This window comes from Podarcis gaigeae (genome assembly GCF_964106915.1).
Source record: "Podarcis gaigeae genome assembly, chromosome: 1".
Lineage (NCBI taxonomy): Eukaryota > Metazoa > Chordata > Lepidosauria > Squamata > Lacertidae > Podarcis > Podarcis gaigeae.
The window spans coordinates 83,023,828-83,084,775 of NC_139678.1; the positions used below are offsets into that span (position 1 = coordinate 83,023,828).

The 60,948-nt window shown below is 42.1% G+C and overlaps 9 protein-coding genes across 9 annotated transcripts; 4 read left to right on the forward strand and 5 right to left on the reverse strand.

The window, feature by feature from the left end:
- Positions 1-1,259: 1,259 nt before the first annotated feature.
- LOC310826715 (olfactory receptor 9G19-like) lies at positions 1,260-2,195 on the reverse strand (the record flags this gene model as incomplete). Its single annotated transcript, XM_083701897.1, has 1 exon — positions 1,260-2,195. The coding sequence occupies one exon, from the start codon at positions 2,193-2,195 to the stop codon at positions 1,260-1,262; it is 936 nt and encodes a 311-aa protein (XP_083558023.1).
- Positions 2,196-7,152: 4,957 nt separating this feature from the next.
- Positions 7,153-8,089, reverse strand: LOC310826718 (olfactory receptor 9G19-like; the record flags this gene model as incomplete). The annotated part of the gene is made up of 1 exon (XM_083701913.1): positions 7,153-8,089. One exon carries the CDS (start codon positions 8,087-8,089, stop codon positions 7,154-7,156), a length of 936 nt encoding a protein of 311 aa, XP_083558039.1. The 3' UTR covers position 7,153.
- An 8,045-nt stretch (positions 8,090-16,134) lies between these two features.
- Positions 16,135-17,070, reverse strand: LOC310826704 (olfactory receptor 2G3-like; the record flags this gene model as incomplete). The annotated part of the gene is made up of 1 exon (XM_083701858.1): positions 16,135-17,070. One exon carries the CDS (start codon positions 17,068-17,070, stop codon positions 16,135-16,137), a length of 936 nt encoding a protein of 311 aa, XP_083557984.1.
- Positions 17,071-22,410: 5,340 nt separating this feature from the next.
- LOC310851594 (olfactory receptor 5M5-like) lies at positions 22,411-28,080 on the reverse strand (the record flags this gene model as incomplete). The annotated part of the gene is made up of 2 exons (XM_083754164.1): positions 22,411-23,354; positions 27,153-28,080. The coding sequence occupies 2 exons, from the start codon at positions 28,078-28,080 to the stop codon at positions 22,411-22,413; spliced, it is 1,872 nt and encodes a 623-aa protein (XP_083610290.1).
- A 7,876-nt stretch (positions 28,081-35,956) lies between these two features.
- LOC310851603 (olfactory receptor 5AR1-like) lies at positions 35,957-36,907 on the forward strand (the record flags this gene model as incomplete). Its single annotated transcript, XM_083754174.1, has 1 exon — positions 35,957-36,907. The coding sequence occupies one exon, from the start codon at positions 35,957-35,959 to the stop codon at positions 36,905-36,907; it is 951 nt and encodes a 316-aa protein (XP_083610300.1).
- A 3,671-nt stretch (positions 36,908-40,578) lies between these two features.
- On the forward strand, positions 40,579-41,526 carry LOC310826519 (olfactory receptor 5AR1-like; the record flags this gene model as incomplete). The annotated part of the gene is made up of 1 exon (XM_083701559.1): positions 40,579-41,526. One exon carries the CDS (start codon positions 40,579-40,581, stop codon positions 41,524-41,526), a length of 948 nt encoding a protein of 315 aa, XP_083557685.1.
- Positions 41,527-46,248: 4,722 nt separating this feature from the next.
- Positions 46,249-47,211, forward strand: LOC310826468 (olfactory receptor 5AP2-like; the record flags this gene model as incomplete). Its single annotated transcript, XM_083701407.1, has 1 exon — positions 46,249-47,211. One exon carries the CDS (start codon positions 46,249-46,251, stop codon positions 47,209-47,211), a length of 963 nt encoding a protein of 320 aa, XP_083557533.1.
- A 4,576-nt stretch (positions 47,212-51,787) lies between these two features.
- On the reverse strand, positions 51,788-52,738 carry LOC310851609 (olfactory receptor 5M11-like; the record flags this gene model as incomplete). The annotated part of the gene is made up of 1 exon (XM_083754186.1): positions 51,788-52,738. The coding sequence occupies one exon, from the start codon at positions 52,736-52,738 to the stop codon at positions 51,788-51,790; it is 951 nt and encodes a 316-aa protein (XP_083610312.1).
- A 6,889-nt stretch (positions 52,739-59,627) lies between these two features.
- On the forward strand, positions 59,628-60,566 carry LOC310826604 (olfactory receptor 5M5-like; the record flags this gene model as incomplete). The annotated part of the gene is made up of 1 exon (XM_083701709.1): positions 59,628-60,566. One exon carries the CDS (start codon positions 59,628-59,630, stop codon positions 60,564-60,566), a length of 939 nt encoding a protein of 312 aa, XP_083557835.1.
- Between the last annotated feature and the right edge of the window lie 382 nt (positions 60,567-60,948).

Sequence of the window (60,948 nt, forward strand, 5' to 3'; positions counted from 1 at the left end):
GCCAACTTACAGCACAATCACAAGTCCTTGCTGCTGAAGGACGTTGGTGTAAGGTGGAGGAAGATAAGGATGAATCTGTCAGTCTTAAATTCAGGTCTCCACATTTGCACATTTGCACAGCAATTTGCAATTTGGTGTTGATGTTTGTTTAAAAAATTTAAATCCTCATGAAATTTTATCACCATTTTAGTGTTCACTTTTGAGAAATATACACATTTTTGCAAAGGCTACACTAATACAATGCATTTTTTCCTACACATTGTTTGACTAAAGAACAGCATCGCAAAATTGGGAAAAGTGTGAATTTTGAAGGAGAGCTGTGTTTCTGTTCACATCTTGTTTCAAGAAGTGCAAATTAGGTAGTTTCTCATTACCATGCAAACAAAACAGGACACCTCTCTTGGCCCTAGGCAGAGGCCTCCCTCTACTGGGTTCTACTGGTCAGAGATTCTGCTGCCAAAGAGGCCACACATCATGCCCAGGTGATCAGAAACTTGAGTGATTGAATCACACATGACATTCCGATTAGTCTGCTGCACACCTATCCTTTGCTTAATCAAAACCACCAGCAGTGGAATGCATGCTATTTAATTGTGTCACCAATGCTGATGCTGTATCCTTATTAAGGAGTCTCAAATACTTTCATAATGTCTTGGACTGGGAGGTGTTGGGTTCCACCATTTCTGATTCCTCCCTATACATGCCCTGATGTGTTCCTTTCTGTGACTGCCTTAAACAGGAGCAAAAGGTGTCCCTTCATTCTCTACCCTGTCTCCCTTCCACAGTTGTTATCTCCCACATAACTTACCGTAGTTGACTAAGAGTTCTGAGGAGATCTGCAAGGCTAAGGTGAAAAAGAGAATCTTTACTTCTCACTTTTATAGGTGCCAACTCCCTGAGGCCTGGGTGTCCGAGCACCCACAAAATTCCTTATGATGGGCACTCATAAATTTCAGTGCCAGGGCTGCATGACACCCATGGCCCCGGGCAACCACAGTCGTGGGGCCAAGTTGGCACTCCAGCTCACATTTCCTATGGGACAGATACCTCCATTTGAGACTAACACATATAAAATTGAAAGCTATCGGTCATGTGCACTTGAGAAGTTGACCATTTGAGTTTTCAAAAAAGTGCTTCAAATGAGACTTTTTATATTTTAGATTAGAAGTTATGATGATAACAGCATTCAGATATGGGTTACAAAACTATCTTACACACTTATTTCTGATCTATCAAGTTATCTTTACAGTCTCTTTAATTTAGAAATCTGTCCTCCTTGTCATCAACATCTTCACAGCCTTTTTCACATCCTTGTTCCTTAAGCTATAAATCAGGGGGTTCAGCATGGGAAAGACCACTGTGTAGAATGTGGAAGCCCATTTTTTACTCCCAATGGCATAGCTGGAACTGGGGCGTGAGTAAATGAAGAGGATGGAGCCATAGTATAAGGTGACAGCTGTCAGGTGGGAAGCACAGGTGGAGAAAGCTTTGTACTTGCCACCAGTGGAGGAGATTCTTAAGATGGCTGCGAGGATAAAGATATAGGAGGCAAGGATGAAGGATGAAGGGGCAATGATGTTAACAGTCAGAAGGAAATATACCATAGTCTGGTAATTCTCAGTCACATCACAGGAAAGCTTTATCAGAGGGGGTGCATCACAGAAGAAGTCATCAATGACATTGCCATCACAGAAGCTCAACGAGAAGGTCTTACTGGTTCCAATAGTGGCATTGATGAACCCCCCTAGATATGAGAGGGCCACCAGCGCTGTGCACAGCTTTCTGGACATGGCAGTGGCATACAACAGTGGCTTAGCAATGGCCACATAACGATCATAGGCCATAGCTGCCAGAAGGTAGCACTCGCTATAGGCAAGGGCAGCTGAGAAGAAGAATTGGGAGGCACAACCACCAAAGGAAATGCTCTTGTCTTCAGAGATGCAGTTCACCAAGATCTTTGGTGTATAGACAGAGGAATACCACAGATCCAGGAAGGAAAGGTTCCCAATGAAGAAATACATGGGCGTATGGAGGTGAGAGCTGCTGCAGATTAGAAGAATGAGTGCAATGTTCCCGGCTAGACTAGCTAGATAAATGATGAGAAACACCACAAACAGTACCAGTTGCAGTTTGGGATTTGTTGTGAATCCCAAAAGGATGAATTCAGTGACTGTGGTGTGATTTCCTCCTTCCATGAATCTTCTGTCATTCATTGGCTGAAGTACCTGAAAACACACAGGACACTTAACACTTGGAATGGCACCATGGTGTCCTATTAAAGCTCCTTTTCCTCAATATGTTCTGAATCAGAGAGCTCACAAGGGCAATTAAAAATGGTGAGGGAGGAGATTACTTGTTTAATGAGATTCTCACTAATACTCACTTCAGAATTATTTTGAGCTTTCAGATTTTTCACCTGGAACAAAGCCATGTTTTTACAAAGTGTATATACCGTATTGGCCTGAATATAAGCCGCACCTTTAAAATTCAATGGGGAAAAAGAAAACAAGACATTACCCGAATATAAGCCGCTCCCTTAAAATTCTGCAGGCACTCACACCCATTCCATTTTACCGCATATCTGTTTCAGCAGCAATATTGTAAAAGCCCTTTTTTGTAAGGTCTCAAAATTAAGCCACACTTTAACTGTTCATGGTCAGAATTTGGAAAAAAAGTGAGGCTTGTATTCAGGCCAATGTATAAAATACTTTCTAATCTGACACTTTTCTCAGTTTGTTTGTTTTTCAATCTGACTTTCCTGTTGTTATTTTGCAAAAAAGATTCCGAAGTATCTAGTGCAACGACTATGGCAGTTCAGACAAATGTATTATGAATGTGCTCTAATTTCTAGAGATCAGAAAATATCATTTAGAGTACAGAGAACTGACATAGGAAGATACATAGAGATACATAGAGTTCTGGCTCTATCAGTTACACGTTATGAGAGTTTGACCAGATTCATGGAACTAAATCTTTGTTCAGATTAAACAGATTGTTTTAATTATATATAGGAATATATTGCAATTGGATTGAGACGGGAACCCTCAAAACACTTGCTAGGATGCAGGAATACACTATGACATTGTGTTGCAGATGCAACTTCTTTAATCTAACAGCACCAAAAGACTCAGCAATTAAATGTAAGAATATTAGTCCATTTGTGTATTCCCTTTCAATTCCAAGCTTCAATCATTGCTGATGTCATGATTTGTGGATGTCATGTCTCCCCTGTCGGCTTGACTTCTGTCCTACTGAATCACTAGAGAGGGGAGGAGGTGTGGTGGCAGTGAGGTTTGCACAGTGTAAATGCACCCGTGAAGTCAATGTGGTGTTCTGCTGGCCCATTCCCAATGTACCAAGTCAACAGCATCACACCCGTTCCCCTCTCTATCCTGGTATGCTGCATCAACTCATCTGGACAGAGATCAGCAGGGCTGTGTAGCCCTATGTATGTCTTCTGCAGACACGTGGTGGTTCCAGGTACTGATGTTCATCCCCTGCCACATTAAGACACACATGACCAGTTCAAAGAAGGCTTGAATGCCATCCTTGTGTTTGCATCATCATCATCAGCAACAGCAGCAGCGTAAGTGAAAAACCTACATGCCAATCTCCCTTGATGTATTTCACTAATCGTATTTGAGGTCTTATGAAGAAGAAGAAGAAGAGTTTGGACTTGATATCCCGCCTTTCACTCCCCTTAAGGAGACTCAAAGTGGCTAACAATCTCCTTTCCCTTCCTCCCCCACAACAAACACTCTGTGAGGTGAGAGGGGCTGAGAGACTTCAGAAGAAGTGTGACTGGCCCAAGGTCACCCAGCAGCTGCATGTGGAGGAGCGGAGACGCGAACCCGGTTCCCCAGATTACGAGACTACCGCTCTTAACCACTACACCACACTGGCTCTCAGTTCACCCTATCCTCTTTCCTCCATGATGACTCATGCTTAGCTGCAAATCACCACCTAATGCTGCAGGCAAGACAAGCATGTGAGAACAAGACAGAGAACAGAGGAGGGGAGCCCCTGTTGTTGTTGAACCATTTTCTAAGGTAATCCTTTAATCAGATGGCGTTTTTAAAAATATATCTAGGGGTTTTCAGTTGTTATTCTGAAATCATACTCCTCATAATCATTCTGGCACCAAAATGATGCAACCCTTTCAACTACCCAAGCCTCATTTCCTTACCTTATCAAGCCCATCCAATGAGAGACCCCTTTGTGTTATTTCCAGGCTCTGCAAAGCTTTCCAAACTAGGATAAATAAAAATAGAACAAAGTTGCAGGGAAACTGGAAGCCAAATTTAGGTGTACTGGGTTATGCTCACATGGTTTTCTGTCACTGGCCACTGATGGCCAATTATTGATAGAGAATGTCATTTTTTTCTTGGCGATAAGCTTAAAGTGTCTTCTGCCAGCACAATATGGAAGAACTGCAAGGTTGTGGAAAGTGTCTCTGTTCTGATGCTGAGCTCTGGAACCAAGAGCTCTAGGGTCTATGTACCCTTTTCCTTGTTATACTAGAAAATCAATAGGTATCTTTAAAGTTTTACTTTGAATATAACAGTGGGAAATATGACATTTTTAATTTCCTCAGATGAAGCTAATCTCAGTATTCTTCAGTTCCATCACATCAAACAGTCCTGATTAGAAAGAGCGAGTGGATATTTATCCAGAATGTTCTGATTCTCTCTCTCCCCCGCCCCAGCTCAGTGATGCTATCAATGGGACTGCATTTCAGAGCTCTGGTGCAATTAAAGGTTTGCATTTGGTGCCTGTTGCTCTCAGGTGGGTTGCTATATGATTATGTAGTTGGGTAAAGATTTGTTTACTTACTACATTCTTTGTAGAAGGAATAAGTGTTGTGAACATATTCCCTAGGGTTCATTAACTTGTAGGTCCACAGTCCATAGTCAACCATCCATCAGAATTCCATTTTTGTGTCAAATTAATTACCTACACTTTGCACACACACACAAAGGTAATATTTAGCTCACAACCTCTTGAGATTATTTGCACATAGAAGCTCCTATGCACTTTGTTGATCTTAGCTCTTTAGTTCGGAGACACCTTGATATAACCCTGAGGCATGTGAAACCATGTAGAACTACAGGCCAATCATATAGGATGTGGGGCACCATGATGTCACTGAGATGTCTGAATAAAAGAACCCATGCAAGCATAAAAAAGACAATCATATACCATGTTGCATCATGACATATTGAATTCATGAATAATATTTATTTATTTATTTATTTATTTATTTATTTATTCATTCATTCATTCATTCATTCATTCATTCATTCATTCCGCACCCATCAGAAACCTAATGGTGAACAAAAATTATGATAAGCATTTTGAGAACAGAGAGAAAAAAGGATTTCATCACAATCACAAGTCCTTGCTCCTTAAGGACATTGGTGTAAGGTGGAGGAAGATAAAAATGAATCTATCAATCTTAAATTCAGGTTTCCACACTTCCAAAGCAATTTTGAATTGGGTCTTGTTGGTTTTTGTTTTTTTAAAATAAATCCTCGTGAAAATTTATCACCATTTTAGTGTTCAGTTTTGACAAATATACACATTTTTGCAAAGGCTCCCCTAATATAGTGCATTTTTTCCTACACGTGGTTTAACTAAAGAATAGCACTGCAAAATTGGGAAAAGTATGAATTTTGAAGGAGAGCTGTGTTTCTGTTTACATCTTGATTCAAGAAGTGCAAATTAGGTAGTTTCTCATTACCATGCAAACAAAACAGAACACCTCTCTTGGCCCTAGGCAGAGGCCCTCCTCTACTGGGTTCTACTGGTCAGAGATTCTGCTGCCACAGAGGCCACACATAATACCCACAGAAAGCACAGGCGATCAGAAACTTGAGTGATTGAATCACACATGACATTCCAATTAATCTGCTGCACACCTATCCCTTGCTTAATCAAAACCACCAGCAGTGGAATGCATGCTATTTAATTGTGCCATCAATGCTAATGCTGTATCCTTATTGTTGTTGTTGTTTAGTTGTTTAGTCGTGTCCGACTCTTCGTGACCCCATGGACAAGAGCACGCCAGGCAATCCTGTCTTCCACTGCCTCCCACAGTTTGGTCAACTCAAGTTGGTAGCTTCAAGAACACTGTCCAACCATCGTGTCCTCTGTGGTCCCCTTCTGTTTGTGCCCTCCATTTCCCCCAACATCAGGGTCTTTTCCAGGGAGTCTTCTCTTCTCATGAGGTGGCTAAAGTATTGGAGCCTCAGCTCCATGATCTGTCCTTCCAGTGAGCACTGAGGGCTGAGCTCCTTAAGAATGGATACGTTTGATCTTCTTGCAGTCCATGGGACTCTCAAGAGTCTCCTCCAGCACCATAATTCAAAAGCATCAATTATTCAGCCATCAGCCTTCTTTATGGTCCAGCTCTCACTTCCATACATCACTACTGAGAAAACCAAAGCTTTAACTATATGGACCTTTGTCAGCAGGTATCATTATTAAGGAGTCCCAAATATTTCCATAATGTCTTGGCCTGGGAGGTGTGGGGTTCCACCATTTCTGATTCCTCCCTAAACATGCCCTGATGCATTCCTTTCTGTGACTGCCTTAAACAGGAGCAAAAGGTGTCTCTTCATTCTCTACCCTGTCTCCCTTCCACAGTTGTTATCTCCCACATAACTTACCGTAGTTGACTAAGAGTTCTGAGGAGATCTGCAAGGCTAAGGTGAAAAAGAGAATCTCTACTGCTCACTTTCATAGGTGCCAACTCCCTGGGTGCCCATAGGTACCAACTCCCTGGGTACCCATAGGTGCCAACTCCCTGGGTGCCCGAACACCCACAAAATTCCTTATGATGGGCACTCATAAATTTCAGTGCCAGGGCTGCATGGCACCCATGGCCCTGGGCAACCACAGTTGTGGGGCCAAGTTGGCACTCCAGCTCACATTTCCTATGGGACAGATACCTCCAATTGAGACTGACACATATAAAATTGAAAGCTATCTATCAGTCATATGCAATTGAGAAGCCAACCATTTGAGTTTTCAATACAGTGCCTCAAATGAGACCTTTGATATTTTAGATTAGAAGTTATGATGATAATAGCATTCAGATATGGGTTACAAAATTACCGTACACACTTATTTCTGATCTTACAGTCTTTTTAATTTAGAAATCTGTCCTCCTTGTCATCAACATCTTCACAGCCTTTTTCACATCCTTGTTCCTTAAGCTATAAATCAGGGGGTTCAGCATGGGAAAGACCACTGTGTAGAATGTGGAAGCCCATTTGTCATGCTCCAAAGCATAGTTGGAACTGGGACGTGAGTAAATGAAGAGGATGGAGCCATAGTATAAGGTGACAGCTGTCAGGTGGGAAGCACAGGTGGAGAAGGCTTTGTACTTGCCACCAGTGGAGGAGATTCTTAAGATGGCTGCTAGGATAAAGGCGTAAGAGGCAAGGATGAAGGCTGAAGGGGCAATGATGTTTAAAGTCAGGAGGACGTACAGCATAGTCTGGTAATTGTCAGTCACATCACATGCCAGCATTATCAGAGGGGGTGCGTCACAGAAGAAGTCATCAATGACATTGCCATCACAGAAGCTCAATGAGAAGGTTTTACTGGTTCCAACAGTGGCATTAATGAACCCCCCCAGATATGAGAGGGCCACCAGCACTGTGCACAGCTTTTTGGACATGGCAGTGGCATAGGACAGTGGCTTAGCAATGGCCACATAACGATCATAGGCCATGGCTGCCAGAAGGTAACATTCGCTATAGGCAAAGGCACCTGAGAAGAAGAATTGGGAAGCACAACCACCAAAGGAAATGCTTTTGTCTTCAGAGATGCAGTTCACCAAGATCTTTGGTGTATAAACGGAGGAATACCACAGATCCAGGAAGGAAAGGTTCCCAATGAAGAAATACATGGGAGTATGGAGGTGAGAGCTGCTGCAGATTAGAAGAATGAGTGCAATGTTCCCGGCTAGACTAGCTAGATAAATGATGAGAAACACCACAAACAGTATCAGTTGCAGTTTGGGATTTGTTGTGAATCCCAAAAGGATGAATTCAGTGACTGTGGTGTGATTTCCTCCTTCCATGAATCTTCTTTCAATCATTTGCTGAAGGACCTGAAAACACACAGGACACTTAACACTTGGAATGGCACCATGGTGTCCTATTAAAGCCCCTTTTCCTCAATATGTTCTGAATCAGAGAGCTCACAAGGGCAATTAAAAATGGGGAGGGAGGAGATTACTCATTTAATGGGATTCTCACTAATATGCACTTCAAAATTATTTTGGGCTTTTTGATTTCTCACTTGTAACAAAGCAATTTTTTTTTTTACTAAGTAAAATACTTTTTAAACTGACACTTTTTCTCAGTTTCATCATTATTTTTAACCAATTCCTTTTTCATCTTTTGAAAAAAAAATTCTGAAGTGTCTAGTGCTGGTGACTATGACTGTTCATACTTATTATTATGTATTATTTAATACATGTGCTCTTATTTCTCTGTTTTCTAATTATTATTTGCTCTAATTTCTCTGTTTTCTGATTATTATGCACTCTAATTTCTATGTTTTCTAATTATTATGCATTATTTAAATGTGCTCTAATTTCTATAGATCAGAAAATATCGTTTAGAGTATAGAGAACTGACACAGGAAAATGCATACTTCTGGACCTGTCAATTACATATTGTGAGAGTTTGGCCAGACATGGCAATTATTCCATGTTCATATTAACTATTATTGTACATGTTATATATGAATGTCTTACAAGAATATTGAGACAGGAACCCTGAAAACCCCTGTTAGTATGCATGATACACTGTGACATGTTGGTGCAGATCTCACTTGTTTAATCGAACAGCACCAAAGGACTTAGTAAATAAACTTAAAAATATTAGTGCTTCTGCATCTTCCCACTCTGTTACATATAACTCAATGCTTCAATCATGATAAGGGAGATTGGTGTCCCACTTATTTTCTGATGACAAGAACTGTTAGTTAACTTTATTTAAAAGTGATGGTTATGAGTTAATAACATAAAAGCAGGTATATGGTGACACTGCCCTGTTCACCAGACCTCTGTCTGACTGAGTCAGTGCAGCATACTGGGACTGAGAAGGGAAGGGGTGCTGTGGCAGTGACGTTGGTACAGTGCAAATGCACTGGTGGAGCCAGTCTGGTGCTGCTGCTGGCACCTTTGCACCACACCTACCTCACAACCATCACAACCCTCCTCCTCTCTATCCCAGTGTGCTGCAGCAGTTTGTGTGGATGGAGATGGTGTGAGCTGAGGAGCCTCAGCATGGCTTCTGCATACACAGCCAATGGTTCCAGAAGGAGATGTTCTTTGGCAGCCACACCAAAAGACACACCTGATCAGTTCAAAGAAGGCTTGAATGCAAACCAGATGTTTTCATCCTCATCAGCTGCATGAGTGAAAAACCCACATGCTGATCTCCCTTCCTGTATTGGACTAATTGTGTTCGGAGGTGTTGCGGAAGTTCAGTCCGTGCTGTTCACCTGATGCTGCAGACAAGACATGCATGTGTGAACCAACCTACAATATAGAGAACAAAGGAGGTGGGGAAGAGACAGCCTCTGTTCTTTTTTTACCCTCTTCTAAACTAACCATTGAATTACATGGAGTTTTTAAAAAAGCTATCCAGACATCTTCAATTCTAAAATCATAGTCATCATAATCATTCTGGCAGCAGAACCATCAATGCTTGAAGCCTGATTTCCTTACCTCATCAAATGCATTCAAGGAGAGAGGTCTTCTTTTTCTTTCAGATGCTGCAAGTCTTTCAAAGCTAGAACAGCGACGTTGCATGAAAACGGGAAGTCAGTTTTGGGTGTGCTGGGTTATAAACACATGGTTTTCTGTTGCTTGCAAAGAATGGCTCTGGTGTCTGTGTCCCCTTTTCCTTGTTATATTGGAAAGTAAGTAGGTATCATTCCATACGTAATGCATGGGATTCTAGAAATGTAATTGGAATATAAAAAGGGAAAGATGGCATTACAAATCTTCTCAGAAGAAGCTGATCTCAGTGTGTACTTCTGTTCCTTCATGCCAAATAATCCTGACTGCCAAGGGTAGGTGGGGAGAACGTACTCTCTTTCTGAAGGTCTTGTTCCCAGTGTGCTGTCAGTGGGGTGGCATTTCAGAGGTCTGGTTCAATTAAAAGCTTGCATTTGGTGTTTGTTGCTCTCAGGTGGGCTGCTATATGATAATTGTGTAAAGATTTGTTTACTTACTCTATTCCTTGTGGAGGGACTAAGTCTTGTGAACATCTTCCCTAGAGTTCATTAACTTGCATGAGGCACCTACATTGTGTTTATCTTTATGATTTCAACAAGAAAAAGCAGCAATTGTAAGGGCTGCAGATCCATTAGAAGTCCATATTATTATTTTAAAAAAATGAATATTTATTAGCTTTTTCCACAATAAAACAAAACAAAAATTAAACAAAAAATAACAAACATACAAAAATACAAAACTTAAAAGACAGTTAAAAAAAAACACATAAAATTTCAATTACTTAATTTCTTTTGAGTTATTTCTCAGACCTCCTCGCACCTCCCCTTCTTGTATTCCAATTCAAATTATTTGCTCAGCAAATCCTTATTACTTATTTCTCAACTTTAACTTAATAATTTATCTTAACATATTATTATTTTACTTTTTCTCCTTCATCCCTTTCCTCAATTTATTTTTGCTAACCTTATTTTCATTTAATTTAATTCATTTTAGAGTCCAATTCTACCTTATCCAAACTTAAACATCAATACTTAATCATCAGTTCTTATTCTTAAAACATTTTTTCTAAGGTCGACCAAGATTCCCTTCCACGAATTTCCCAATTTTCATACTAATAACAAACAAAATAAAAACAGATTAAATTGTAATTGTGAACCCTTTGGATTCCCAAACTCCACCCCCCCTTTCCCGGTTTCAGCCCCCAACAAGTGTCCATCAGTCTTGATCTACTATCAGCCTGGAGATCTCACGTCCGAGGCTCTTAATTCTCTCTCAGTTCCTCTCTGCTGGTCTTTTTGATAGTCCTTAATATTGAACACCAAATCTCGGAGAAGCTCCAGCCCAACAGGATCCATGTTTCTTCCAGCCAGACCTCCATACTTAAAAGTAGAGCCTATGGGGTGTTCCAAATCTTGTTTCTTACTCTTTTCCAGTCCAAAAATACCCAAAGCTCTAACTTCCACCTTGATCAAATTTGTAATCCTTAGGTCTTCAGATCTCCTCAGAATAAGATCTCTCCATTTCTCAATCTCCAATTCAGGCCAGACTTTCCACATCAAGTCTTTATTTTCCTTTGTTGTCATCATATCAGGTCTCAAACTCTCTTTTGACATCTGCGAAATTACAGCTCCTCCTTCCTTTTCTTCAGAAGCAACATATATCTCCTTCTCCAAATTCTCAAAGCTCACGAGTTTCTCTGTTTGTCCAGTTGCACAGGCTTCCTGATTCAAATCCTTATCAAATTCGATGAGATTATTTACTGTTAAGTCCAGAGTTGTAACATTTGTAGCCAAAACATCAATTTGGCCTTGTAACTTTCCCAAGAGAACAAATACCCTGCCCAACTCAGCCTGGATTTTCCCTCCTCCAGCCATTCTTGTAATGTCCCAAAACCCCCTCTAGAGGGATTTTGGTTCCTTAAATGTTTCTTTCAGTTCAAATCCAAAAGTCAAGTTAGTTTGTATCAGCTCTTCCTTGTTTTCAACAAATTGTAACAAAAATAACCAGCAGAAGCCACAGAAACAAAGTTCTCTTTTTTCGTCTTGACAGCTAATTTGACAGCTGTCAAACTCTTCAATGCCTCATCAGCAGGCTCTCTCGCGGAGCACTCCCGGCTCCAGGGGGGTGACACTTCAGCTCTCAAAATTAGTTCTTTATCCTCCAGTACGATTTCTTATAATGCCAAACCGTGAAATTAAAGTCTTTTACCAAAAAAGGGGAAAAAAGAATTCTCTCGACCTTAGTTAGCAGGTCCTTTGCTTTAAATTATTTACAAAGAGGGGGGCTGACTTCCTGTTTAAGCCTTCCCCACTCGTGCCTAATTCGTAAAAAAATTTTTTAGAGTCCCAATTTCCGTACTACTCACGGGTTGTTACTTTAAAGTCTAATTGTTCACAAGAAGAAGTCAGCGCTCTCCGACCATGGCAATGCAGCTTCGCTCTGCAGAAGGAGCAGTCTACTCTCAGCACCGTGCCGCTCACCCCTTCCCTGTTCCAGAGCCTTTAAAAAGGCTCCTTCGCAGCTTGGTGCCCGCCGAGTCACCACGCTCACAGGCTTCACCGCCTGTAATTTTTGAGGGTCCCTGCGTCGCCACAGCGGCAAGACCCAATCCTGCGGAGCCGATTCCCTCCGGAGCTCAGAGGGAATCCGCCATTAGTCGATCGCGCTAACCCGGACGTTCAGAAGTCCATATTATTTGGGAGCTTCGACAAATATTCATTAGTTTTTAATTTTCAGCTGAAATCATTGAATCGTAGAATTGTAGAGCTGGAAGGGATCAGAAGGGTCATCTAGTCCAACCCCCTGCAAAGCAGGAATCTCAGCTAAAGCATCCATGACTGATGGCCACGCAACCTCTGCTTAAAGACCTCCAAGGAAGGAGAGTCCACAACCTCCTGCGGAAGACTGTTCCACTGTCAAACAGCTCTTACTATCAGAAAGTTTTCCCATATGTCTAGTCAGAATCTCCTTTCTTGTAACTTTAAGGTATTGGCTCAAGTTCTATCCTCCAGAGCAGCACAAAACAAACTTGCTCCATCTTCCATGTGACAGCCCTTGAGATATTTGAAGATTGCAACCACATCTCCTCTCAGTCTCTTTTCCAGGCTAAACATACCCAGCTCCTTCAACCTTTGTTGAACCTTTGTTTCCAGCCCCTTAATCATCTTGGTTGCCCTCCTCTGCACATTATATATTAGGGTGGTTTTGGGGGGGGGGGTTCATCTAGTGTTGAAGTGACTTCAAAGCAATCCATTACAATCTGTTGCAGCCTAACAGGATGGCCCTGTGGAGTCTCTCTCTCTCTCTCTCTCTCTCTCTCTCTCTCTCTCTCACACACACACACACACACACACACATGAATTTGTAAATGTAACTGTACTTGACTACCCAGAACTTGACCTTTCACACATCCTTTCAAACACATGCATTTGAAGAGGAGGAAATGTGAACTTGTTTATTCTCTTTGACTTCTCAGTGGATTTTGATACCTTCAACAATGATATCCTTCTGAAGCAGGTGTCTGAGTAAGGGGTGGGCAGCTCTACTTTGAAGTGGTTCTGGTCCTGCTTGGATGGTCATTTCCAGAGGCTGTTGCTTGGGGAGTGCTCTTCAAAGTGGGGTTCCTCAGGATTCAATTTTATCCCCTGAGACACTGCTAGTGTATGGTTCCTTAGACCAAATAGATGGGAGGTTGTTTGCTCTTTATGGGATTACACTTCTTCTGAAGGAGCGGGTACATAGCTTGGGGGGTATTTCTGGACCCTTTACTGGTGCTTGAGGCTCATGTGGTTTCAGTGGCATGGAGTGCTGTCCACCAGCTTGGCTAGTGGACCAGTAATGTCCCTATCTGGACAGGGATAAGCTAACTACTGCTGTCTGTGCTCTGGTAACTTCTAGGTTAGATTATTGCAATGTGTTATATGTAGGGCTGCCTCTGAAAACTGTTCAGAAACTTCAGCTGGCACAACTTTGGTGGCCAGATTGCTCAACGGGGCAAGATGGTTTGAGCACTGATGAAGGAACATTCTTTCACCTCTGGTGGACTTGCCCTAAAGTGAAGGCCTTCTGGGAAATGATATATAATGAATTGAAAAAGGTATTTAAGTATACTTTCACTAAGAAACCAGAGGCCTTCCTTCTGGGTATTGTCGGCCAGAAGGTGTCAAAGAAGGACAGAACTTTCTTTATGTATGCAACAACGGCAGCAAGGATACTCATCGCAAAGAACTGGAAAACTCAAGATCTACCCACGCTGGAAGAATGGCAGATGCAGCTGATGGACTATATGCAGCTGGCGGAAATGACTGGCAGAATTCGAGACCTGGGAGAAGAAAGGATTGAAGAAGACTGGAAGAAATTTAAGATTTATTTACAAAATTATTGTAATTTGATGGAATGCTAAGAAGGATGCTTGATTATAAACAATTGGCCATCACTAAATTAGATGAGTATTATTAGACTATATTGCAATGATTGGTTATAAGATTACAAATAAGATGGTAATTTGCTTGAAAAATTTTATGAACAATGTAAGTGCGAGCGGATGACGCGAGGAAGTCCAAAGATGTTATGAAATTTTGTAAAGACACAAACAATGCTGTTTTTCATTTTTGTATCTCTTTTATTAAAAAAACCTAATAAAAATTTTGAAAAAAAAAAAAAGATGGTTTGAGCACTGATCCTGGCCCAACTACACTGGCTGCCAATTAGTTTATGGGCCCAATTTAAAGTGCTGGTTTTGACCCACAAAACCTTAAATGGCTCAGGACTGCAATACCTCAAGACCTCTCTCCATTTGAATCAATCTGGACCCTGCAATCATCCTCTGAGGCCCTTCTTTGTGTTCCTCCTCCAAGAGAGGTCCGGATGGTGGCAACACAAGTTTCCTGCAGTAGCTCTCCAATTGTGGAATGCTTTCCCAGAGAATTTCCACTGGTGCCTTCATTACCTTTAGGCATCAGGTGAAAACGTTCCTCTTCAACTAGACCTTGGGCTAACTAACTTCCTATATCCTTTTAAATGTGTTCATGGGAGGGAATGGGGGGAGGGATTTCTTTGTTTTTTCTTTATTTTTGTTCTTGTTTTTATTACATATTTTGTGTTTTTATCTTGTATTTTTATGCTGTGAACCTCCCTGAGATCTACAGATGAAGGGCGCTATGCAAGTTAAATAAGTGAGTAAGCCAGTAAGCCAGTCAATCAATCAATCAATCAATCAATAATGACAACCATCTGGCCACAAACAGACAATGGTGCTCCTCTGAGAGGAGCTAGAACTGTCTTTCATTGAGTCCCAACTGGAAAAGAAAGCCCTGACTAGGACTGTTGACTATTGTCTAGGGGACTTCATTGTCATTGTGTGTGCTGATGACCAGCTCTCACTGGTCTAGCTTGGGCCTTCATGACCACCATAATAGGCTGATGAAAGGCACTCTGTGCCACTGAAACCACCTGAGCTTCAAGCAATAGCAAAGGGTCCAGAAGTACCCCCAAGCTATGTACCCACTTCTTCAGAAGAAGTGTAACCCCATCAAGAGCAGGCAACCTCCCAATAAGACTGTTTCCTTCAATCCACTTGTGGAGAGAACTCGGAGGTGACTGGAAAGGAAAATGAGTAACGACAAGAGTTGAGAAGATGAGACTGAAAACATCACTGTAAACAGGAAAGCAGCAGTAATATGGATGATTGGATTCCTGACGATCGCGAAGCATGGGTACCCCCCACAAAAAAAAATTATTTGGAAAACATTTGGACTTTATGATATGTATTGATACAATTTGGACTAATTGGTATGATATGTTTAATTTGGTAAATGGAAACTTGCCTGAATTGAGCTTCAGTTGTTGCCTCTCATCCAATCCATTATCAAGGCAAGACAATAGTCCAGCACATCCCCAGCCACAACTGCAGATGTAAAGGGGAAGTAGAGCTGTGTGTCATCAGCATATTTATGACAACATATTCCAAAACTCTGGATAACCCCACTCAGTGGTTTCATGTTAAACAGCAAAGGGGATGAAATTGAACCCTTAGGAACCCCACTTTGAAGGCTCCTTGGGGCTGAAGAGCACTCCCCAAGCATCACCCTCTGGAAATGACCATTCAAGCTGGACTGGAACCACTTCAAAGTGGAGCTGCCCATCCCTAACTCAGACACCTGTTCCAGAAGTGGCTGATGGCATTGATAGCTACTGAGAGTTCAAGGAGAATTAACAGGGACACATTTCCCCTGTCTCTCTCCTGGCAGAGGTCATCATACCGGGTGGAAGCTGGCTTAAATCCTGACTGACATGTCCATCATTCATTAGTGAGATTTATATGCTGCTTAATAACAAAAAGTTATCTTTGGGTACCATCTGGTCAGAAAAACCCATCATCTTATTAGCACCAATGGTCTCTTCAGAGCATGTTTCACATCCTTGTTCCTCAGGCTATATATCAGGGGGTTAAGCATGGGCATTATAATGGTATAAAACAAAGCAATCACTTTGTCCCCGTCTCGTGAGGACTTCGACCTTGGTCGCATGTACATGAAGATGGCTGTCCCATAAAATATGGTGACAACAGTGAGGTGGGATGCACAGGTAGAGAATGCCTTGACCCTTCCTTGGGCAGTTTGTATCCGCAGCACAGCTAAGAAAATGTAGGTGTAGGAGACAATAATGAACAGGAAGGGAATGAAGACTATGATGATGCTGAAAACAAAGACAACCATTTCAGCAAGGTAAGTGTCAGTGGAAGCCAAAGACAGCACTGCTGGCACCTCACAGAAATAATGGTTCAAGATGTTAGGACCACAGAAAGGCAATTGTAAGGTGAAAATGTTAATAATCATGGAGCTCATCAAACTGCTGCACCAGCAAAAAGCAGCCAGCTGAGCACAGAGCTTCCAGTTCATAATGACTGTGTAAAGCAAAGGCTGACAGATTGCCACATACCGATCATAAGCCATGACGCCAAGCAGAAAGCACTCTGTCATGCCAAACGCCAGGGAAAAATACATCTGGATCGCACAACCCCAGAATAAGATAGTTTTCCTTCTGGTCACAAGGTTCATCAGCATCTGAGGGACATTGGTGGAGACATAATAAATGTCTAAGAAAGACAAATTGATAAGGAAGAAATACATGGGTGTATGAAGCCGAGGGTAAGTGCTGACAACTGAGATGATGATGACATTCCCAAACACTGTGAGCAGATAACAAGCCAGAAACACCACAAAGAGCACCAGCTGCACCCTTGGTTGATTGGAGAACCCCAAAAATATGAACTCGGTCACAAATGTTTTGTTGCAGCCAACCATTTTCATTCACATTTAATCTGTGAGGAGGATAAGGGAAAACAGCAGATAAGGTGAAGTGCAGAGTCAGCACCTAGTGACATATACTGTTCCTGGTCTTTGATGCTCACTGAAGAGATGAGAATGGCAACCCTTGCAAATTTCCTTGTACTCTATGGATGTTCCACTGCAGGGAGAAAAGCTTACCTTTCCATGAGAAAACCCCTACAATGCAGCTCTATGTCTTAATGATAGCATTTGAAATGGAGACAAGGAAGTAGCATTTCAATGGCGGGGTGAATGCTAAATTTATCTATCATTGATGTTCCAAGACCTCTCTTCCAATTTCTTGGCAGCTTTCTTTCTCTGCAAAAGAGACTTCCATTTTTCTGTCTCATTTGCAGGAGACTTTAGAAAGCATAAGCTTTCAGTGAGTATGTTGTTCCACTCCACCCCACCCCTGATTAAATATTTCCCCACTGCTCTGTTGCTTCCATGTTCTTCTTACTAATCTGAAAAAGTGCATTGGAGGAGCTGCACTATGGTGTCTTCCCTATTTGGAGAAGTGTAGGAAACTAGGAATCAGGTTACTGAGAGTCTCAGAATTTGGGTGTTTTTTTAGGGTTTTTTAAGGGAAGTCCTTCCTTTCATCTTTCATAATGCCCTCCCCTATTTCTTTAACAGCAGAAGAGACTTCATTTGCAAAACAGCAACAATGAATAGCTGTCAGAAGCATGGTGGACAGCTTCCCCACCACCCAGCACTTACAGGAAAGCTGAACCAAAGATTTTCAGGAAGCAGGGGCCCCCAGGAAGGCTGCAAGCCACTAGAGAGATGCTTTGTACAGTGAAAGAAAGGACAGCCATACAAACCCCCCTTGGCCATCTTGAAAGTAAGATAAGCACAACAAGCCCACACCTCAAACTTTTCTCTTCTCTTTGTTAATTTTCAAATGTAATTTATTTTCTTGTTAATTTATAGAATGCTCTGAAAATCAGAAGAAAGTGTTGGTACAATACAAGTTTCTAGGTCCTAGCCGTAAGTCAGTTGACTGCAAGAATTCATAAGTAAGGGGATGGTTAAGTGGAAAGGATGAGTAGACTGAACCTGCAAAATCCCAGACTGTAGTCCAGGAACACTTATGCAGTCATCAATATGTTAGTTTTTAAGGTACTACAATACTTTTTTGTTATTGTGCTGCAACAAACCTAACACAGCTATCCTTCTGGAAATTGTTGTATGTGGAACCAGTTCCCAGTGATTATAAAAACATAGTGCACATTGGTGACTTCCTGTTGTTATTAAAGGAACAAACTAAATAAAATTAAAACATTAACATTTTGCCCCATTTTCGCAACACAGTTAGGAAGCAGTTATATTACCTGGAGTTCTGTAACTGCCCTGCCGCTTCCCAGAAACACACTCCACACTCCACCCCCCACCCCCACCCCAAAACCCAACCCAACAAGTGCTGAGCTGAAAAGTTACTGTCAAGGACAGTACTGTCTTACTCCTCCATTATGTTACTGCAGAGGAAAAAACAGGATGGAAAGCAAAGGTTATAGAAAAGTAGGAGAAGCACTTGGGATTTGATGTCTCTGAAGAATCACCTCATATTAGTCTGTTACAGCAAACACATACAAAGAAATATTGTGACACAATAAAACAGAGGGCTTGGAATCTCTGGTTGTGGGCCAAATTAGGCCTGGTGGGGGTTCCAGTTTGGCCTGCCAGGCCGTTTTCTCCAAACCACATCCACTTGCCCCACACCTCATGTCATGTGCACAGCAGGTAGAGATGCAATAGCAGATTGGGGGCCAAAAAGTGTGCTTCCGATTGCTTCATTGCAAATGAGTCTAGTTGTCAGTGCTGATCAGTGATGATAACAACAAGCCCTCTGGTTCCTCTCTGAAATTTAGAAATACTTAAGCCGCTTCTCTTCAGAGAGAGGCGGGGTTGCACGCGGGCCTTGTACTTCCTGCCTTTCAGCGGGGGTGTGTGTGTGTGTGTATGTTTAGGCCCCCGTATCACAGGGAGCCCTGGCGTGCGTCATGACCACAGCAGGCCAATCCAGCTGGCTGGGGGGCATGGCTTGCCACATGAAAGCAGCTGCGCACTCAGGAGATCTCCCTCTCTAATCCTGGCTTCCATGGATCTCCCGCCCTCCCACCCTTTTTTCTGGTGTTCTTCACCTTGCTATGGACTTCAGTTGGTCGCCTGCTGAAGGGGCCTGGTAGGAATATTTCCATTTAGCAGATTGCCACCAGCCACTTGGTTTTCACCTACCTCATAGCAAATTGTCACAACTTTGTAAGGTTGGGTGGTTAGGCATTGGAAAAGCTTGGTTTATGGGAGGGGAGGTTGTGGCCATCACCTAACTCTGCCCTTTAAGAGTATTCCATTAAAGGAATCCGGGGGTCATGGTTCCTGTCCGAAGCCCAGGTGGTGGCTAGGGCCATGGCACAAACTTTCTGGTTACCTTGGGGGAGCTCCTGGTTGATGTACATCAGCAGGGCTCCCCCTTGTTGTTGTTGTTTAGTCGTTTAGTCGTGACCGACTCTTCGTGACCCCATGGACCAGAGCACGCCAGGCACTTTTGTCTTCCACTGCCTCTCACAGTTTAGTCAAACTCATGCTGGTAGCTTTGAGAACACTGTCCATCCATCTCATCCTCTGTCGTCCCCTTCTCCTTGTGCCCTCCATCTTTCCCAACATCAGGATCTTTTCCAGGGAGTCTTCTCTTCTCATGAGGTGGCCAAAGTATTGGAGTCTCAGCTTCACGATCTGTCCTTCCAGTGAGCACTCAGGGCTGATTTCCTTAAGAATGGATCGGTTTAATCTTCTTGCAGTCCATGGGACTCCCAAGAGTCTCCTCCAGCACCATAATTCAAAAGCATCAATTCTTCGGTGACCAGTCTTCTTTATGGTCCAGCTCTCACTTCCATACATCACTACTCGGACGACCATAGCTTTAACTATACGGACCTTTGTTGGCAAGGTGATTTCTCTGCTTTTTAAGATGCTGTCTAGGTTTGTCATTGCTTTTCTCCCAAGAAGCAGGCACCTTAATTTCATGGCTGCTGTCACCATCTGCGGTGATCATGGAGCCCAAGAAAGTGAAATCTCTCACTGCCTCCATTTCTTCCCCTTCTATTTACCAGGAGGTGATGGGACCAGTGGCCATGATCTTTGTTTTTTTGATGTTGAGCTTCAAACCATATTTTGCGCTCTCCTCTTTCACCCTCATTAAAAGGTTCTTTAACTCCTCCTCACTTTCTGCCATCAATGTTGTGTCATCTGCATATCTGAGGTTGTTGATATTTCTTCTGGCAATCTTAATTCCGGCTAGGGATTCATCCAGCCCAGCCTTTCGCATGATCCCCCTACAGGTGGTTAACCCTTGTGAGACTTCCTGCATGACAGGCAGGAGTCAGATATAGTTGGGTCCAATACCTAAAGCCAATACCACTCACATTCTGTAACTAATAAAAGTTATGGCCTTTTTTCGCCCATTAACCTACAGTAAAATACCGATGTCCACGTGTTTTATTTCATCAAAGGAGGGGGTACAGGACCTTGACGTGCAACTATAGTTTAAATAGAAATACATGTCAACATAGAGAAGCTGTGTGCCAGGTGACTTGAGTGTGTACTCATTCTGCTGCCCAGGTGCTAAGGACCTTGGGCAATTTCAAGCCCCTTTTCTCTCTTATTTTCTCTCATCTTAAAATGGGCTAGGGTTGGGGGGGCATTCAGATAGAAGACTCCATCAAATTCCCCTTGAGGGGTTGAAGTATGGAGGCCCACACCAAATTCCAAATCAGACAGACTTTATTCAGTAATGCATTACAGGACAGAATCCTAAGAATCTTCAAAGTATTTCCACTGGGATCCAATATAGACATCATTTTAGTTGTTCACCCTCTATACAATTACCTGATGCTACCCCAGCACTTTGTCATCTTTCATCCAGCCACAGTCCATGAAAGGACCACCTCAAAACATTTGCAGGAGCAAACAGGATTGAAAGCAGGATTGTGTAGCATCATGAGCACAAATCATCAGTAATGTGTGTAGAATTTGTCTTTTGGGAAGCAACCATACCTTCACCTCAGTGACTCTTGTTATGCTGCATCTTTATGATGATGCAGAACATATAATTTTACTATGCATTTTTTACCACAATTTTCCACCACACCATTTTCTACCTTCCATTTTTGATGTAAGCCTCACATAACCCAGAGTCACATAAATCTCCCATAAGTAGCTTGAGAAATAAACCCCAAAACTTTCAGTCAGTGTAATGTAGTAAGTAGAACTTAAATGATTACTAAGGCTTCAATCCTATACACGTACCTGAAAGTTTCACTGAGCTCACTTCTGCATAGCAAAGGATTGAGCTCACCTCTTAAAGTAATTTTTTTCTGGAGTGCTTTTTCTAGTTCTTTTCCCATCCTGACATAGTCCCTAATATATTATGATGCATGAAAGGAAACCATTAAAATTCTTTGGACATTTTTGTTGGCTCCAGACCAAGTTAATCACACTTAGCCCCACTAAAAATAATGTGAAAGCTTAGTCATGACCAACTTCAGCCCCATGAATACCAACGAGACATAACTGTAATTAATTTTCTCAGACTCCAACTCTCTGGGTGCAGAAAAATGTGAATCAATATAATACTCTCTTAAAATGTTTGCTTTATGTATGGCTCATCATCACTGCAATCAAAATTAAAGTAGAAAAAAATTATAATAATGTTTTTCATAAATAAAACATTTGAAAGTAAGATATTATCATTAACTCTTTTTTGTTTTGAGAATAATTGTGTGTGTGTGTGTGTGTGTGTGTGTGTTTTTAGTGAAAAATACTGGGAAATATTGTAATTATTCTAAAACTTGCATTATATTCATAGAGCCACACACATGGAAACAAGTATTACAGCTCTTAATGGAAACAAGTCTTCTTCCCTCTCTTTATTTAGTAGTATAGAATAGCTATTATCATCCTCTGTAAACATCTATAGACTCCTGCACAATATTATATTGCAGCATACGACATGGAATGTATTCCTACTCGTAATGCTTTGAACTTAGCATGTCATCACTGAAGGCTGCCCTGCTGCTTTCCCCCAGGGAATCTCAACATTTAGCGCTGAATCAGAACAAACAGCAATTGAGTTTTCCACAGGTTACTGTTTGTTCAGATTTAGCACTAAGGAGTGGGTTTTCTGGAGGACAGCGGGAGGCAAAGGCAAAATCATTTGGACCCATGCCTAGAAAGTCTGAGACAAGTGGGGAACTGCTCAGACCCGTGCTTTCTAGGCAAAGGACAAGCAGAATTGACTAGAAAGAGCACTGAGAGAAGATATTACTGGGTTAAAACTTTCTTGCTGACAACTCTTCTAAAAGCTTCCTTCACATCTTTGTTCCTAAGGCTGTATATTAGAGGGTTGAGCATAGGAATCACAACCGTGTAGAACACAGAGGCCCATTTGTCCTGATCTAATGAGTAACTGGATGTCGGTCTCAGATACATAAACATAACTGTCCCATAAAAGAGGGTGACTCCAGTGAGATGGGAAGCACATGTAGAGAAGGCCTTACGTCTGCCTTCAGCAGAGCGGATCCTCATGATGGCAGCAAAGATGAAGAGATAGGAGATAAGGATGATAAGGATGGTGCTGAACTCGATGAAGCCACAGAGGCTGAAGAGGAGGATCTCACTCATGTAGGTGTCAGAGCAAGACAATGCTAGGAGTGGGGGGATCTCACAGAAGAAATGATTGATGATATTGGAGCCACAGTAATCTAAACTGAAAGTCAGGCTAGTATGGGACACCAGGCTTATTAGACCTGCTACGTAGGAACCAATAGCCAATACCAGGCAAACCTGCTTTGACATGACTGTGGTATAATGGAGAGGACGGCAGATGGCCACATAGCGGTCATATGCCATGGCAGCCAAGACATAGCATTCAGCATCCACAAAACCTACAAAAAATGCAAACTGTGTGGCACAGCTGGAGAAGGAGATAATTTTTCGCTGGCGTAAGAAGTCAGCCAGCATGCGTGGGGCAATGGCAGTAGAGTAGCCCAGATCCACTAAGGAGAGGTGGCAAAGGAAGAAATACATGGGTGTGTGGAGTTGCTCATCTACGGTGATCAGGAGGATCATGCCCACATTTCCTACCACATCTGCCAGGTAGATGAAAAGAAAGACCACAAAGAGAGCCATTTCGAGGCGTGGATTATCTGTGAAGCCCAAGAAAATGAACTCTGTCACCTGGCTATGATTGCCCTCAGCCATTGTGGCTGAAGACAAATTGGGGATCTTGAGATCCGGAGAGAAGACAGAAGACACTACTTGAGGCAGAAGAAATGCTTTGTAGTGTAGAGCAATAGAATGGGAGAAGAGGCAGTCTGCCCTGCTGGACAGAGAAGACAGCACTCCTTCTGCAACTGGGTCCACCAATCACTTCAAGTCCCCTTAGTCAATGTTATGAAAGGAACATAAACTATCACATTTGGTGTTTCTTCCTAAAGAAAAGAAAGCAGTTATTTTATTATATGGGACCACACTATATAAAATGGAGGAAAGTACAATAATTAAACATTTTTATTCATTCGTTTCCCTGATTGGAATCAAAGCCTGCCTTAGTTAAAGCCACAGATAGAATATGCTACTTTATAAAGTCTTGACCATTACTTGCTCCATTTGTTGTTGTTGTTTAGTTGTTTAGTCATATCCGACTCTTCGTGACCCCATGGACCAGAGCACGCCAGGCACTCCTTTCTTCCACTGCCTCCCGCAGTTTGGTCAGACTCATGTTGGTAGCTCCATTTCTTACCAGATCCCAATAGAGTGAATAATTTTTTTTCATATACTTTGCATGTGGATCTAGAAAAGTGTAGCCAGAGAGTGCAGTAAAAAAGGAAACACATCCAGGGGCACATTTATGCAACTGGTGCACTTGATTGAGGATATGAAGCTTCTGCAATCTTTTCCACCATGGCAGATAGGATTAGGCTAAAGAATAGGACTTGTGGGTGAATAGCTCCTATAAGACACTCCCTCCCCTCTTTTCCTGACATAGGAGGAGTCTGGTGTTATGAGAGACCTTCAACAATTTCCCCCCAAATCACTAATCTGTGGGAGAAGGGAAGGAAGGATCTATACTCTCCTGATGTTACTCGTCTTCTGCTACCATCTCTTCTTCCTGGGAGCTAATGGATCTTCTAGTCTTCTACCCAACCTTCCCTGAGAGAACCATGAGAGCAGCACAGGGCCTGGAACCTTCCATTGTCCTACTAGTTCTCTGGGTTAAATCCATGGTCTCTGTAGCACCGTGTTTGTGTGACTTATTCCAGATTCCATTTTATATTTTGGCTCTTCAACTGAAGTGAATATTCCCTGTGCAGATCCCCCTGAGTTGTTAGCTCTGCCTGCTATAAAAGAAGATAATGACCCTGAAATCGTCCTGGTTTTGAATATGTAAACATTAAGAAGCTAAGCAAACCCCTGCTGGATTAGGCTGAAGGCCTCTTAAATTCAGCATTCTGCTCTCACAGCAGCCAACCAGATGCCTATGGAAAGTCCACAAGCAGGACATGAATGAAATAGCCCTCTCCTCACTTGTGATTCACAGCAAATAGTATTGCTGCCTCTATCAGTGAAGGTAGAACATAACCACTGTGCATAGCAGCCACTGATAGCCTTTTCTTCCATAAATTTGTCTAATCCTCTCTTAAAGCCATCCAGGTCAGTGGCCATCACTGCATCTTACTCACCAGCCATTTTAATCAGACTACCCTTGGAAGAGCACAGCATTGTGGGTTGTTAAATATTGTTGTGCCTATCTGTTGCCCATTTCTAGCAGCACAACAACAACAACCACAAGGACAACAACAAATGCTTTCAGGAGATTCTTGCTTGGCTTTCAATGTCAACTTGAGTAAGAATTCTAAGCAAGGTGGACTCTCTAGCATGGACAATGTTTGCTAGGGGATTCCTCAAGCAGAAACCCTGACTTCTTAAATTCCAAAAATTCCCTGAGCTAACTTGGGTCCACATATCTACTTATACAACCTTGAGCCCCTCCTGCTTTGAAAAACTTTATCCCACCTGAAAGTCAGATGCTCAGTCCATACTTTTGTCCTCTCCTCTGCTTCTTAGCTGTTGTAAACTGGCAAGTCAGAAAGGTGGTATTTATTTATCCAGCTCAGAGCTCCAGACGGCTGATGCAAGGATTACATGGCTCCTCAGGAAGCCATTAAAAATACTTCTCAAGGGTACCCCTTGTCACTTTCTCCCTTTCATCCTTACAGAGATAATTAAAGATGTTAATTGAAGTTCTTTCTCTTGAACCTTTCCTCAGCAACACAAATTTTGTGCTGTTATACAGAAAATTATACCTAGAATTGACTCAGTCCTCCCAATATGTCACAGCATCCTCCTCAGCCAAATGTGTGTGGTGCTTCCTTTGAAGTTCCTCTTCTGGAAGTAGAGTACCTCATAATTAAAACTGTCATGGATTCCTCCAAAGATCATTGAAATTATACTTTGAGTGGGTACTTAATGAGAAGTCACTGTTAGACATTCATGTCCCCCAGCTCAAAGAACTACAACTTCTTCCATGATTCTCTGGGGAAAGGGAATGACCACCTAAATACTTTAAGTATATGATGTTATATACCATAGCCCAGCAGCCTATTTCTTTTAAACCTAAAGTTGGAAGCTTAGTCCTATGCTGTAGTCCTCCTGTATTTCAGAATGTATCCATTGAGGGGTGAGAGACTCTGTGTTGGCCAGAAGGTAATGGCTTCTCCACCTTCTTTACCCCATCCTAAAGCCCTAGGAACCTTCATAAGGGAGCTGTTTCCAGAAGAAGAAGAAGAAGAAGAAGAAGAAGAAGAAGAAGAAGAAGAAGAAGAAGAAGAAGAAGAAGAAGAAGAAGTACTGTTAGGGGAGACACACCCTGTTTGCTATCAGGAGTTGGTTGGTTTCACCTTTGCCACCCCACCTCTAGCCTGAGGAACCTTCAGAAGGGAGTTGCTGCTGCAGGCATTATGTGTATGTGTATTCTAATGAGCTGAACAGAGTGCAAGATTATGAGTCATAGGGGTGGGAGAGTCTGTATATGAACATAACAGTGCTTAGTTTATTTTCTGGTTGCTATTTTGTTAAGTGTTCCAAATATTATTTTATAGATTATATTATTTGGTAATCATAAAATATGACTTTTGCTTTAATTGTGATGTTTAGTTTATTTTTACGTCATTGCTTGGTTGACAGTGTTTTATAGATTGTAATTGTTTCACTGATTATTTGTTAATTATACTATATGATTTATGTTGTATTTGTGATGTTCTATCATGTTATTGTTCTTAAGCCACTTTGGGATTCATTTGAATGAAAATCAACATAGAAACACCCCACACACAAACACACACATACACTTCCCACGCTGAATTGGATCAGCAGTCCATTGTGTTCAGTATTCTGCTTCAAAAGTGCCTAATTGGATGCCTCTGGAAAGTTCACAAGTGGGACATGAAGACAACAGCTTCCCTTATTATTTGTCCCTAGCAGCTGGTATTTAGTTGTATGCTGCCTCTGCATCCAAAGGCTCCATCAGGCAACATACATACACTCATATTGAAAGACATTATGACAACAGTTCTTTATTAGCCAGCCTATGTACCATTCCTTATACATTTCCTCCTTTAAATAGACTTATTTGGTATACAGTCATACCTTGGTTTTCGAACAGCTTAGTTCACAAACAACTTGGAACTCGAACACTGCAAACCCGGAAGTAGGTGTTCTGGTTTGCAAACTTTGCCTCGGAAGCTGAATGTCCCATGCAGCTTCTGCAGCTTCCAATTGGCTTCAGGATGCTCCTGCAGCCAATCGGAAGTTGCACCTTGGTTTCTGAACATTTTGGAAGCTGAACGGACTTCTAGAACGCATTCTGTTCGAAAACCAAGGTACAGCTGTATAGATAACCAGGACTTCACAGAATAACTCTGCTCTACTAGGTACACCGTGCATCCCTTTCCTCATCAATCTCTATGAACCGCCTCATAGTTATAACCAGAGTTAGTGTGAAAACATTTTCTTGCTGATGATTCTTCTAAATGCTTCCTTCACATCCTTGTTCCTCAGGCTGTAGATTAGAGGGTTTAGTGTGGGGTTCACAAGTGTGTAGAACACAGAGCCCCATTTGTCCTGATCTAATGAGTAGCTTGGTGGTGGCCTCAGATACATAAACATAACTGTCCCATAAAAGAGGGTGACCCCGGTGAGGTGGGAAGCACAGGTAGAGAAGGCTTTACGTCTGCCCTCAGCAGAGCGGATCCTCAAGATTGCAGCAAAGATGAAAAAGTAGGAGATAGGGATGACAATGACGGTGCTGAACTCGTTGACTCCACAGAAGAAGAAGAGGAAGATTTCACTGATGGAAGTGTCAGAACAAGACAACGCTATGAGTGGAGGGATCTCACAGAAGAAGTGGTTGATAACGTTGGGCCCACAGAAATCTAAGCTGAATGTGAGACTGGTGTGGGCCACCATACACATCAGACCTGCAAAGTAGCAACTAATCCCTAGTACCACACACACCTTATTTGACATGACTGAGGAGTAATGGAGAGGGGGGCAAATAGCAGCATAGCGGTCATATGCCATGGCAGCCAAGGTGTAAGATTCAGCATCCACAAATATCACAAAAACCACAAACTGAATGACACAACTGGAAAAGGAGATGACCTTACGTTGGCACAGGAAGTCAGCCAGCATGCGTGGGGCAATGGCAGTGGAGTAGCCCAGGTCCATTACTGAGAGCTGGCAGATGAAGAAGTACATGGGTGTGTGAAGCTGCTCATCCAGGAGGATCAAGAGGATCATGCCCACATTCCCAACCAAATTTGCCAGGTAGATCAACAAGAACACCACAAAGAGGATAACCTCTAGGCGTGGATCATCTGTGAAGCCTACAAAAATGAACTCTGTCACGGTGGTGTGATTGCCCTCAGACATCACTAGACAATTTCAGAACAGGAGATGAAGAGGAGAAGTGAGGAAAGGCAAAGCCTGCACTGCCAGTTCCAGAAAATAGTAACGTTGCAACCTGCTTCCGAAAAATGGAGAATTAGTCTGCATTGCCAGATACTGCTTCTTTAGCCTTCTCTATAAAACTGAGAAAATGCTTCTCAACTGATGTATGCTTAGAAAGGAACACAATCTATTAAAACTTGTGTCTTCTCTAGGGGTAAAAGTTACTCTTTCAAATAATTACAATGGCGCAGAGAATGAATGCAGTAAAAAATATAAAAACTCACTGGGTCAGAGCATCTCCAAAGCAACAACTTTCTCCCCTTTCTCTCCCTCCACCTGCTAGTGCTGGCTGAAAGAGGGGAACTGTGAAGGTGAGGTGGGTAGCGCAAGCTAGGGGGAATCAAGCAGCCATCTTACACAGACAGCCTGTCAGCTCCATGCCTGAGGCAGCCATGTTGAAAACTGGAGTGGGACACTCTTTTTGTTCAATTAGTTCATTCAGAACACTTTGCCTATCATTTGCTCTGCCTCTCTCCACCCTGGGCATGTGCCCTCCATGCCAACAAATTTCCACCAAAGGAATGCAACCCTTGGCAGTAGAAGGCTGCCATTCCCACCCTTGGATGTTTTTTGCCTGTGTGATTCAGGTAAGAAAGAGGAACAGTAAGTGCACTTCACTGACCCACTACAAGGCCACATTGTAGTGGCACTGGGTTAAACCACAGAGCCTAGGACTTGCCGATCAAAAGGTCGGCGGTTCGAATCCCCGCGACGGGGTGAGCTCCCGTTGCTTGGTCCCTGCTCCTGCCAACCTAGCAGTTCAAAAGCATGTCAAAGTGCAAGTAGATAAATAGGTACCACTCCGGCGGAAAGGTAAACGGCGTTTCCGTGTGCTGCTCTGGTTCGCCAAAAGCGGCTTAGTCATGCTGGCCACATGGTCAGATCACATGGTCTGATTTCAAGATAGTAACTCTACTTCAGTAAAAGTCACTAACATGTTCCCTCACCAATTCTGAAGTGAATATCTTCAAAAATAAGCATGATAAAGACTTGGAACAAAAATAGGGAAGCAGAGAAGGGGAGGGAGGGGGAAGTCCGAGAAGTAAGGTTATGAAAAAAAAAAAGATTTGAAATTATACATGTTTATATGTTGGTGTTTGTTTGTGTGTGTTGACTGTTTTGTTTTTATTTGTGTGGAAAATTAATAAAAAATTATTATTATTTTTTTAAAAAAGATAAAGACTTGGAACAAAATCTGCATTAAAAACAGAGGTCTGTGAAATTATTTTAATGCCATGGAGGTGAGAATACCTAACCTTCAATTAATGTACAAAGTTGAAAGTTGAGAATCATGGGGAAAATTTTCCCTTCAGGTAAAAAATATGTATCATTTAGATGGGTTTTTATTTCATCAAAATATGCTAGGAAATTATCTGAGCAACAACTTTTCCCTTGTTATGGTCCATACCATTAACTACTTATTAATCTATTTATTATTTGAGGCCTTTATATACTGCCTTTCATAAATACTGATTCCAGTTGATTTTCAATGCATTTTCAATAATCCAAACTCCACATGTACACTTTTAAGATGTATTTTGCATCATATCATTCCATAGTGTGGCAAATACTCTAAGGGTTATTTTGTTATGGGACAAAGAAAGCTCATAGGGAATAATTATAGACTGTGCTACAGAGTTCTGTATGTTGCAATTAAAAATAATAGGACTTTATCAGCAAAGAATGCCAACACTAATATCTTCCTAATAATGTCCTTTGTACACAATTATTTATTCATTTGCTTGTCTTCTCTGGGGTGCAGAATCCAGGAAATGTTTGTTTTAATAAAGACTCACAGGGCAAGCCACAAGTCATTGAAGAAGTTACTAATTAGAATCAAGATTGTTAAGTAAATGAGGATCATTTAATCCTACAAGTGAACCAAGGCCAGAGCTGTAGCTAATCAATTTACTATATTTGTCAACCTCTGTATCCTGAATATTGTCAATACATCATGTTCTGTCTACATGCCATTGCCTGTACTCTGACATCACACACATCTCCTAAATCTGTATGGAAACTGTACATCAAAGTGGCATAACACCAGTGGTTTATAGTTGTTGTTTCCGTTCATTAGTGTGGCAAAGAGAATGTAACACAGTGTTTCCCAGACTTGGGTCTCCAGCTGTTTTTGGACTACAACTCCCATCATCCCTGACCACTTGTCCTGCTAGCTGGAGACCCGAGTTTGGGAAACACTGATGTAACACTACTGGGAGAGTGAAAAGTTAATAATTGTAGGAGAGGCTATCTGCCTTCCAGAGGCAACATGGGAATACAAACACCTGGTTGGGTTATTGATAAAGTGGCTGCCAATAATTAGAAGCTATAGGCCATAATTGTGTTTATATTTAAATATTTTTAGACGGGAAAAGTTCATCATGCTGCAGTTTGTGTGGCTGCCAATAGGTGGCTATGTGAACTGCAGCATGACAACAGTGGATGGGATGAGCAAAGCGGATAGGATGACTATGTGAATGAGCAGGCCAGCAGAATGAGCAAACACACTGGCGGGCAGGCAGTCCAGGTGGGCTTTGACCTGTTCCCTGTGATGCTGCCACCCACCTGTCTGCTTCCATGATTGCACAACAGAGGGAAGCCTGGGGTCTGAACGAGCAGACGGCTTAGCTGAGTGAGTAGATGGGTGGGGTGAGTGAACAGGCAGCCTGGCAGATGGCCCAGGAAGGCCTGCAGTCCTTTACACAACCGCCATCATTGCTGCTTTCCATAGTTCACACTAATTGGTAGTTTGGTTGTTTGTTGTTTCCAAAAAATAATGTATAAGGCAGTTCTTTGCTCTCCCTGCAATGGTTTTTCTTAATTTATAAAAGTTGCCAAGTGTAAAAGCAACAAAATGGAAGTCGAACAATATAGAAAGATGAGTCTTCCTATATGAATTAATAACTTATTCTTTCATGAAATTCCTGAAGCCAACCAAGGTTATGAGATCCCCTGGAAAATGCTTTAGAATGAGAAATGACTGATTCTCAACTTCACTGGTTTTGTGGTTCTCTTGTTCTTTCTTTGTCTTCACCTTCCCTATTGCTCAATCCATTACCTGCCTTTGGACTAGCCACACTCAACCTGCTGCTAGGGGAAACCCGTCAACCAGCACCGTTTTGAAAGCAAGGGTACCTCTCTTTTTCAGTGATGTCATGGATCCCTTAGAATGAGTGCCTTCTGCACCCTTCTCCTCCATCCCATAAATAACCTTCTATATGTTATTTGTCCACAAATAAAATATAAAGAATCAATATTCATGTGGAGGGGTAAGTGGTATGAATTTTCCCTATACTTACTACCGTGGTACTTCGGCTTACAGACACTTCAGGTTACAGACACTTCAGGTTACTCTGCTAACTCTGAAGTAGTACCTTGGATTAAGAACTTTGCTTCAGGATGAGAACAGAAATCGTGCGGTGGCAGCGGGAGGCCCCATTAGCTAAAGTGGTACCTCAGGTTAAGAACAATTTCAGGTTAAGAACGGACCTTTAGAAAGAATTAAGTTCTTAACCTGAGGTACCACTGTATTCTGATACCAGTTACAATTTTGCTCCCAGGCTGAAATATTAAAACCTGAGTTATCCATAGCACAACACATGGCCTCTTGCAAAAAATATAAAGAAAGGGACCGAGGAATTGAGAAGTTTGCACTTATTTTATCTTTAAATACCCAACCTTTCTCAGGGCTTAATCAAATACAGTGGTGCCCCACAGGACGAATGCCTCGCAAGACGAAAAACCCGCTAGACGAAAGGGTTTTCCGTTTTTCGATGCACTTCGCAAGACGAATTTCCCTATGGGCTTGCTTCGCAAGACAAAAACGTCTTGTGAGTCTTGCGTTTTTTTCCACTTCCCCCCCTTTTTCTAAGTCGCTAAGCCGCTAAGCCTTTAATAGCCGCTAAGCCGCTAATAGCGCTAATCCGCTAAGCAGCTAATAGGGTTGCTTCGCAAGACGAAAAAACTGCTAGACGAAGAGACTCGCGGAACGGATTACCGGTATTTTCGTCTTGCGAGGCACCACTGTAGTCAAATTGGATTCTGGGAAACCATACAGTATCCATTCTGGTCCTCTGCTATTATTGTGGTTGCATGGCCCTTTGGAATTGTTTCCTGTTCCTTGCAACTTCCTAGAGGGTTTGATTCATTTATTTCCCACCATCCATTCCCACCATTTTAACACATTTTCACAGGCAGCCTGCAATAACATGCCAATAACATGCCAACTATAGGGCCGGTTGCATTTGCTGACTCCAAGCAAAACAGAAATATACTATCACCCCATTGCTGGGTGACAAATCATACCGGGGAACAAGTCTAAATCCTTCCAACCCTTGCCACATACAGTGGTATCTCGGGTTACAGATGTTTCAGGTTACAGATGCTTCAGGTTACAGACTCCACAAACCCAGAAATAGTACCTCGGGTTAAGATCTTTGCTTCAGGATGAGAACAGAAATCATGCAGTGGCGGTGCAGTGGCAGTGGGAGGCCCCATTAGCTAAAGTGGTGCTTCGGATTAAGAGCAATTTCAGGTTAAGAACGGACCTCTGGAATGAATTAAGTTCTTAACCCGAGGTACCACTGTAGTGGTTTCATCCAAATTTTATTTAAATTAGTTGAAGTCCTTCCCATCATCCTCTGTACAGAAGAAAGGCTGCATTGCAATAATCTGTATTTGCAATAAACCCCACCTTTCATTTTGTTGAGATATAGTTTTCTGCCAAAGAATTAAACATGGCAATAAATTTGATTTATTAAATTTGTATACCACCCTTCATCTGTAGTTCTCAAGGCAGTTCATATAGCACAGGTATAAGATTATTTAAAAAAAAACTAAAAAGACTGAAAAGCAACAACAAATTTATAGTACATGTTAAGTCCAACCAAAAAGAAATATGAAAGACAAAGGAGTAAGTACCACAAATAATAATGCAACCACCCACCAAAGACTATGATTCCACCAAGGGCGAGAAACTCCCTGCTGACGTTGAGGTCCAGACCATTCAGATGGAAAGTTTGGAAAATCTTCTATCTTAGTATTTTCTCTATCTAAAGTTGGCCTTCCAAAAGGGAAACAGTTCATTTCAGTTTACCAGTCTTTCTAGAGAAATGCTTCAGTCTGGTCATCTGCATAGCCTCAAGGGGAATATCTGTGATTCCTCAAACTCCATTTGTGCTTCTCGTTCTTGTAATTCTATGGTCTGGTTCTGGAGTGACCTTTTCCAGGTCAGTCCCTCAGCTGTGCTCCCCCGAGGCATGCAGTGAGTCCAGGTGTTGTTTCCTTCCCATTTTACAGAGGGATGAATGGCCAGAAGTTCCTGATGAGGGCTATCCCACTGTGGCTCTAGGCAATTCTTTCTTATTACCTTCTTTACCCGGACCCAATCACAAGGTTGCAGATCATACAGGGTCACATCCAGAGGCCAGGACTGAGTATTCCTAAAGAGCATAAGAGTGAGAGTCAATGAATTCTGGAGTTCTTCAACATGTTCAGCCAATTTTTAATCTCCTCCCATTAGTGAAGCATATAGAATGCATAATGGCCCAGTTAACTGAAATAATCTTCCAAAGAGGACTTCATCGGGGCTCAGGCTTGTACCTACCATTGAAGTGATTCTAAGCTAAGTTTCTTCACCAAGTTTTCCCAATCCCACCTTAATTTTCCCAGTAGTTTTCTCAACAAGCCCTGATAACTGTGGGCAATGCAGTGGATGCAGTTGCTGGGTTATTCCCAAGGATGTAAGCACTGTTTAAAGAGCTTGATTATTGAAGTGGGATCCCAAATCTGGCTATGTTATTTGAGGACCTCCAAACTGGGGGATGATATCCTTCAGTATAGCTTTGACTACTGAAGCAGCACCTCCCTTTCTGGTCAGGAAAGCCTTGACCCATTTCAAAAAAGTACAAATCATTAAATCCACCACTTCCTTCTCAGTTTCCTCTATCCATGCTTTACTCAAAAGATGCTGATAGCCCTGGCATGGAGGCATATCTGCAGTCTATAATCTCTGAAGGGGGCCAAAGATGTTACTGGAATACAACTCCCATCATCCCTGACTATTTGCCATGATTGCTGGAGAAGACTGAGAGTCTAGCGACATCTGAAGGGCCTCAGGACCCAATCCCTGCTTCAGAGCAAGGAAGGAATCAGCATTGTGTCACACATTACAATTACCTGATGAGACTAATAAGATGGTGATTATTACTGTGTGGTCTCTCTAGGATGAGTGTCATGGGAAGTTGCCCCCAAGGCTTTCCGTTGTTCAATAAGCACATATACTCTCATCACCTCTAGAATCAGTTCTTTAAAACACATGTACACTCATAGCCTCTAGAATCAGTGCACAATATGAAGAAAATTCTGTTTGACTACAGGTAAGGCTGAGGTGATGCAATCAGATCCTATAATATACATGCTGAGTTTTTATGGGGAAGGAATAATCTTTCTTCTGCAAGAATAGTAGTTGCCATTACTGAAAGTATTTATCCACACTTAATGGGTTTTTTTTTTAAAAAAAAGGTAAATATCCATTTTAATGAACTTTGAACCTTTTGTTTTCAGTTAGTTTGAGTAGCTGGAAACCAATGAGTATCTAGTTGAGGATGCAGGGCTTACTAAACTGTGATTTCTGAATTTAGGGAGGGCACACTGAATGGAGTAAACTGCTTTAATTTTGGCTTAAAACTGCTTTTCCCCACCCTTCTACCTCTACCCCTGCTTACTCTACTCAGACCTCTGTCATTGTTCAAGATCGCTCCTTTCCCTCTCTCAATTTTTCTACATCCCTGCTTTTTTCAAGCCTCTGTTGTTTTAAATTTGACATTTTTCCATCTTTGCTTTCCTCAAACCTCTGCTGTCATTTAAAACCACAACTTTCCTCTGTGTCATTCAATCTCTGCTTTACTTAAACCCCAGTTGTTGTTTTAAAATGGGCAATTCCCTTTATGTCTTTCCATTCCCGCTTTACTCAAACATCTGCTCTTGTTTAAAACCACAATTTTCCTCTCAGTGTTTCTCCACCCCTGCTTCACTCAAAGTTCTGTCATTGTTTAAAATAGTCACTATTTTTTATTTCATTATCTCACACACATCTCATGTGTGAGATATAAAGGGTGTGGAGTCCTCATATATTCCATTGTAAGAAGGTACTTTACTTAAACCTCTGCTATTGTTTAAATCCACCTCTTCCTTCTCTGTTTCCTCTATCCATGCTTTACTCAAATGTCTGCCTTTCTTTAAAACCACCACTTTACCCTTCTCAGTGCCTTTGCCTTCTCATTCCCAGGTCATGGCCATGGCTGGTGTGCAACCTCCATTCTCTTTTGCTCCTATACACCATGATAATTTCATGGAAACCCAGGGTTGTGATGAGGCAGTACAAATCCTCCAATGGGGGCTGCATGATGAAAGGAAGGCATGGCCAGTTGGTCCTTGAAGAGTTGAGAGTGGTAAAGAAAAACTGAAATGATGGCACACACTCATTAAAGCCCCTCCTGTCTCTTTTTTTTTTTTTTTTGATGAATGTACACAAATATAAAATTAACTCTTGATTGGCCATGCATTTGCCTAATGTAAGTGGAGTTTGGTTCATAGTGCAACATGAAAAAATATTTTTGAAAAATATTTTTCCAAGTTATATAAATGAAAATCACATTCTTTTTTTAAAAAAAATTTAAAATGTTTCCAATGCACACTCTTATATTATCTCAGGTTTTCACTATGATTTTCAATGTTTTCTCTTATCTACCCTAATTTTAGCCCTCATTACTGATTGATGGTTAATCATACTGGAAGAATGCAAGAGGGAAACAGAACCCAGGTGTCTGAGTTCATTCTCTCAGGATTCACAGATCGTTCTGAAGTGGAGATACCCTTGTTTTTGCTCTTCCTATTAATTTACCTACTGACAGTGATGGGAAATCTGGGTATGATTGTGTTGATCCAGACAGACTCCCTTTTGCAGTCTCCAATGTATTTTTTCCTCAGCAACCTGTCCTTCATTGACATTTGCTACTCCTCCATCATCATTCCCAGGCTGCTGTATGATCTCCTTACAGAGAGGAAGGTGATTTCATACAATGAATGTGCAACCCAGATGTGGTGCTTCACCCTCTATGCTACAACAGAGTGCTACCTTCTGGCTGCTATGGCTTATGACCGTTTTGCTGCCATCTGCAAACCACTGGTTTATCCTATTGCCATGGCCAGAAACATCTGTCTTCAGCTTGTGGCCGGGTGCTACCTGGTGGGGCTTGTGAATGCTATTGTTCACACCTGTGGGACCTTTAGTTTGTCTTTCTGTGGTCCCAATGTAATTAGCTCCTTCTATTGTGACATCCCTCCTTTGTTGCGACTCTCCTGCTCAGACAACTATGTTTCCAAGGTTGTACTCTTTGTCCTTTCCACTTTTGTTGTGGTAGGGAATGCAATTATTGTTCTTGTGTCCTATGCTTATGTCATCTCTGCCATCTTGAGGATGCGGTCATCCACAGGCAGACAGAAGACCTTCTCAACCTGTGCCTCACACCTGACTGCCGTTGTACTGTATTACGGGTCCTTGACCTTCATGTATGTGCAGCCTGGAGGCATTGAGGCAGTGGAGCAAGACAAGATTGTGTCCGTCTTCTACACCATTGTGATCCCCTTGGTGAACCCCATGATCTACAGTCTGAGGAATGAGGAGGTGAAAAGAGCCCTGAAGAAAAGACTAAGCAATAATATCTTACTCCCACAGCCAAAGCAGTGAATATTCATGTGGTTCTTGTTGTTAAAATGTTGTCCTATCTTGCACCTTTGTCTCACACAATATTGGATTTGAGCCAAAATATATCAGAAGTCATTTTTCTGGAGAGAGAGAAAATATCACTGTTTTCCCATTTCAGGCTGGGTACATTCCCAGCGCTGCTGCGACATGCCAGGAATTGAACTATGGCTTCCTACTCCTTTTTTATTTGTCTCCAGAAATATATGAATAGATATATGAATATTCATATATATATGAATATTAAGGAGAATAAACTCCTTAAAAATAGCCCAGTGAGGGGTCTTGACCCCAGCCCATCTTGCACATATATCTAAATTTGGGTCCCCTATGTGTTGGAAGGTATGTATCGAAAGAGCACATGTGGTGGTCTTGCAAACATGTATACGAATTTTGAGAAGAGTTAATGAAAGAAATTTCTGAAATAATAGGCGAACTGTTGCCTTTAAACCCGTAACTAGGACTTTTATCCATTTTTGATTCGTTTAATACAGACTTAATATGTAATTCTGTGAACTGCCCTAAGACCCCTGGGTACAGGGTGGTATATAAATTCAATAAATAAGAAATAAACAAGCCACTTACATTTTCCCCCCTAATAGGAGCTGCTCATTTGACAATATCACAGGGCTGGAAGGTGTCCTCAGGTTTTTCTTTAAATATTTGGTTGTATAAAGTAATGCTTGTTCCCATTTTTGAGAAATTGACTTATACATTAAGGGTATATCCAGATCTAGGTAAACCTATGGATCTTTCTTCCATTTTGTGGCCATTTGTTATTTACCGTATATAATACGCCAATAATGGGGGTGGCAAGTCTCAATGAAATATGACTCTATTTGGTATTCATAACATTTGTTTTGTACCCATTCTGTATTTGGTTTTTGTTGTAACATCTAATTCAGTGTGTGGTCTGCATGATTAATCCCTTGACTTGACAAAGAACAAATGATAAGGTTCTGGTCCTAGACCTTTGTAGAGCTCTCTTGGTTTTCTGAAAGCTTTAAAGAAATAGCAGCCCTTGTTTTCATTGGTAGAAACCTGCTGGGAAATAGCCAAATGATTAAGTTAGCTAGGGTATTTAAAAATACAAAGACCAGGAAAAATTATTGTCTTGCCCTCAGATAAAACACCTGTTTAATTGGCCAAAAGCCTACTGAAGGAAATTTACTGCAGTTTCAATGTGTTCTTGTACCCGTTGAGGAAATTGATTGATTGTAAAGAGTTCTCTTTTGTTTTCTAGTTGGAATGTCAAAACATAGGCTGTAAACCTGTGCAATATACTTGGCGAAGGAATCAAACTTTATTTAGGACATTGATTTCTGGTAGTCATCATTTTGGAATCCATTAACTCCATTCTCCAGTCCAATATATACCAGCAGAGAACCCATTTGTCAAGTGTCAATCCTTATGTTGCAAATATGTATCAGCAGGCTTTGGGTGGGAAAACCCAAAGGACTGTAGAAGTATCCAAAAGACAACAAACCTGAGTGGCTTGGGGAAGACACAAAAACAGACCAATGAAGAACATGGTCAGTGGCTGGAATACACTGTTTGTGATCCTCCCTGCTCTTCTCCTTTGCATATTGGCACCACTCCACTCCCCCAGCCCTTGCACCTCCCAATTCTTTAAATCAGTGGTGACCAACCTTTTATGCCAGACTGAGCCCAATGGTAAATTTGGGGTTTTGAGTGAGTGAGTGAGGTGGGCTCCTGGCAGTAGGGGTGGTTCTTGACAGAAAATAACTGCCATGAGCGGGTGTAGCTTGAAAAAAATGGGGGAATACTACTGTTCCTATATACGTATGTGGATTTATCCATATTTAATGTTTTCTTTTTCTAGATGTTAACATCCATTTCACTGAACAGGTAGGTGAGGCTGGTGAAGTCAAAGACTTGCAGACAGCCTTCTAATACTACCTTTCCAAGTGTTTGCCTTATACCCCCTTTCCCTTTTTTTGCTGTTGCTTTAGTCTGCAAGCCTGGGGTTAAAGACTGTCTTACCACTGATATTTGTAAGCTGCTCACAGAGACTTTTGTCAGTTGAAGAATGGGGTTGAAAAGCTCTAAATAAATAAACTTGGATGGTGATAGAGGGTTGTTCTCAGTGTCTAATTTGAATTTTCTCAAGATGTGGCAACAAGATATTTTAATTAGGTCCACAGAGCATTTATATTGTTATGATATCCAAAAGGACTTCCAAAACCAAGTATAAAATCCTTGTTTCTCCATTGGAAGTCACACCCCCTTGACTCCTTTTAATATTAAGCCTTGACCTGCTAAAACTGAAAGATTAAACCAGAAACATGGACCATATCAGAGGAGAATCACTGAATGATCTACAAAACTTTTATATTTCATGCACGTCACTGCTAAAGCCACAAGGTAAGGTGCTAATCATAGACCTTTGTAGAGCACTCTTGGTTTTCTGAGAGCTATAAATTAGTAGCAGCCCCTGATTCCATTGGGAAATAGCCAAAGGACTGAGTTAAGGCTTTTGTTTTAAGCACACCAAGAGGGGCACCAAGAGACGAATTCATATCTTACCATCAGACAAGCTCCTGTTTAATTTGGCCAGATATCTATTGAAAGAGACTTATTGCAATTTCAATGCAGTTTGTGTGTCCTTGTACCCGCTGCAGAAATTTGCTGAGTGTAAAGAGTGCTCTTTTGTCTTCTTGCTCAAATAACATAACAGGCTATCAAACTAGGTAAACTATTTAGTGAATGGACCAGATATTACATATGAAATTGGTCGGTGACATTCATCTTTTGGGGACACTTTCCCTCCATTTCCCACCCCAATCTATACCAGCCAAGAACTCATTCTTCAAGTGTCAATCCTTATGGAGCCAAAACTGTAACACCAGCCATGAGAGAGGTGTCAGCAGACTTTGGGGGAACTGAAAGATTTGTAGACATAGCAAAAAACTAGCAAACCTGGTTAACTTGGGGAAAAATACAAAAACAGACCAATGAAGACTGAGCATGATCAGTGGCCAGAGAACACTGTTTATTCAGGGAAGGGTGGGAAAGAGACAGTGGGAATGGAATGGAGTATCCTGCTCCATACAGTTTCAAAGGGACATAGTCATCCATTAAGAGAGCTATGGCTGAAAGTGGGGTGTACATTGATAAAATACTCTGGGCTGTGAACTTACTCTCTTCACTGGCTAACCCTGTCTATTCTAACCCATCTTAACTTTCCACTTGCTCACCAGGTGCCTACAGGGCTGCACTGTTTTCAGAGGTGGGAAGGAGAGCAGCAGGAGAACAAAGCCCTTTGTGATCCTCCCCCCTTCTCCTTTGTGCCATGCTTTGTTGGAGCTGCAATCATGTACATGCACATACACACACCACCCTACCTCTCTACATTTCTCTGTCGCTCACAGAACACACTTATAAAACACTCCCTTATAAAAGCCTAGCCAGGCTTGCAGACAGTTGGAGAAACAATTAGGGCAACCATCTCAACTGTTTCTCCAACACTTTGGTCATTATGTAACAGGAACAAATGTTTTTGAAAAGCATATTTCCAATAATGGAAATCACAATTTTAAAAGATGGTTTGCAATGCACTTTGCTTTCCAATCCTTCCCCTTATCTATCCTAATTTTAGCTGTCATTCCTGACTGAAATTTAATCATATTGGAGAAATGCAAGAGGGGAACAGAACCCAGGTGTCTGAGTTCATTCTTTTAGGATTCACAGATCATTCTGAAGTGGAGATACCCCTGTTTTTGCTCTTTCTACTAATCTACCTCCTAACAGTGATGGGAAATCTGGGTATGATAGTGTTAATCCAGACAGATCCCATTTTGCAATCTCCAATGTACTTTTTTCTCAGCAACCTGTCCTTCATTGACATTTGCTACTCCTCCACTATCATTCCCAGGCTTCTGTGGGACCTTCTTACAAAGAGGAAGGTGATTTCGTACAATGCATGTGCGACCCAGATGTGGTTCTTCACCCTCTATGCTACAACAGAGTGCTACCTTCTGGCTGCTATGGCTTATGACCGTTTTGTTGCCATCTGCAAACCACTGGTTTATCCTATTGCCATGGCCAGAAATGTGTGTCTTCAGCTTGTGGCTGGGAGCTACCTGGCGGGACTTTTTATTGCCATTGTCCACACAAGTGGTGTCTTTAGGCTCTCCTTCTGTGGTCCCAATGAAATCAGTTCCTTCTACTGTGACATCCCTCCTTTGTTGCGGCTTTCCTGCTCAGACAACTATGTTTCCAAGGTTGTACTCTTCGTCCTTTCCACTTTTGTCGTGGTAGGGAATGCAATTATTGTTCTTATCTCCTATGGTTACATCATTTCCACCATTTTGAGGATGCGGTCTTCCACAGGCAGACAGAAGACCTTCTCAACCTGTGCCTCACACCTGACTGCCATTGTACTTTATTACGGGTCCTTGACCTTCATGTATGTGCAGCCTGGAGGCATTGAGGCAGTGGAGCAAGACAAGATTGTGTCTGTCTTCTACACCATTGTGATCCCCATGGTGAACCCCATGATCTACAGTCTGAGGAACGAGGAGGTGAAAAGAGCCCTGAAGAAAAGACTAAGCAATAATATCTTTCACCAGAGGCCACAGTAGCAAACATTCATATCGTGTGAATTCTTATGATTTTGCTCAGTCCTGCGCATTTGTCTGCCCTCTCACAACCTATCTATGGGCGATACTGGAGCTGAACCTAAATTTCTGAGATGTGATTTTTCTAAGGCAATTTCTGATATTCTTTTTCTGTTTTGAGTGGTAGAAAAGCTTGGTGAAATAAAAAATAAATGACAAATCCAGGTAGGTTTGAGGCACTGGGTGGGTAGGTGTTGCGGTGGTGGTGGGGATGTTGGTCAGGCTGCCAGCCCAATTACTGCTTTCCAAATACTGGGCATTAATGGAGTATTGCTTCTGCTGTTGAGGGTGAAGAGATAAGGGTTGATGCAGCCACCGTGGCAAAAGCATTGAATTGTCTCTGTGCTGAGGCATCAAAGCACTGACTTCCCCATGCCTGAGTCATCTTCTCCCTCTCCCTCTCTGGAACTGGCAGTGACACTTGGCATTGGGAAGGCATGTGAGCAGTGCCACCATGCCTGTGTTGCCTCATTGCGTGCTGCAATTGCTATTGCTGCCAGTGGCAGCAATTTTTAAATTCTTTTTTTTTTTAAAAAAAGAAGAAGCTGTGCTGCTGCCACTGCTAATGGTGAGCCCCACTTCTGAGCAACTGTGATCCCTGCCTCTGACAGTCCCTGCAGAAATTTAGTAAAATGGCCCACCAATTTGTCTATCCAGAAATATGGCATAGAAATTGGAGAGGCTATTTGTGCACAGCCCTATCCTATATATTGCATGTATTTTACTGTCTATACAACACTATCATTCTTCAACATCTGGCAGAATTTCAGAATGCAATTCTGATTTATTTATTTTTTTGAATAGCAAATCTTTCCATTTATTGCTCTTTTAGAATTTTGAGTTTGAGGACTGTTTTTGAGGAATTGATGTACAGCAGGGATGAAAAATACCCAGATATTATTGGACTACAACTCCCATTATCACTGGTCATTGGCCATTCCAACTGTGGCTGTGGCTTGCTCCCACCACCACAATGAGAAGGATGGATTAGCTTTGACTGGAGGCATACCAATCTGGTCAGTGGTGCTGCTATTGCCATCACCTCCCTCTGCCCCCTTTGACTGTGCACCATAGCTACACACAGGAGTGCTGACCTGGGCCCCCAGGTTATGAGTGCCCAATGACGCCTGTGATGTAACGTGACATCATGATGTCACAACGTCATGACTTCATGTTGTGTTGGTGGCACAGCAGTGCTTCTGAGGCCTTGCGGGGTCTCGGAGGTTACATCCGAGGCCTCACGAGACCTCCGATGAGATTTCCAGTTTCTACCGGAAGTCATGTTCAGATGCTGGCAGGGCCTCGGACATTGCTTCTGAGACCTCACAGGGTCTCCGAGGTCACATCTGAGGCCTTGCAAGACTTACATGGAACAAACACAAGAAACAAACAACTAAGACTGCGGCCAAAATGGAGGGTGGAGGGTGCACTAGCCAACTAAGATAAAACACGGGCAACAAACAATGTTTACTTATTTATTTACCGATTTACTGACTTTAAGGAAGGGAATGATTAATTGGCAAAGGACAGAGAAATGAACAGATAATAGGCTGGATACCAGTAGGCACTGGATGGGAAAACAAGACACAATAATTAATATAAATAACTACTAATGAATTAACCACTAATGTTAACGAAAGCTAACTAGGGTACTACTGCAAAGATTCACACATTCACACACATCACAAGATGAAGTGGAACACAGAATTGTAAAAAAACAACAACAACTATCTAAAAAGCTTTAGATAAAAAATAAACTTTAGCTCCTTTGATAGAGAACAGAAGGTGGTTCTCAGTGTCATGCTCTATTTACGAAATGTATTCTATTTACTGTTTTGAATTTTTTCAGTATTTGACAAATCAGATTTTAATTAGGTCCACTGAGCTTGTATATTGTTTTGGCATCTCAAAGGACTTCCAAAACTAACTATAAAATCCTTGTTTCTCTACTGGAAGTCAGAGTTCCCCTTGTTTCCTCTTTATATTTAGCGTTAACCATCTCAAACTGAAAGACTAAACCAGGGACATAGATCATATCAGAGGAGAACCACTGCAGGACCTGCAGATTTATTTCTTCTTTTTAACATCATGCACTTAACTGCAAAAGCCAGATTTCTGTGAGGCTGCTTTGCATGATTAACCCCTTGGCTTGGCAGATAACAAGAGGTAAGGTGCTGATCCTAGACCTTTGTAGATCTCTCTTGATTTTTTCTGAGAGCTTTACATGAGTAGCAGCCCCTGATTCAGTTGATAGAAACCTGTTGGGAAATAGCCAAATGATTGATAGGGTGTGTGTGTTTTTTTTAACTAATTCTGCTTGTCCCATAACTAGAAAGCACATGTCTGAGTGGTTTTCCACTTGACCAGTACTTTCTAGGCATGGATCCAAGTGATTTCCCCCTTGCCTCACTGCTTTCACAGGGAAAACCTGCTCTTTAGCTCTAAATCAGAACAAACAGTAATCAGCAGAAAACCTGATTGCTGTTTGCTCCAGCTGAGCACTAAAGTGGTTTTCCCCAGGGGAAATGCAGTGGGAGAAGAGGAAGTGTATATGGATAAACTCCAAGAGGCGAACCAGGGGACAAATTCCTGTCTTGCTGTCAGACAAGCACCTGCTTAAATGGCCAAAAGCTCATTGAAGAAAACTTACTGCAGTTCCAATGCAGCAGCCCCAAGGTTTGTAGAAATACATATAAATTTAAAAACCTAAGTGACTTGGGGGAAACCCAAAAACAGCTCACTGAAGCATGTGGTCCATGGCCAGAGAACACTGTGTGCTCTGAGTGGGGCAGGGAAGAGAGATCCTGGGAATGCAATGGACTATCTTCTACAAACCCCCTACCATTGCACTGCTCTCAGAGGGGCAAAGGAGAATGGCAGACCCTCCAATGTCCCTATTTTCCAAATATGTCCTGGATTAGAGAAGTCGCCCCGGTTTCTGATTTGATCCCACAGTGTCCCACTTTTCCTTAGGATGTCCCTATTTTCATTGTAGAAATGTTGGATGGTATGGAGTTATCCAACCCCTGAGCTGTCTAGCTGTCTAAAGGCAATCCTGTATAGGGAAGGTTTTTTTTAATGTTTAATGTTTTATTATGTTTTTATATATGTTGGAAGAAGCCCAGAGAGGCTGAGGCAACCCAATAAGATATGCGGGATATAAATAGTAAAATTATCATTATGGAATGGGACATCCCTATTTTCACTGGACAAATGTTGGAGAGTGGGGAGGAGTCTCTTCTCTCCTTTGCACCTTTGATGTCAAAACCTCAAAGAAGAAGAGGAGGATTACAACATGCTGTGTTATTTGGATCTTGCTAACTGAAGCTACTGCAGTAAAAGGAGAGAGCTAATTATACAGTGATAGTACACACAGGCATTTTCCATGGGAGAGGCAGAGAATTTGCTTTTCTTCCCTAGCCCATGTGCGTGTGACTTCCTGATACATATCATGTTGCAGCCAGCAAAAAAGCCTTGAGGAAGGAAGGAACCTGATCTACCAAAAGACCTAGCAGAGGAACAAAGTGCACAGGATCATGCACTGGGCTCAGGCTAGCAGATGCATTGCATTCTGATTGCTGTTAACAAGATTGAATGTGGGAGGAGAATCTCACTGAAGGAGGACAGGGAGAGAAAAAAGTAGCAAGCCACCTTTGGCTAAACAAATGGCAGGAAGGGATGGAGAGGGAATTCAATGTCTCATAAGCAAGGCTGACAATGCCCATCCATGACTCACCTTCTGTTGCTCACACATGCGGCTCAGCTAGATAGGTAAAGAAAAAGTGTTTTATATGCGTTGTATATGTGATGTAGCACTGTGACTCCCAATGGCACTGTGGAGTCCCATCTTTCCCTACCAGATTTCCCTGTATGAGTTTACAACGCGTTTAACTGAATTGCTTCTTTGATGTGTCTAGATCCAACCATGCAATCACCATGTACATACAGACACACATGCCTATGCATACCTCCTTACCTCTCTCAGTTGGCCCAAGGGTATTTCTCTGTCTCTCATAGAACTGAACACACCTCTCTTCCCCTTACAAAAGCCTTCCCAGGGTAGCAGACAGGCAGAGAAGCAATCAGGGAAACTATTGCAATCGCTTCTCTAAAACTAGAAGAAGAATCTCTTTAGGGCACTGCAAGCCCACCGCCACCTTCAACAATACACAGCAGGGCAGCAAAGTGATCCTTGTTTCTCCATTGGAAATTAGACTTCTCCTTGTTTCCTTTTAATTTTTAGTCCCAACCATCTAAAACTGAAAGATTAAGAAGGATCATATCAGATGAGAATCACCACAGGATCTGCAGGAGTTTTTTTACACCATGGACATACTGTACCTAAAAAAGCCATAAGCCTTTTGGGCTGCTCTGCATGATTAATCCCTTGGTTTGGCAAGTAAAAAAAGGTAAGGTGCATATTATAGACCTTTGTTGAGCTCTGTTGGTTTTCAGATAGCTTTTCATGAGCAGCAGGCACTGTTTCCATTGGTAGAAACCTATTGGGAAGTAGCCAGATGACAGATGGCTGAGTCCCAAGAACACTAGAGGATCACGTGTTCCCCAGGCCAGTTCTATAGACTTGATATCATGACTAGAAAAGAAAGAAAGGGAGGAATTAAAATGTGTTTGGTATTCACTTTTATAAACAAGTTCAGGTCCACAATTTCCCCCCAATATTCTAGGATGAGAAAAATTACACATGGGGAGGAAATGGTCATGGAGAATTACACCACAACGACTGAGTTCATCCTTCGTGGACTGACAGATCAGCCAGAACTGAAGATTCCCCTCTTTGTGATCTTTCTAGGGATCTATGCTGTCAGCATAATGGGTAATCTAGGAATGATTGTTTTAATAGGAATTGACTCTCGACTTCACACGCCCATGTATTTTTTCCTTTGCTACCTGTCCTTTGTTGACTTCTGTTACTCCACTGTCATCACTCCCAAGATGCTGGTGAACTTTGTAGCTGATGCTAACATCATTTCATTCCATGGATGTGCAGCACAGTTCTACTTCTTTGGCTCATTTGCAGGCATCGAGGGTTTCCTTTTGGCGGTAATGGCATATGACAGGTACAATGCCATTTGCAACCCACTCCTCTACAATGTGATTATGTCATGGAAAGTCTGCAGCTACTTAGTAATTGCCTCGTTTCTAGCTGGATTTATAAATGCAGCAATTCACACTTATTTCACGTTCCACCTGCACTTCTGTGATTCTAACATCATCAACCACTTCTTCTGTGACACGCCCCCTCTTCTTGCACTCTCTTGCACTGACATACACATCAACCTGATCATCATTTTTGTCTTTGCCAGTTTTAATGAATTAAGCTGCCTCATCACAATTCTTATTTCCTACATCTATATCCTCTCTGCCATCTTACGGATCAGCTCCTCAGAAGGGAGGTGCAGAGCTTTCTCTACCTGCGCTTCCCACTTACTGGCAGTCACCATATTCTTTGGAACGATCCTGTTCATGTATTTGAGACCCAGCTCCAGCCACTCTATGGACCAGGACAAAATAGTCTCTGTCTTCTACACTGTGGTGATTCCCATGCTGAACCCACTGATCTACAGCCTGAGGAACAGGGAGGTAAAGGATGCTCTGAGAAAAGCTGTGCGTAGGAAAGCCATGTTTTAACATGCTGCCTACTGGAAGACTATCAATGTGTGCTTTGGCCATGTTGGTGGTAGACTGGCTCTAGGACAATTTTATAAATGTATTGTTAAATGTAAATGTTATCAGCTGATTTTTACCCAGTACTGTTTAGCTCATGTTTTCATTATGTTGGGAAGAACAGACTGTTTGGGGTAGAGCTGCAGCTCAGTGGAAGAGCATCTGTGTTGCCTGCAGAAGGTCCTCTGGTTCAATCACGAGCATCTCTAGGTAGGCTGGGAGAGACCCCAGTCTGAAACCCAGGAGAGTCCCTGCCAGTCAATGTAAACAATATTGATCTAGATTGATCAATGATCTGATTCAGTATAAGGCAGCTCCTTATATCCCCAACTTCATCATAATGGAACCTAATGACTTGTAATTCAGCCAGGTATCCGGATCGCACAGAAATAACTTACGGAGACCTAGAGTCAACTAAGTTCTACTCAGAGTAGACTCATTGAAATTTATGAACCTAAGTTAGTAATGTGTATTAACTCAGGACTACTCTGAGTAGGGCTAGCACTGAATGCCATCCATAGGCTTGGATCCTAATTTCCTTTCTGTCAACAGGAGCTTTCTCTGAGTGAAGTTCCATCAGTAGCAACAGAGAAGGTGATTTTTGCCATTTCCCCATGCAGTCACTTCCACCCCTGGAAACCTGCTCAGGAGGGTTCTGGATCCTTCCAGAACAGTGTGAGGGGCTTCAATGGGAGGGGGTAATTGGCAAAAAAACCACACCCAACCCTGCACCTCTTTCTTTTGATCCTTCAGCCAGTCAAAAACCCTACGTGAATGAAAGGAGCCCTTCTGTCTGCATTTAATTCATTTGCTGAATTAAAATATGCTGTATAATTTAGTACAGGAGTAGCCAATGTAGTATCCTCTGGGTGTTGTTGAACTATATTTCCAATTTGCCACAGCCAGCATGATCAATAATCAGGAATAATAGGAGTTGCAGTCCAACAACTTTTGGAGGGCACTATGTTGATTACCCCTGAAGTATATTGGCAAAAGTCTTGTCATCCCCAAAGAAATACCAAATTGAAATACAAACTATTTAAAGGTTTCATAAAGATGATCTATTTTCTCAATTCTAGAAATATAATTAAAATATTTTTGGATAAAGCACCATTGTATTATTATTTTTTTCCCCATATTATCGATTTCCAGTTCTAACATGACCTTCAGTGGAAACTAAATAGCAGCAGAATTTATTTTTTTAATTATAATTATTTCATAAAATTTATATGCCGCTTAATTGTAGAAAAAGCCTCAAAGTGGTTTACAAAAAGATAAATTTAGCAGAGCAAGATGAATTAAAGATGCAACACAGACTGTATTCACATGTGATGCCACGTTAGGGATGCTCACTGGAGGTTTTCTGGTGTAAAATGGTACTCCACACTGTAGGGCCTTGTGAGGTCTTGGTGAGTTAGTCTTGAGAATGTGGGGACAAGAGGGGAAAATGTAATTCATTTGCATAAAACACCTGGTTTATTCAATAAAATACCTTACACTGAATGTATGACAAATATACATACTGCACAGAAAAAAGTATCCTTTTGTACAATGCTACACCATTTTATCATTCTGCTGGTAGGCCTGGAATACATAATGTATAATGAAAACACACAGGGAATCCTGCCCATTTCGGTTGCTGTTGCAGACATCAGACAGAAGATGGCGCTCTGAGAAAAGGAAGGAAAATAAGATGTTGTTTTGCATTGTGAATGTAAGCCTGTTCAGGGTGATTCAGAGCTCCTTCTGAGCAATAAATGTCCTTTAAGAAAACCATGATGCTCAGCAGTTGAATACTTGGCAACTCAAATCCAATTCAGAAATATCCCTCCTGTGAGGAGTGGGGCCATGCTGACTAGCCCACCTGGAGATTGCATGAACCAACTACCTCCTCCCCATCTGAGCATTTGCAGGAGAAAGCATTCACACATACCACTGTAAGGAATCATACATATATAAAGGTTCTCCCCTTGCAGACGTTTGCACTGTACAGGCCAATGTTAGAGTGTAGGCACATGGCAGGTGCAAGGTCTGTCAAGGAAGGCTCACACTCTTATGCACCGGCCCAATGTATGAGGGATACTTTTGAACAGAACTTCAGTATGGAGGAAACTGAGCTAACAGGATCTTCTTACCCTCTTTGAGATATAGACTTACAAAGCCACTGGGGCATGGGTGGCGCTGTGGTCTAAACCACCAAGCCTCTTGGATTTGTCGATCGGAAGGTCGGTGGTTCAAATCCCCACAACAGAGTTAGCTCCTGTTGCTCTGTCCCATCTCCTGCCAACCTAGCAGTTTGAAAGCATGCCAGTGGAAGAAGATAAATAGGTACCACTGCAGTGGGAAGGTAAACAGCTTCCTAACAGCGGTTTAATCATACTGGCCACATGACCCGGAAAGCTGTCTGTGGACCAATGCTGACTCTCTCGGTCTGAAAGCGCGATGAGCGCCGCAACCCCATAGTCACCTTTGATTGGACTTAACCGTCCAGGGGTCCTTTACCTTTACTTTACAAAGCCACTGTAACATATGTAACAAAAGGTGAATCACTGTATGATTAAAAACTTTACTGGACAGTATCAATGTCATTCTTGGGTATTGGCTCAGTTTTATTTCTACTGTAATCACTTTTAGTTTAACAACCAATCAATTGCTGTTTTGAAACTCCTGCACATCTTTGTCCTTTTATTCTAGTAAATTTAAACAGATATTGGGGTCTTAGGGGAGGGGTAGTACCTCTGGTGGGGGGCACGTCGTGCTCCTTCTGGGGTAGTTTATCCACCTTTGATCCCCACCCTGCACTTGGCTCTCACCTGTAGCTTCCAGAAGCTGTCAGCATGCAACAGCATGCAACACACCCCGGGAAATAGCTTCAATTGGCCAGCTAAACCAGGTGAGGGTAGCCAGTGGGTCTTCAACCCTCAGTGTGTTAGGGACTAGTCTGTCCCCTGTAGGTGAAGAGTGAAGCCCTCTAGGCTTCAGTGGATTGAGGGGACGAGACCAATAGTGGGTCCAACGGTCAAGAAGGGGGTGTAGAGGCATATGGGGCTCATCAATCTGGGAAGGCTGCCCATCTAGGGGAAGGGAAACTCTGATCCTAAACCTCTGCTGCCTTGTGGAATATTTTCCGGCTAAAGTAAAACCTACATAAATCTGGAGTGGAGTTCCTAAGGTGGTTGGAAAGTGCCTTGTATGCCTCCTTTCAGCAACTCCTGCAGCAAAGCTGGTGCCAAAAGTATTGCTTTGCCTTCCTTTGGAGCACATCATTGAGGCCACCTGCTGGTGGTGGTGGGGTCTTCTTCCTGCTTTGGAATGGCTTATAAAGGTGCATCGGCCGTCCTTGCCAAACACCCTGCCCCTTGACAGCCCAGGTCACTCTGCATAGTCCAAGGCAAACTGGAGTGATCCAGGACTGTCTAAGTCTCACCCCAACTTTGTTGAAGCCAATTCCCCCCCCCCATCATCCCATTTTGGCCTGGGAGTTGGCTGAATTCAGTGCACAGCCCTTGTGCCCAAGCTTTGCTGTTCTAAGATAAAAAGAATCAGACCTAACACTGCACAAATAGAGCTGTCATTGTCAATATTTTTGTGGGGGGCGAAACCAATGGGTTTCTCTGGGTCTATTATAAAGGCAGTGTTTTACTTCTTTATCCTTGGAAGACTTACAAGTTTCAGCCCCAAATTAGTGACTTATCTAAGGGCATTGAGGTTTCACTAACCTCTGTTTTCTCCCTTGTCAGCCTCCCCAGTGTTTCTTAGGGTTAGAAACAACCACTAACAATGTGGTAGCTGCTTTAAAGCCTTATTGCATCACCACTCTTGACAGAGGCAATTGTGTTTATTTTTTAGTTTGATGGAAGCTCTGAGACCCACTCAGAAATTGATGAAAGTGAGGAGTGGAAGAAATGGCAATGCTGGGCCTACCATGTTATTAGAGTTTGCTATGGTCTCAAACCTACATAGATGTGTGAAAAGTCTATGAGGAGTGAAGGCACTGGATAGCACCTTCCTTTGCCCATGGCTTCCCATCCCCAAGTCTGCCAGACATGCATACATTGGATGTCATGTTTGAATAGCTACACACAGCTCCAAAATCATAATGACCATTCTATACAACACATGTCCTTAAAATCAGAGATAATAATGGGATGGGCAGCTCTAATTTGAACAACTAGGCTGCTATTTTTCAGTAGCAGTTCCATTTCATTTGTAATGTCCACTTCTGTCTTTAGACTATATAAATGTACAATGTAAGAGCAAGCCAGCTTCCCACTTTATAAGTATCAGCAAGTGCAGGTGCCATAAACTGCAATATTAGTTTAATCTGAAACTAGCTCTGATCAAAAATGATCAAGAGCTGAACCCATTCTGCTGCAGTAGTTGACCAACATGGTTACTTGCTGCGTAATGCCTTTGGCATTACAAGCAGAACAGAAACACACAACACTCACAACAGTTCTTTATATAAGCATATACTTCACACTATTTATGGAAATAAATAATAGTGGATATTAACCTTTAAATAAGGAATTAATGGACATTATCGTTTACGGTGTATATTAGTAAAATACTTCCCTACCAGTCTCTTCATGGCACCCTTGACCTCCTTGTTCCTTAGGCTATAGATCAGTGGATTCAGCATGGGAATCACCACTGCATAAAACAAAGATACTATTTTGCCCCGTTCTGGGGACAGGCTAGAAGGACGCCTGATATACATGACGAAAACTGTCCCATAAAAGAGGGTAACCGCCATCAGGTGGAAGCCACATGTGGAGAAAGCTTTGTACCTACCCTCAACAGAGGGTATCCTCAGGATCGTAGAGAGAATGAAAATGTAGGAGATTAGAATAACAGCTAGGGAGCTGATGAGGTTGAAACTGGCAGAAAGTAACATTAGGGTCTGTTTGACATGGGTGTCAGAGCAGGACAGTTTCATGAGAGGTGGGTCAGCACAGTAAAAGTGGTTGATGACATGGGAGCCACAGAAGGTCAGGCGGAAGGTGAATATGGTCTGTATCATGGCATCTAGGAAAGCATATGCAGAGGGAACAGCCACCAGCCACATGCAAACCTTTGGTGTCATCTTTATGGTATATGTCAGTGGATTGCAGATAGCTGCATACCGATCATATGCCATGACGGCCAGGATGAAACATTCTGTGAGACCCAGAGCAATGAAGAGATAACACTGTATCACACATCCAGTAAAAGAAATGTATTTGTGGCCTGTAACTAAATTTGCCAACATCCGAGGTGTGACATTGGAGGAATAGCAAAAGTCTATAAAGGACAAGCTGCTGAGGAAGAAGTACATGGGTGTGTGGAGTTGGGAGTCCATCTTGATTACTGTGATTGTCCCCAGATTTCCCACAACAGTAATAATATAGACCAGCATGAACAGAACAGAGAGTGGGAGCTGCAGTTTAGGATACTCTGCAAATCCCAAGAGAATAAATTCAGATCCTGATGTATTATTTCCTTTCACCATTCTGCTATGCATTTTGCCTTCTGAGAAACAAGAATTGAAATGCAGGCAGTCTAAGTGCTTTTCCTGAAAGACAAAACAACCCAGTTTATGTTTCTTCCTTCCTTCGGGCAAACACTGGCACAATATACTTCCCTTGTAGGAGATAAGAACATCATCATCATCAATAAGTTTGTTGTTCAACTGAAGGCCATGACAATTGAGTAGCATATCTATGGAAGAATAAACATGGAAACATGCTGCTGAAGGCTAGCCTAGAACATAATGTGGAATTGGATTCTGCAGGATCTTTCCCAGTCTTTTCCCAGTCTACCCTTCAAGCCCATCTAGGCACAAACAAGCCCCAGATAATTCCCACTGAAAGTATAGAGGAAAGTAGGAATTCCGTGTGTAAGTTTATGCCATAATCACTGGGTCAGGTGCCATGTGCCTGATGTTTCACAGGATGGTTCACTCTTTGAAGTGCTGCCAGATGACAGTCCTTAGTTTGAAGACATCTTCTGCTTGAAGGGCTGTGTGGTCCAAGTCCAGTTTTAAGATAAAGAGCCATAAGAAGAGATAGCAGAAGCCTTGAACTTGCTCATCAGCAGTTAGCCCCTGGACTGTAGAATGAGCAGAAACAAAGGTCATCCAGTCACATACTTCCCCATTAGGGTGAGATATATTGCATTTCTCCTTAAATTATCATAATTCTTTCAACATTTGCACCTATACATACAAATTAGGATGTGCTAATTACATGCCAACCCATGTCCTCTTTTTTGATGACAAATGAGTAGCTACCCTAATCACAGGATTATTTTGCCAGCACGGTCTTGCCATTCTGTCGATTGGAACAACCCCACCCCCATAGATACAGTGCTGTATGGGATTACAAATAATCACTGTTTCTGGGACAAATAATGAATACTTTTTACAGACATGTTCAGCCTACCAGTTCAGGAAATGTTGGAGACATTTCCACCCAGAGTCCAGAGCAAGGGCGAATTTTGGTAATCTTTGGTAGTATGGCACCCTGAGTGAATCCAGAATTTGGGGCCCCAAAATGAATCTTCTCAATGATGGATCTTCTCAATTTTGTGCCCCCTGTGCAGGGAAACTGCCCTAAATCTGGCGCTGTCCAGAGCACTGACACTGGAGCTAGGCAGAAGAATAGTTTTATACTGTCATCCTTAGCTGTACGACATGTGAACCACTAACATTTTCCTGAACTTCCTGACTAGCATGGATCCCCAAAGACATGACACAATCATTACTTTAGTGCAGCCTTGGAAGTCAATTAAGAATACTCTGAGAATTTCTTTCCCCCAGAGTTGCTGAGAACAGAAAAGCATATTTATGTTTGTGATTCCCGTGGGGTTTTGAGCGGGTGAAATCCACACTCTTTCTACAACTGTCATAGCCTGGTTGAAAAGAGGCATTTAATTATTTGTTTTCTTTATTTATTTACATTTATCTGTAGGGTGCTCTTTGTTGAATGCTTTCAATCCCAGAGGGGGAAACAAAGTAATAAAAATAAGCAGAGAAAAACAAAAAATACAAGGATCATATTGTAAGTTAAACCAGCAAAAATACAATGCAAATTAATATTTCCAATTTAACAAAACACAAGCCTCCAGGTTGGCAGGGCTACCAGATAGTGATGTGGAGATGGATTAGCTGCTATCTCTCTTCTCCTTACTTGCTGACACAGACAGCATTCAGGTTCTTCCAGGGTCTTGGGCGTCTCTCCTTAAACAGGGAACAAACACAGTTTCTTCATGGTATGGAGATAGAAGCATAATTGTTAGCTTATAAACCAGCTCCTCCCCAAACTGAATGAATGAATGAATGAATCAATCAATCAATCAATCAATCAATCAATCAATCAATTAATTTATTATGGTCACAGACCAGAAATTCCTCCCTAAACTGCCCCAAACTGTGTGGTACACACCCGTCCTGCCTTTGTACAGTGTGAACTTTGCTAGATGCTTGTTGAAGGCACTGAGTAGAAGTTCTTGGTAGAGCACCTAATTGCCCTGGAATTTGGCCTCTTTTTCACCTACTTTACTCTCCTGAGAGTTCCTTGTTTGGAGTGGAGTTCCTTGTTTGGTTTAATCTGGCCTGTAGTCTAGGCAGCAAAGTGGAATTAAGATCTGTTGAGTAAATTCCTGAGGTATTATGCAAGGCATTATTGTTAAATGCACTCCTTGGTCAGCCTTCATTGCAATTGCTTTGTGGGTTATTGTGGGTGTCATGTAGCATATGTACTAGGGAGAACGTCAAACCAGTGGGCTGTGATGCATTGTTTGGCTCAAAAAACCAAGGCCCTGGTAGCAAGGGGGAAGTGTTACTTCAATATTTGCTGTGGGGGTCATAGGTTGTACCTTGCCTAGGAGCAAGAAGGGATGTGATCTCTCCATCAGTGAGGAACTTTCCTGCTTGGATTATTTGATTTGTCTGATCAGTTCAATTTTCTATTTGGTTATTGGAGATCCTCATTGTTATTTTCATATTTTAATAAATATAACATCCTCCCACTTTAGTATTGTGCCCTGAGTCTTCTTTGGGGGTATGATGGCAATAGGAGCATTTTTAGAACAGAAGATGGGGAATGGGAAACACAGGACAGAGATGCAGAAACTCACCTTTGAGCTCTAGAAACTCATTTGTATTGTAAATGTCTCTGGTGATCTGAAATGAAACGCTGCCCTGAAGGATGAAAGCTGTCTGCCTCCAGCTATGTTCTATTTGCATATTTCCACACATACTTTTTTTTTTAAAAAAAATATTTTTTTACAAAAAGCTGTAGGTTTTCAGTGGTCTTATCTCCCAAACTCAGGTAAGTGCTTCCACTTGGAATCTCTAACCATGTGAGGAAGGAGGGAGCATATAACAATAAAAACCACCTCTACTTTATTTATTTATTATTAGCAAGCTTAGGAAGAATGTAGGCTCATGTTCACCTTAACTTTCTATCTCCTAGTTGTGCAGTACTGCAGTTACGGTTAACATTATGGTCCATAGCTACTCAGATATCATTTGTACCATTTGGTTATTTGATGTAGGTTCCTAGGGATATGGCACAAGACTCCACTTCTGGCTCCTCATCCCCAATTCAGAACAAATCTACACATTATGTGCTACAGGGGTTGCCAGCCCTTTTGAACCAATGGGTACATTTCAAATGTTGAGAGTGCTGGAGGCACCGGTCAATAAACAACTGTTATGGCATAAGACAAAATGGCTGCCATGGGGAGTGTAGCCAGAAAGCCACTCCCGATCTAAGGAGGGGGGGAGTTGCGGGCTCACGCCCCACCCACATTCTTGCGGGGCTGGCGTCAGCCCCGCGGGACTCAGGGATCCCCATTGATATTCATTTCCGGCAGCGGCAGCCAATTGGATGGCGCTGGGGGCGGGCCCACCTGAGGGCACTTAAGGTTAGGGCAGCCCGGGCTCGCCCCTTTTCCTCCTCTGTAGCAGCCGCGGTTTCCCACCCACCCGCCCTTTAGGTGTGCATTAGGCGTTTGCTATGGGCTTCGGCTGGTCGCCGCAAGGGGCCTGGTAGGAGTTTTTCCATTTGGCTAATTGGCTGAATTTTGAAGCCACTTGGTTTTTTCACCTACCTCGTAGCAAATCGTCACAACTCCTTGGATTGGCGGTTAGGCATTGGCCGGGGTATTGTCATGCAAATGAGGTGGGGGGGAGGATCGCCATCACCTCCCCCAATTCTTGAAGGGTAGTTCGTTAAAGAACTCCGGGGGGCGTCGCCTCGTCCAAAACCTACGGAGGCTAGGGCCTAAAGCGCCCCCCCCCGAGCGGTAACCCCTCGGGGAGCACCCAGGGATGTGCATCTCGGGGGCTCCCCCTGTTGGTGCTTAACCCTTCCCAGTTAGACCAGATAGTCTGTTTGGGCCAATGCCTAAGGCCAATACCACTCTTACCTGTAACCAATAAAGTTGTGGCCATTTTTTGCCCATTAACCTAAATTCTGGTATCCAGTGTCTTTATTTATTCCATCTGGGGGGGGGGGGCGGGTATTTATTCCATCTGGGGGGGGGGGCGGGTATCGCCCCGCAAAAAGCAAAAGAGATATGGCTACCCCCAACAAAGTTATGCTTATTATGGAAAATCAGCTACTGCATGTTGTGTTGGTTTTGATTCTGGAAATCACACAATATTGGTTTTACACACACACACACACACACACACACACACACTGATCCCGTTGCTGTCTAATGGCAACAGGGGACATTCTTCAGTAGGGAAAAATATATATACAATATAGCCACACCCACTCACTGTACATTTTGTCCTATAACTTTCATTTTTGGAGGGCTACAGGGTTGCTTTTTCAAGAAATAAAGTATGAAAGCTCAGAGACAGCGGTGAAACCCTTCAAAAGCATAATGGCTCCTGCACATTCCAGGATGGCAATCTCTGATCTTCTGATTCATATTAGTTCAAAAGGTCATACCACTATAATCTAATTAAACAGGAAAGGGGGCACATTTTCATTGTCAACAACAGCTCCCAGGAATCTGATGGAGAGCAGTAATTTTACTCTCAGGGCTCTAGAGGACAAGAAGTGGAGCAGAAGAGCCATTTCAGAGACAATCTCCCTGGGCTCATAGATGAATATAAAGCCTTCTGCTTCATTCAGCCGCCGGTGCTCTTGGGAGTCTGTGGGATTGCCTATTTCCTCATTGAGGTAGGTTTTACCAGCATCCCTTGCCTATATTTGGGTGTGGGACATCTTATATCAGTTGAGGCATTCAACCCAACATCCATTGGGCTCTATTTCTATAGCATAGTGTGTTGAGAAAGACTGCCACTGTGCAGTGCTCCGATCTGTTTCTGAATTAGCTACAGCTAGATGTGTCCAACAACAGCAAGATTTAGTTTGGACCCCAATTCAGAACTGTGGGAAAACAACATACCTCAGTCTGAAGTAGTTGGCGAATCAGTCAGAAAAAATATACCTTTTAATTATTATTTTATGGTAGGAATGGATGAGATTTGCAGGCAAAGTCATCTGCTAAAGAGGGCACAGAACCTGTCAAATTTTAGAATAGCTGCTGTGGTTTTCCCTGCAGCTTTACAGTTTGGAGGTTGGTAAAAAATAATCAACCACGCCTGGGGTTTTATGAGTAGTTGGTCTGAAAATTACAAACATGTCTAATCTTCTTTTTTTGTGAACCGTCCTGAGACCTCTGTGTATAGGGCAGTATATAAATTCAATAAACAAATAAACAAATAAACGAATGAATGAATCTCCCACTGAAACTGCCCTTGAAATCCTCAAAGGCAGTCACTGTCCTGAATCTCTTGCCAATCACTTTCATTGGATGACCCTGAGTGCTAGCATTATTATTTAGACCAGTGTTTCCCAACCTTGGGCCTCCAGCTGTTTTTGAACTACAATTCCCATCATCCCTGACCACTGGTCTTGCTAGCTAGGGATGATGGGAGTTGTAGTCCAAAAACAGCTGGAGGCCCAAGGTTGGGAAACACTGATTTAGACAACAACATTAGGAACTTGTCTCTGTTCACCATCTCCACAGTATGCATATTTTTATTAACTTTAACCACACCACTCTCCTCTGTTTTCTATGAGGTCCAAACACCTTACTTTTTAAAGGAAAGGTTTGCCAATCCCGTGATTGTTTTACTGGCATTTTCTGCACCTTTTCCAGATCGACAATACCCCTTTTGATCCTGTGTGGCCAGAGCAGTAGATAGTATTCCAAATGCAGCTACCATTCTAAATTCTTTCTACCATGATCACAAGACGCTATGTCATCATCATAATCAGCAGATCCCTTTCCTGTATATTTCAGTTGTTGATATTTTGCCCCATTGTGTGAATCACTTTGCATTTGCTTTCATTCGATCTTGTTTTCATTTCTCCCCTTTCATCTAATTTGGAGTTATTGACAAGCTGTTTTATTTTAGGTTGAAAGTAGTTTTTCTGACTCTGGAATATTGAGTGGAGTGCTATGGTTGTGTGTGCTTTCAGCTTCTTTTTTGAAATTTACTTTAGCTATACCCCCCCCCAAAAAAATATGGTGAGTCAATGTAACCACCTCTTTCTTCTGTACAGTGGAATCTCGGGTTACGTACCTCTCTGGATATGTAACTTTCAGGTTATGAATGTGGCAAACCTGGAAGTATTCTTCTGGGTTTGCTGCACGCATGTGCAGAAGCAGCACCTCTGGTTATGGATTTTTTGGGGTGCTCACGGACCCCCGGAACAAATTAAATTCATATCTAGAGGGCCCACTGTATATAGAAAAGAGATCCATAGCTCTATCTTCTCCATACATATAAGGTCTGATAATATCTGGATCACCAGTGCACCAGAAAGCACTTCAAGGTCCCCGCTTTAATCACCTGCTTTACCCATGAGAATATGGATACCTCTGATGATCAGATGTTGAAGCTAAACAAGTCAGAATAGCATTCACACACTTTTTTGTCACATTCTAAATGCATCTGTTTGGCAGGTGTGGGAAAGAAAATACTGAACTATATGGTGCTTTTTGTGTTCTTATTCTCTGTGTAGTCTCATCCCTCATATAATACTAACCTTTTTCAAATTTATAAGTTTGTGCATGTGTGCATTTTAACTATGTTTCTATTATTCATTCCCTTTTCATTCAGGTAGCACAAAGTCTATTATGAAACAAAATATGTTGTCTTCAAGCTAGTTCTGTTGTGTTAAAACAGTGGAGATAAAAAGGACCCCAAGATCCTCCCTTGAATCACACACAAAAATAGTAGAGGCTTGAGACCACATAATAAAACTAGGGAAGAATATTTCTTCACCAGCACATCAAATAATAAGTCTGATTTCAAATTCTTTGCATGTATGTTCCTTTCATTTTCAGAAGACGTTATAAATGTGTAGATGGCTGAAAGAAATAACACAATTGTATTTGACTTCATTCTTTTGGGTGTCACAAATCGTAAAGAGCTGCAGCTTCCTCTCTTCATGCTGTTTTCAGTCGTTTACATTATCACCCTTCTGGGGAATCTGGGGATGATCACATTAATCAGGATGGATTCCCAACTCCACACTCCCATGTACTTCTTCCTCAGCAGCCTGTCCTTTGTAGACCTCTGCTATTCCTCCAATGTCACACCTCGGATGCTGGCCAATTTTGTAGCAGACTATAAAGTCATTTCCTTTACTGGATGTCTGATACAGTGTTATCTCTTCATTGCACTGGTGCTTACGGAGTCCTTCATCCTGGCTGTCATGGCATATGATAGGTATGTTGCCATCTGCAATCCACTGACATATACCACAAAGATGTCCCAGAAGGTTTGCATGTGGCTGGTGGCAGTTCCCTCTGCATATGCTTTCCTAGATGCCATGATACAGACCATATTCACTTTCCGCTTGACCTTCTGTGGCTCCCATATCATCAACCACTTTTACTGTGCTGACCCACCTCTCATGAAACTGTCCTGCTCTGACACCCATGTCAAATTAACCCTGATGTTACTTTCTGCCAGTTTCAACCTCATCAGCTCCCTAGCTGTTATTCTGACTTCCTACACCTTTATCCTCTTCACCATTCTGAAAATTCGCAATACTGGAGCGAGGTACAAAGCTTTCTCCACATGTGGCTCCCACCTGACAGCTGTCACCCTTTTCTATGGGACACTCTTTGTCATGTACATCAGGCGTCCTTCTAGCGTGTCCCTAGAACAGGGGAAAATAGTCTCTGTGTTCTATGCCGTGGTGATCCCTATGCTGAATCCATTGATCTACAGCCTAAGGAACAAGGAAGTGAAGGGTGCCCTGAAGAGATTATTGCAGAGGAAAGTGTTATTGCATTAAATGTCTATTCATTCACTAGTTATGAAATGAAATGATCCATGAGGAAGATGTGTCCACCATATGGTGAAGAAGAGGGAATATGAATTTTTACAGCTTATGAATGTATGGTATTTAATATGTGGTAGATGAGTTCTTGCACCTTGCTGTCTGGTTTCTTCCTTCCCTCCCCACTTTTCCGATTTAATTTTTGTTGTTGGTTTCCATCTCCATAAAATATTGACAGTATGGCCCAAATACAACATAGTATCTCTCACTCTTCGTCAGCATCTAATTTTCAGATCCACCAGTTCTTCAAAATTGAAACAGGGTGTTTGGGTGGACGTATTGCTTACACACTGCAATGGCACCTAATGGGTAGGGGAAATGCTCTTTGCAGCCTCTT